Genomic DNA, 60184 nt, shown 5'->3' on the forward strand with positions numbered 1-60184 from the left:
AAACCCAAAATGGCGCGCTTTAGTACCGTTTGTGCTGAGCTTGATCCTAAATAAACCAAAATTAAAACGTCTCACCGCGGGGTCTGCTGTTGGGAGGAGAAAAAAAAAAAGTCCTAAGGCTCTATTTGTTGTGTGTCACTATGCGCTATTATCCAAGATGGCGACGACCAGTGCGCTATACGAAGCAGAGAGTGATGGATTAATTAGTGACAGTTAGAGACAATTAGAGAGTTTCATGGATATATCAATCTTCTGATAGCGATTTGGAATTTATAGAAAACTTTCTTGATAGCAACCTGACTTTTGACGAAATCCAGCCACACCAGTTTGAGGCAAGGAGACCAAAAAGGGACGATGTGAGCTAAATCTGTCTGCTGTGGCAGCAGTCTGCTTTTTTTGTGTTATTCTTCAGTTTGGCCTTCTTGCCGACAATTTATGCTTTTATTTTCTTGTTGATTAACAATAAATTCATTAAATCACCACAAACGTATCAGTTTTAGGTTTAGATAATGATCCACTGATTTTTCATAGTAACTGCCACCTGTTTTAATGTTTGGAATCATTGAAATAATCTTAATAATTTCATCATTTAATCTTGCTTATGATGGACACGAGAACACACTTGACTGTTAAAAATGGTAACCATTTTTCCCCCTTCTCCATATAGCTTACCTTAAGTGGTGTTTCTGGCAGTGAAGTTGAAAAAAGGTTCACTCAGTCACCAAGACTGTGTTGGCCACCAAGGTACCAGATAACCATACTACCCAGCCAGACCAGCTATCAGTCCCTTTCTGCCCTCACTGCTGCTTGACAAGAAGCTTTCTCAGTAGACTGGACCACAATCCTTTCTAGACGGTATTGTTACTTTTAGTAATTTTTACTTCATGTTTATTATTTTCTTATGCACCATTGCAAAATTATTACATAAAAAATGTAAGAAAATTATGAGAAATGTGACAAGTGTTTTGATATTGTCTTATCAAATATAGACAACTGTTTACTATGATACATGTAATACCTTTTTTTTAATCAATGGAATTATATCTAAAATATGATGACAAATGATAACAATGGTAAATAATTAGCAACATCTCTAAGAGCAGCTTTGTAATTCCAAATACTTACAACTAACACAGCATTAGACATTACGATAGATGGTCACTGTGTATTTTACTCTAAATGATTGTTTTCCTGTATTTTTTCCAGTGTGTACTAGAAGAGGGATGCAGTGGACTTGTAAGTTCTGTACTTTTGTCACTCTAAAAAGAGGCCAGCTATTATAGCATTATAGATTAAAGCATGGTGGCTTCACAAGAACCTCCCCTATACCATGTCTTTATCAGCAGTGCATTTGCACATTCAAATCCTTGAATGCCCTAAAGGTTCATTTATCCAGATTTCACTCACAGTTGACCAGGGAAAAAGATTATGTGCAAACCTTTAATTGTCAAGTGTGTGAGTTTAACAAACATTGCAGAGAAATTTAATTTTTAACTCATTTACGGAAGCATCTGAAGTTGATGCAAAAAGTGCAGTGCCCCTATCTGGACTGTGACTTTGAGACAAATGTATACTCCACTTTTAACACACACAAAAATAGGAATCATGACCAGAAGTATTCCACATCTAGTCTTCAGTTTAAACCAGGAATAGTTGTGCAGCTCTATGGCACCGAGGAGATCACCCCTGTCCCAGCTGTAGATGTCACTGGTTTAGAAGAAGAGGATTGGACAGATGTTTGTGTTGATGTCAATGACCTAGACTCTCAGCTTGAGCATAACTTGGCCTCACTTTTCCTGAAAATGCAGACAATACTGAACATATCTGAGAGTGCTCTCCAAGAAATCATCCAGCAAATAAGACAGGTATTTCAACTTTCAGAACTCCTAATGATTTCTGTGGTTGAGGAGATACTCGGACGTCATTATTCTGACATCCATAATGCTGTTGTTAAGGAGGTAGTCTGTGCAGTAACTGACACAAATGTATTTCTGAAACACACAACTATTGGAGGCTCGCTTTCAACTTCCAATAGGAGAGCAAGTTACATAGCGAAAGAATTTCCTGTCGTGGAACCGGTGGAGTTTGTCACTGAGAAACATGGTCAAAATATAGTTTACATTCCACTGATTAAAATGCTTCAGATACTGTTGAGCAAAGAGGATGTTTTAGATAAGGCTCTTACCATCAGCAGCTCTAAAGGAAGTGGATACAGTAACTATAGGAATGGTTCTCACTTTAGTAATAATGCTTTTTAATCAGAAGACGAATTCAGAATTACCCTGGGGTTGTATATTGATGACTTTGAAGTTGTGAACCCACTTGGAACAACTGAGAAGAAGCATAAGCTGTGCGCAGTATATTGGGTTCTTGCCAATCTACACCCAAAATACCGCTCATCCCTTCATACCATACAGTAGGCAGTTTTATGCAAGGTAAACACTGTTAGAGAGAAGGGATATCGTGAAGTCCTACGCCCACTTATCGAAGACCTAGCAACGCTTGAGGAGAATGGAGTTTATCTTGAAAAGTTGGGAGCAAGCATTAAGGGGACTGTGCTGTATGTTGCAGCAGATAACTTGGCTGCCCATGCGTTGGCGGGATTTCATGAGAGCTTTATTGTGGAGAGAATGTGCAGGTTTTGTATGGCCTCACGAGAAGAAATCCAGACAAAAAGTGTCAGCTCAGGTTGTTACATGCTGAGAACCAAGGATGCCCATGACAGACAGGTTCAGGAAGTCAAGCAGGATGCATCTAAAGTAGCACATTGTGAAGTCAAAGATGGATGTGTGCTTGGAGAAAACTTGAAATATTTTGAGTTTAGATGGATTAGATTGGATTTAGATGGATTTCCTCCAGATATTCTTCATGATTTTTTGGAGGGAGTGGTCCCACTTGAATTGCATCTGTGCATTCAAGATCTGATAAAAAAGAAATACATCTCTTTTGAGACACTAAATCAGGCCATCAAAGAATTCCCATATTCCTTTTCTGACAAAACAGACAAACCTCAACCGGTTCCAAAGACATTTGCCTCAAAGAAGACAATAGGAAGGAATGGTCATGAAAACTGGTGTCTAATCAGATTGTTTCCCTTAATGATTGGGCATCTTGTTCCTGAGGGAGATGAGACATGGGAGGTGATCATGGTTTTAAAAGATGTGCTTGAATTGGTTGTATCTCTGAGATTCACAGATGAATCTTTGTTTTATTTAGAGTCTAAAATATCAGAGCACAGGGAGTTACTACTGAATGCTTTTCCAGCTTGCAGACTCCGTCCAAAGCATCACTATATCGAGCATTATCCCCACTTGACAAAAGTGTTTGGACCTCTCATAGACATGTGGACAATGAGATTCGAAGGGAAGCACAAGTTCTTCAAAAAAGTCATTCATGAAACTCAGAACTTCAAAAATGTTCCCCTAACTTTGGCATGGCGACATCAAAATATAATGGCATACCATTTGGACTGTGCTTCATTTTTCAAACCAGCACTCCAAACAAACAAAGTAAAGAGCATAATGATTTCTTCCCTCCCAGGGAACATTCAAAAAAATTTGCGCCAAAGATGTGGTCTCCAGACAGTCCTGTTAGCTGTGTCTGTAAATATTGATGGAATCAACTATGCTGCAGATATGGTGGTTTCTGTAGGTTCATGTGGAGGGCTTCCAGAATTCAGACAGATTAAGCAAATGCTATTAATCAATACGGACATCGTTTTCTTGTGCAAACCAATGATTGCATGGTACCATGAACATCTTCGTGCTTATGAATTGACACAAAGCAGCACAGGCTTGGTTGTCTCTCAGTTGACTGACTTTAATGATGTTTTCCCATTGACAGTGTCCAGAGTCAGAGGTGCTTTGTTTGTTTCTTTAAAACATTATATATTATGTTAGCCTCAATCACTTTATGGTTGTCTTCTTTGTAGGACTATGGAACAGAAGTGGCCAATCAGAGTCTTTGTCACTGATTGTGACATTAGAAAAATCAGCCTTGATCAGAAACCAGGCAACCTTGAGTCCCTTTTGGAAAACTTAAAAGTTAAATTGGCTCTACCATATGATTTCAAACTACAGTTTGAAGACCCACTTTTTAACAATGCACTCTGCAATCTGACAGATGTCTCAGAACTGCCAGATCGAGCCACGCTGAAAATTATAAGTCTTGAATCTCTCTCTTCAGTCTCTGGCATACTGTCCTCACCAAGCACATCTGATACAGGGATACCTTGTACAAGTGAAGAAAAATCTCAGTTGATGAGGCGGGATCCTTGGCCGTCTGCATTTGATGTTCCAGAATTCTCTGTGGATGTAAATTTCCGACTGAGACAGGGAGACCTAATCTATATGAAGGCTGGAACTCGGATGGATGTTTCTCGGGACATGAAACATGTGATCTTAGAAAGACTCGCAGAGACAATGTACAAGTACACAGCATACCCCACAGAGGAACATTGTAGAGACGTGGCCTCTGCACTGATTGCAAAACATCCCTGTCTGAAAGAAGCTGGATCACCCACTGGATATTGTGGATGGAAGAATAGCATTAAATTTAAGATGGGGAATTTCCGTACAAAAATGAGGAGATCTGGAATGGCCGATGTCCAGGTGAATGGCAATAGGAGGACTAGAGATTTTCCTGAAGGAGCGCCATCATGTAGTAACATAAAAAGACCAAAAAGAAGTGAGAAGAATTTCTTGCCAAATTTTCCTGATGGTGAAAATGCAGATACTCTTGAGTCTGTTAGAAGACGGCTTGAAAGTGAAGCAAAGAAAAGGATTCCAGACTCAGCCGATGTGAAGAAAATGATGGACCAGACATTTTCTTTGCAACGTAAAGAAATCGTGGAAGAACAGCCTCCTGTTAAAAGAATGATGGAACGTTGGCCTGCGCTGTTCACAGAAAGTTAAAAAGTCCCTTGGATGTGTTTCTTTTGTTTCTTTAAGGTGTTTGCCGAGTTCTACAGAGTCGCCAGTAAGAACCTCAAGAAGGACTTCTATGAAGCTCTGGACCACCATACCACTCATCTCATTGACCTCTTCAAATCCAAAAAAGGAGTTGTTAGCCAATCACTTGATCACCTCCTCCAGCCAATCAATTCACAAGTAAGTTTTATTTTAATTTCTTCATCATAACCACGTTATGGTAGTGTGCTTGAGAGCTTCAACAAACTTACAGCTGCTACTACAGTACAAGTAATTCTTTTGTAATTTAACGGTGGAGCACACATACATCAACAGATATTTTTATTCCCCAAATAATTGTGCTTTCATATGGTCGTCTGCTTATTTATTTATTTATTTATTTATTTATTTTTATTTATTTTTTGTAATTTTTTCCCATTAGACCAATAACATCACCACAGCACACACTGCCATCCTTCAATGCCTACCCTTGTATCTTGGAGATAATTCCGACAAATTCTTCATCAGCTGCCCAGTAAGTACATTTATAATGATAATTGTATGACCATCGTACAGTGCAAATTTTAGGACATCATCAGAAGCAGAAGAAAAGCAATTTTCCATCTTAGTCTATGGTGAAAATGTTTTATTTCAATTTCTTCCTCATATAAATTTGGTTTAAAGTTGTTAAGATTCTGCTTGGTACTTAATATGAACATTTTTGGAAATGATTTAGGGAGTAAAATTGTAACTGAGTCTTAGCCTTCTACCTGAATTTATTTGTGTTCTTTTACTCTAAATGCAGGATTTGGACACAGACTATAACTTCACCCGTGTGCCTGTTGGCGTTCTAACAGTCATGACTGAGGACACACCACCAGAGATTAACATAATTCCAATCATCCTTGAAGGAAACATCGTCATGGATGAAATTCCCACAACCTGTCAAGCACTTTGTCTTATGTTCGGCTTGATATATGCACTCCACCTGGATTACCCAAAAATAATGAAGAACACATTTGAGTTCATCCAGAAGATATTGTTGAACCTTGGACCACAAAAGCTCAGCCCAAAACTGCAAACATTAAAAAATGCCCTTTTGGGCTAGATGTTGTAGCTAGTGATGACTGTAATGGTTATCTATGCAAGTGTGCTGTGTGAATGAGTATGCGTTTGATGTGGCTGAACAGTAACAAAACATTATTGAATATTTCATGGAGTTATTTTTACTGTATTGTATACTATGTTTTACTTTTTATGTTTTGATAAAGAAACTGTGACAGCCCAATTTGTGGAGGTGCAGATATATCCATGTTTTCTGAAGACATTATAAAAGATTTTTGATTCACAACACAGTGACGATCCTTCTAACACAAATTTATAATCGGCGCAATAACTGTCAAATTTGCAGTGTTTTTATTTTTTTTATTAATTTTTTGGTTCAGTTTCATTTCATTCCATGCTCATCTGATTCAGTATTATGGGTGTTATGTTACTACTACCTCATAACTCCTGAAAAGGAGGAGGTACTTGGGGAGCCCACAGATTAAAAAAGTTTAATGGAGACCAAAAATAAACCTGTAAATATCTATTGAGATACCTCCTTGTTATATTTGTTGGCTGTTTTTTGCATTTGTTATTTGAAAGCCTAAAAATAGTTTAAGGGCAGGAGAAGATCACATGACCCTGCCATCAGCACAGGTGTTACAAATTTCCTGTAAGTAAAAACTGTTGGAAAAGAGCATACAGTATGTTGGGTTTAGTATTAAAATGTAGTGAGCCTCTGTAACACAGGTAAAATATATCAAAGTTGTTGAAGTGTTCCCTTAAGACTTTAAAGATGTGTGTACAAATACAGTTCTATGTAATATTACCGTTTTAACTATCAGGTTTTAAACCAGTTTTATTTCAGTTTTAAACTTTTACATTTGAAATGTTGCCAAGTCTGTTTGTTGCTGTGAGACATTCAGGAAAATGTCTTTTGTGAGTCAAGATCCTTCTGTTGGATTACATCCAGACCAATCAGTGCACCTCACTCAAACTCATTCTATTAAGTCTCACTCATTCTGTCATACATTATATAAAGATTTTCACTCATTCCGATTTACGCTTTTTCTCTCTCACAAACACATAAAACTGAGGAAAAACTATATAGAAAGGCATCATTCGGCAGGAATTTGAACAAATTAGGATACTACAAGGAAGGATTAGGTTCTAATTGGTTAAAATAATTTCTCTCCCCTTGGTCTGTTTTTCTGCTAACAAAGGGTTTGGACTCAACAATCAATCGCACATTTTGTTTGTCTGTCACCTGGAAATTCTTCAGGTTAACTTGACCTTTGATGGTCTCTTTCAAAAGAAATTGCAAAATGAACAGCATGTTGATTGTTGTTGTTTACAAATACTGAAATAAAAAAAACATTTTCATAATGCCATTTTGTGAACTCTTATTTTAAAGTTAGCTAAACTACAGTAAATTAAGTGCATTTTTTTATTTAAGTACTGCCCACTTAATTTGGCACAGTATATTAACTTAACGTGACTTATTATTATTGAGTTCCTGTGAACTTTTTAAAAGTGGCCTACACTAAGGTACCTCAAGTGAAGTGTAATACAAATTTCAAGTGATTTAACTAAAAGTGTTTGAGTTTTAACTGCTTGTTTTGAATTAAACTACACTGAGATACATTAAGTTCTAACAACTTCAGAAAAAGTACAACTCACTTAAACATAATAATTATGCAGTACTTAAAACTGTTAAGTTTGTTTACTTACTATTCCCAAGGTAATCGGTTTCCTAAATTTTTTTAAGTAAATTCAACTTGTTAGAATTTACAGTGTATCCTTAAGGGACAAATTTACAAAAATCAAAGGGCTTATTTAATACTTTGAGGACATATCTTAAATTCAGCCACAAAATTAACAAAAAGAGAATGATATTTTAGTCTGCAAGACCATTTTAAGACGGCAATACACAGATTTTAGGTGCCGTGTCACCATCACATTTCTATTGTAAAAAAAAAACATAGGACGTAAAATAAACCACTCACCGTCGATTGGTTACCAGAAAACACACAATATAATCCTTCGTCTATGTTAATTTGGGATTCAGCAATGTTACTGTATGCTCTTCAGCAATGTTCTTCAGCGATTTAGGAAAACGCCGTAAGCAGCTAGCCACAGCGAAAAGCCTGTAGCAACGAGAAGGGTATAACTGCAGAGTGTAAGAACGCCCCTGTGGGAGGTCCGACAGTGTGGGCGCAAACGCTGATTGGTTCGTTGATTTGCCCACTTCAATACATATATTTTTTCACTCCTGTACTTTCATTTCAAGTACCACTTTGATTGGTTTAAATGCGATATTTGTGCAGTTGAATAGGACAAAATTAATGAAAAGTCAATAAGTGTTGCTTCACAGTATTTGTGTTTATTCATCACATTGTTTCCAGAGTTTCCTTTTTTCACCTCCGGAATATCGCCAAAATTAGAAACATTCTGTCCAGGGGTGATGCTGAAAAACTAGTCCATGCATTTGTTACTTCAAGGCTGGACTATTGTAATTCTTTACTATCAGGAAGTCCACAAAATGCAGTTCAAAGTCTTCAGCTGATCCAAAATGCTGCGGCAAGAGTTCTGATGAAAATCAACAAGAGGGATCATATTTCTCCAATTTTAGCTTCCCTTCATTGGCTTCCTGTTAAATCAAGAATACAATTTAAAATTCTCCTTCTAACGTATAAAGCCCTTAATAATCAAGCTCCATCATATATCAGAGCTCTGATTACCCCGTATGTTCCTAACAGAGCACTTCGCTCTCAGACTGCAGGTCTGCTGGTGGTTCCTAGAGTCTCTAAAAGTAGAATGGGAGGCAGATCCTTTAGCTATCAGGCTCCTCTCCTGTGGAACCAACTCCCAGTTTTGGTCTGTGAGGCAGACACCCTATCTATTTTTAAGATTAAAACTTTCCTTTTTGACAAAGCTTATAGTTAGAGTGGCTCATGTTACCCTGAGCTATCTCTATAGTTGTGCTGTGATAGGCCTAGGCTGCTGGAGGACACCAGGGTCTAATTTTCTCACTCTACTGATTTCTACTGTTCTCCAGTTTTGCATTGTATTACATTGAAATGACCGTCGTCATTTCAGCTTTTAACTTTTTGTTCTCTCTCTTTTTTTCTTCATAGTAGGTACACCTGGTCTGGCGTTCTGTTAACTGTGACATCATCCAGAGAAGACGGCTCACCCGCTACTACCATCTAATGTAGAACAGATTACTAGATCAATGTGTGCTTCTGTGCTTTTTTGTCTCTCTTGTTGTGTCTCTGCTCTGTCTTCTGTGACCCCCAGTCGGTCGAGGCAGATGACCGTTCATACTGAGCCCGGTTCTGCCGGAGGTTTTCCTTCCAGTTAATGGGGAGTTTTTCTTCCCACTGTCGCTTCATGCTTGCTCAGTATGAGGGATAGCAGCAAAGCCATGGATAATGCAGACGACTCTCCCTGTGGCTCTACGGTTCCCCAGGAGTGAATGCTGCTTGTCGGGACTTTGATGCAATCAACTGGTTTCCTTATATAGGACATTTTTGACCAATCTGTATAATCTGACCCAATCTGTATAATATGATTGAACTTGATTTTGTAAAGTGCCTTGAGATGACATGTTTCATGATTTGGCGCTATATAAATAAAATTGAATTGAATTGAATTGAATTGAATTGTTGCCCTATCGCAGTGTCATGGTTTTGGGTTTTGTTTTGGTTTATGTTTATCATTTGATCAGCTAGTCTTGTCTTCCACCTCAGGTTTTGTTTCTGTTCTGTCTGGTTTTAGATTCTTCAGCTTCTGTACTGTTTTAATTTATCCGGTCTTTGTATTTAGTTCTGATCTCCCTTCGGTGCTCTGTGTAGTCTTAGTTTATCTTCTATCTTAGGTTCGTTCTTCATGGTTATTTATGTTCTAGGGTTGGTCTAGTGTCTGTTCCTTTCCACGTGTTTTCTGTCAGCTTGTTTCCTCCTGCAGCCTCTTTTCCCCCTCTGATTACATCCACCTGTTTATGGTTAATTGGCTCACTCTCTCTCCTTTGTTCTCCTGCCTTTTTAAGCCTCCCTCCTCTGCCACTTCCCTGCCAGTTTATCGTCAATTCTAGTCATGTCAGTTGTGTCTTTCCATGTCAAGTCTCCGGTGAGTTTAAGTTCCACATTTTGTCCTGTAATATCTACCTCTGGATCATTTAAGTTTGCCATCTCCCGGTATGAGTTTTTGGACTGCCGTTTTTGTATCATTTTTGGATTAGCATTTTGACCTCTGTTTTGCCTATATCTAATCATTAAATCCTGCATGATCTCAAACCTCTTTGTCTGGTCGAATTCTGGGTCTTCCTGTCTCTGAGCCTCATGACACGCAGGGTATTAGTTTTACCTAGGGACCACATGTGATTTGTAATAATTACGGCGTTGTATGTAGACAGATATTAACCGGCTCGCGCTGTCAGGAGAAAGCAACAGCGCGAGGACTATTGTGTCGTACGATAGACAGGATTATCCTATCTTGTCAGGATAAGGGCTTCTACTGGAGAAACAGTCCAAATATGCGACTGCACGTTCAAAAATAAAGCTAAAAAAAAACGCAACTCACGAAATTTACCAGCGACTGTAGAAAAAAAGAAAGCATACAGAGGCGGAGTTGACAGCTCTGCTTCTGTCACACAGCTGCAGCGCAGCGTATTAATTACATGTAATCCCAGGTAAAACCAGATCCGTGCGAGTAGGCAATTGGACATTTTGCTGCATGGAGACAGGCAAAGTTGGAAAAAAAATCCGCTTCCAAGCATAAAGCCTGAAAAAGAAGGACAAATATGCGTGTGGGGCATTCAAAATCCGGCCAGTCACCTGCCTTACGACGGGCGTGTTGTCACCCTACTGTAATCTGTTATTATTGTATTCTTTCCTTCGTTATTGCAGATTGCAACATTTTTCAATGTATGGTTTGTTTAATAAAAAACAAATAATAATGGAAATAAAATAAAATAGAGGGTGACGTCACGTCCGAGTATTTGCGTCACATCCGGTGATTCACATCGCAGAAGGACCGCCCAATCGGAACGCCCACACAGCTCTGCAGTTACTCCTTATTGATTGGTAGCAACGGCAATGGAGGAGATCCGAGTTCACCTCTGACCCAGACCTTAAAGTGTGCTGTCAGTTTTACCCGCCAAAATAAAATAGGTGTTGATTATTTTATGCCGGTTACATCAGCGGGACAGAAAAAGAAGTGGAAAAGACACATCACCGAAACTACAGCCCCAAACATGTCTTTTTCAAAGCCTGCAGTGACGAGAAAGGTTGGGGATGAGCACAGACAGTTTCAGAAAAAGTGGGAAGAGCAATATTTCTTTGTTGAGCACAGGGGCATCCCGACGTGTCTTATTTGCACAGACAAAGTTGCAGTGCACAAAGAATACAATTTGAAACGTCATTACACAACTACACATGCTGAGGAGTATGCAAAATACCAGGGAGATGAGAGAGCCAACCGGGTTGTTAATCTTAAAACATGTCTACTGAGGTGACAAGAGTTCTTTAACAAAGCAACCAAAGAGAATGATGCAGCAGTTGAAGCTAGCCACGTGGTTAGTGAGATGATTGCTAAAGCAGGAAAACCATTCACAGAATGTGAATTTGTTAAAAAGTGCATATTACAGGCTGCAAGTATTGTCTGTCCAGAAAAGAAGGGTCAGTTTACCAACATCAGCCTTTCTGCCAACACCGTGGCAGAGCCCATTTCTGACCTGTCAAGTGACATTCATGATCAACTGCTTGAGAAAGCAACGCATTTCAGTGTATACTCAGTTGCTCTTGATGAGACCACAGACATCACTGACACTGCCCAGCTCGCAATCTATGTCTGTGGTGTTGATGACAATTTTGAAGTCACAGAGGAGTTGCTCACAGTAATTCCAATGCATGGCCAGACCACTGCTCAGGAGATATTTCACCAGCTGTGTGATGCCGTTGAGAATGCCGGATTGCCATGGAAGAGGTTTGTTGGAATAAAAACCGATGGAGCGCCATCAATGACAGGGAGGAAAAATGGACTGGTGGCACTTGTTAAAAAAAAACTGGAAGAGGAGAGTGTGGAGGAGGCCATTGCTTTGCACTGCATTATCCATCAGCAAGCCCTTTGCAGCAAATGCCTGAAGTTTCACAATGTGATGTCTGTCGTTGTGAAATGCATCAACCAAATCAGATCCAGGAGGTTAAAGCACAGAAGGTTCCGTGCTTTTTTAGAGGAAATGGAGTCAGAATATGGGGATGTGCTCTACTTCACCGAGGTACGTTGGCTCAGCAGAGGAAACATATTAAAGAGATTTTTTGATTTGAGAGCGGAAGTGAAAGCCTTCATGGAGAAAGATGGGTTTGCTGTTCCCAAGCCAAGTGATCCCAAATGGCTCATAGACTTAGCTTTTCTTGTTGATATTACACATGAGCTTAACGTACTGAATAAGAAGTTACAAGGCCAGGGGCAACTTGTCAGTGCTGCCAATGACATCACCCCAGTTCTAAAGTCCTTACACTGGCTCCCTGTATCTCAGAGAATAGACTTTAAAATACTTCTGTTAGTCTATAAATCCCTGAATGGCTTAGCACCTAAATACATTACAGACTTGTTATCAGTGTATCAACCCTCCAGACCGCTCAGGTCTTCTGGCTCCAGCCTTCTCTGCATACCTAGAACCAGAACCAGACATGGAGAAGCAGCATTTAGTTCCTATGCTCCACTTATCTGGAACAAACTTCCAGAAAACTGTAAAAATGCTGAAAGCCTGAGTTCTTTTAAATCAAGATTAAAAACACATCTGTTTAGGATTGCCTTCAACTGTTCTAGTTAACTGAATCACCACTTTATTGTTCTTTTTTCTATCTACATTTTATTCCTACTTGCTTTTATTCTGTTTTATTTTGCTATATTTTAATCATGTAAAGCACTTTGCATTGTCTTTGTACTGAATTGTGCTATATAAATAAATTTGCCTTGCCTTGCCTTGCCTATGACAACTTGAGAGCATTCTCTGCAAAACTCATGTTATGGAAAGCCCAGGTTTCTCAGACAAACCTTTGCCATTTCCCAGCATGCAAGGCACTCATGGATGCAGGCACACCATTCAGTGACGAGAAGTATATGGATGTAATTTTGAAGCTACAGGAGGAATTTGATCACAGATTTGCAGACTTCAAGACGCACAGAGCCACATTTCAAATTTTTGCGGACCCCTTCTCCTTTGATGTGCAAGATGCCCCTCCTGTGCTTCAAATGGAGCTCATTGACCTGCAGTGCAACTCTGAACTCAAAGCCAAGTTCAGGGAGGTGAGTGGAAAAGCAGACAAGCTTGGGCAATTTTTGAGAGAATTGCCACCCAGCTTCCCTGAGCTTTCCCGAATGTTCAAGCGGACCATGTGTCTTTTTGGGAGCACATACTTGTGCGAAAAGCTCTTCTCTACCGTGAACTTCAATAAGTCCAAGTACAGGTCCAGACTTACTGATGAGCATCTTCAAGCCCTACTCCCTTAAGCCAAATGCGGCTCGGCTATGCGAGAGGACGCGCTGCCAGACCTCTAACAGTAAGAATTAGGCAGAAGAAGCCATGTTCATAACAGTTTATGTTCAATGTTCCATTCATGTTCAGAAAGGTAAAGGTTAAAGAACTGTTAATACATTTGAATCTGAATTATAAAAATTACATTTCTCTAGTCTTCTATATCTGCTGTATTATTTTTATTATTATTTTATTTATTTATTATTGATTAAAAAAAATCTTATGAATTGTTAATTTATTTATTTTTTCATCTTATTTTGTGTTAAAAAATAAAAATTATTTTTTAAGAGCTTTTCTTGTGGAAAACCAGGTGCGGCCCAGCTTCACCCAGACTCTACCTCCAGCGGCCCCGGGTAAATTGAGTTTGAGACCCCTGGTCTAAATTAAGTTTATGGCCCATATATTCAGCATGGTATGGAGTAGGATTTAAATTACGAGCACCCTGGGAGGGGGAGATTAGAACACCATTTTAATAAAATGTATTTAGAAGGACACAATTTTACGTAACAATTTTGGGTCACTTCAGGCTACGTTCACACTGCAGCCTGAAGTGACCCAATTCCGATTTCTTTGCCGATATGCGACCTGGATCTGATCTTTTTATGACAGTCTGAACAACACAGATCGGATTTTTTCAAATGCGACCCAGGCCACTTGGATATGTGGTCCTGAATCCGATACGTATCTGAGCTTTTCAAATGCGACCTGTGTCTGTACGGCCGGGTCACATTTATCCGACCTGTACATCACCGATTCTCGACAAACGTCACTATTCTGCGTCCTGCTATGAAGAAGCGGGAAAAAAGACGACACCCACGGCGGACAACTATGAGAAGAGCAGTCAATGGAGGGAAAGCTCCGGTTAGAAAATAAATTAATGACCGCAAAATGCGCGCCAGCATTATAATCCATGTTTACTTCTGCAAACACTGAGGACGCTTGCTACGTGTGACGTCATCGCGTCCTCGAGCGCGCATTTGGGACACTTTGGTTGAACGCTTTCAGTTCACACAGGAGATCACATACAAGTCGCATATATTTGGAAATGTGAACGGACACGCAAAAAAATCCGATTTCACAAAAAAATCGGAATTGAGCATTAAGACCTGCAGTGTGAACTTAGCCTTAGAGCATCTCCTGATGCCCATCTGCTGCAATGTGCTGGAAATTTCGGTGTGTGTCAAACCGCTATTAAACATCTCCTCAATCAACATCGTGTGTGGTTCTAGCGCCGCCATGGTGGCCACTTCATTACCCTAACTGCCTCACAAAGAGCTATTTCCGGTTCACGTAAACTGTACCGATTAAATATTAAAATCCAATTCTGCCTTGGTGTCCGTTTTTCTATTTCGTGATTTTAATCTGAGCTTAGAATTCAAATATGAAAAACCAATCCTTTTTTCGTTTTTGGCTTAATCATAAAAAACAAAAAACAACACTTTCCAAACTAAAAGCAATATGTTTGACGTGCATCAGCTTATTTTATTATTATTATTTACACATGTCGAATACAGTTGGTTTACACAATTTATCTCAGTTTTATGTAATATTATTTATTATTGAAGTCTGCTGGTGAATATGGAAATATGTATTCTGGTCAGAATTTTGCCTAAATAAATACTAAAACAATAGCGTGCAAGCTTAAACAAGCTTGCTGTTGCGATTACCTGAATAAATGAGAATTTGCACAGGGATACTAAAATAATTTGATTTCCCAAGTGACTACTTTCATTTGGAGATAACAGATTAAGATCTCGAGATGTTACTCATAGAAATCCATCTACACAATGTGGAATTTCAAAATAAAAGCCCTCCAAAATCTCTTTCCATCCGCCATGGATGGAAACACACCTTAACATTCAGGTTCAATAAATTATTTTCTTTTGATAACAGATTTGTTTCTTAAGTCAGTTTGACCTAAGTTGCTGTCAATATTGAACGGTACATTTTCAGTGTATACTGTCACATCAACATGACAGTAAAACACCTCCAGATGTTGCTCAACAAATAGCATTCACGTCTCATGTGAAATTTCAAAATAAAAGCCCTTCAAAATCTCTATATATAGTCACCTTGACCTAAGTTGCTGCCAATATTGCTACTACAATGTAAGTTTTCAGTAAAAATTTAAAAATAAAAGCAACTCAGCGTAAGATTTTACAATTCTCTTTATCCAAATTGCTCTACGTTAAGTCAATTTGACCTAAGTTACTGTCATTGTTACTACTAATCGGGATGTTTTAAGTGGATATAGTCACTTCAGCCTGACAGTAGAGCACCTCCAGATGTTGCTCAACAAATTGCATCCACATCTGATATTGTCACTGTTAATATTCTGAAAGGGTAGCATACAGCTATTGTTGAAGAATGCAATCAATGGAAAACACACCTTAACATTCAGGTTCAATAAATACTTTTCTTTTGATAACAGATTTGTTTCTTTTAAAAATTGTGAAATTGAATTAAAAACATAAAACAACCGTAAAGTTTACGGGGGGGGGGGGGGGGGCTGGGGCTATCACAAATATACAAAAAAGCTGGATGATGTTCTTATGTTGCAGTTCAACAAGCCTGGTATTCATAAAACTTTGGTCATCGTCTATAATATGGCTTCTCATATTGAAAATAAGAGACAAAATCTAACTGTTGTATCTTAAAGGCATAAACCTACTTATCCTCGCTGATTCTTGGACATACTTCTTTCCCAGAAAACAAGGCTTTAAGCGATACATTCATTCAGCCAATAACAAATAAGACAATGTTCCACTGAGAGTCTCTTTTGTTCAAATTATAGAAAAGATCACAACAACAACAAAATGTTCTGTGTACTTTCTTCTTAGACTGGCTAGGATTTTTTTTAATTCATATTAATGATTATTTTTCTTTGTGTATGAAGGAAAAATATTTAGTTTCCAATACGTTGAGAAACCTAATATACACTATATTGTATTGTAAAAGGGTTCACTCACCTGCCCTCGACTCTTCTGGGAAGGCTGTCCAGAAGGTTTAGGAGTGTGTTTATGGGAATTTTTGACCATTCTTCCAGAAATGCATTTGTGAGGTCACATACTGATGTTGTACGACAAGACTTGGCTCTCAGTTTCCACTCTATTTCATCCCAAAGGTGTTCTATCGGGTTGAGGTCAGGGCTCTGTATAGGCCAGTGAAGTTCATCCACACTAAACTCCTCCATCCATGTATTTATGGACCTTGCTTTGTGCTCTGGTGCACAGTCATGTTGGAGGAGGCATGGGCCAGCTCCAAACTGTTCCCACAAAGTTGAGAACATGGAATTGTCCACGATGTCTTAGCCTGTGGAAACATTTAGAGCTCCTTTCACTGGAACTAAGGGGCCAAGCCCAGCTCCTGAAAAACAACCCCACACCATAATCCTTCCTCTGCCAAACTTTACACTTGGCACAAGGAAGTCAGACAAGCACCGTTCTACTGGCAACCGCCAAACCCAGACTCGTCCATCAGATCTGCAGATGGAGAAGTGTGATTTGTCACTCCAAAGAACGTGTCTCCAACGCTTTGCATTGCACTTGGTGATGTAGGGCTTGGATGCAGCTGCTCGGCTATGGAAACCCATTCCATGAAGTTCTATGTGCATTTCTTGAGCTGATCTCAAGGCCACATGAAGTTTGGAGGTGTGTAGTGTTTGACTCTGCAGAAAGTTGGCAACCTCTACGCTTCACATCCACTGACGCCACTCCGACAGTTTTCATGGCCTAAAACTTTGTGGCTGAGTTGCTGTCGTTCCCAAACACTTCCTTTTTATTATGATACAGCAGTTGACTCAAGAATATTTAGGAGCGAGGAAAGTTGACAACTGGATTTGTTGCCAGCTGGCATTCTATCACAGCTTCACACTGGAATTCACTGAGCTCCTGAGAGCAACTCATTCTTTCACAAACGTTTGTGAAAACAGTCTGCATGCATAGGTTTTATACACCTGTGACCATGGAAGTGATTAGAAACCTGATTCCAATAATTTGGATGGCCGAGCGAATACTTTTGCAATATAGTGTGTATAGTTATATTATATTATATTATATATATATATATATATATATATATATATATATATATATATATATATATATATATATATATATATATATATATATATATATATTGAAATTCCACATCAAATTTTAATGAGTTTGGTTGAGTAGGCTCTTGAGGAGTTCTGTCATGCTGAATCCAAGATTTTCACTTAAAACATAAGTGTTAGTAGCAACATTATCAGGAACTTAGGTCAAAGTGAATATATAGAGATTTTGAAAGGCTTTTACTTTGAAATTCCATATGAGATGTGGGTGAAATTTGTTGAGCAACATCTTGAGGTGTTCTACTGTCAGGCTGAAGTGACAGTATCCCCTGAAAATGTACCGTTTAGTTGCAACATTGTCAGCAACTTAGGTGAAATTGACTTAATGTAGAGATTTTGAAGGGCTTTAATTTAGAAATTCCACATCATGTATATGGATTTTGATGAGTAACATCTCAAGATCTTAATCTATTGTTTGTAAGTGAAAGTAGTAACTTGGAAAAAACAATTGTTTTAATATCCCTGTGCAAATTTTCAGTTATCTGAGTCATTGCAACAGCAAGCCTGTTTAAGGCTGTTTGCTATTTTTTTTAGTAATTATTCAGGCTAAACCGTGACTATGACCAAAATATATATTTCCATATTCACCAGGAGGCCTGAATTATAAAAAAATATTACATAAAGCTGTAAGAAATTATTTCAAGTAACTGATGTCCATATGTGCAACAAAACAAAAAATAGAATAGGTTGATACACGTCAAACACATTGCTTTTATTTTGGAAAGTAGTCTCAGGCATTACTACCGTAATGCATAGTGCTCGCATGACCTTCAAAACCAAGGGAGGGCTGGCATGACTGCCGTGTCCCCAGTGGCGGCTGGCTTGACCGCAGTAAACTCATTTATGTTCATTGGAAAATCGCCTCACTTTTCTTAGAGAATATCGTCTTACTCCCCCTCTCATCTGGGATATCTGGACTGAGATTTGTATGGATGACAAGCCTTGCTTTGTCGTGTCTAAAATCAAATCCGCGTAAGGTTCTTAAGACATTTTATTCTGAAAAATGTGGTGCTTTTGCAACGCATAAGTGACCACTTCCGGTCTCAGAAATGAACAAACGAGCCTTTTTTTGTTTATGTTTTAAACCATTTTTATTTTTTCTTACCCGAAATGTAAAATTCAATTCAAATCATTTTTCAAAATTCACTTTTCCCTTGTTGACAATGAAAAAGAGAAAGGCTTTGTATTTCGATTTTCTTTTGTGTATTTTAAAACAAAAATCAAACGGCCATTTGTTTTATGTTTTTTCAATTCCTGTTTCTGAAACAAAAATCCAATGACCAAAAGGTACACGGACCGATTCGGGCCGTTTGTTTCATCAAGTTTTTCTGTTTTTTCGTTTCTAAATTGTGGTGATAGGAAAGGCTTTCCGTTTTTCCGTTTGGATTTGTAAATGGAAAAACGGAAGTAGTATCCGTTTTTGGTTTTCAAGAAAAAAAACAAATTGCCTGAAGGTACACGGCCCGGCAGTATTAGCATTTTGGGTCCGTGTATCTTTTGGTCATTGGATTTTCGTTTCAGAAACAGGAATTGAAAAAACAAAAACAAATGGCCATTTGATTTTTGTTGTAAAATACAAAAAAGAAAATCGAAATACAAAGCGTTTATCTTTTTCACTGTCAAAAGGGGAAAAGTAAAATTTGAAAAATTATTTGAATTTAATTTTCTATTTTGGGTAACAAAAAACAAAAAAGCTTTTAAACAGAAACAGAAAAACGGCTCGTTTGTTCATACTCCGGAAACCGGATGTGGTTCCTACTGCCTGAGACTACTTTCCAAAATAAAAGCAATATGTTTGACGTGCATCAGGGTATTTTATTATTATTATTTTTTACACATGTCGACTACAGTTAGTTTACATAATTTATTTCAGTTTTGTGTAATATTCCTTATTATTGAGGTCTGCTGATGAATATGGAAATATATGTTATGGTCATAGTCACTGTTTAGCCTAAATAACTACTAAAACAATAGCATACAAGCTTAAACAGGCTTGCTGTTGCAATGACTCAGATAACTGAAAATTTGCACAGGGATATTAAAACAATTGGTTTGCCCAAGTAACTACTTTCACTTACAGATGACAGATTAAGATCTCAAGATGTTACTCATCGAAATCCATCTACATGATGTGAAATTCCAAAATAAAATCCCTCCAAAATCTCTATGTTAAGTCAGTTTGACCTAAGTTGCTGTCAATATTGAATGGTTTTTAGTGTATACTGTCACTTCAACATGACAGTAGAACACCTCCAGATGTTGCTCAACAAATTGCATCCACATCTGATGTTGTCACTGTTAATATTCTGAAAGGGTAGCATGCAGCTATTGTTGAACAAGAATGTGATCAATGTAAAACACACCTTAACATTCAGGTTCAATTAATACTTTTCTTTTGATAACAGATTTGTTACTTTTAAAAATGTGAAAGTGGATTAAAAACATAAAACAACTGTAAAGTTTATCAAAATTATGTGTGTGTGTGTGTGTGTCCAAAAAAGCTGGACGATGCTCTTATGTTGTAATTCAACAAGCCCGATATTCATAAAACTTTGGTCATCCTTTGTGATATGGCTTCTCATATTGAAAATAAGAGACAGAATCTAACTGTTGTATCTTAGAGTCATAGGCCTACTTACTCTCGCTGATTCTTGGACATCCTTCTTTCCCGGAAAAACAAGGCTTTATGCGATACATTCATTCAGCCAATAACAAATAAGACAAAGTTCCACTGAGAGTCTCTTTTGTCCAAATTATAGAAAGATCACAACAAAAATGTTCTGTGTGCTTTCTTCTTAGACTGGCTAGTAATTTTTTTAAATTCATATTAATGATTATTTTTATCTGTGTATGACAAAAAATATTTAGTTTCCAATACATTGAGAAACCTAATATACACTATATTGTATTGTATAAGTATTCACTCACCTGCCTTTGACTCTTCTGGAAAGGCTGTCCACAAGGTTTAGGAGTGTGTTTATGGGAATTTTTGACCATTCTTACAGAAATGCATTTGTGAGGTCACATACTGATGGTGTACAACAAGACATGGCTCTCAGTCTCCACTATATTTAATCTCAAAGGTGTTCTATTGGGTTGAGGTCAGGGCTCTGTATAGGCCAGTGAAGTTCATCCACATCAAACTCTTCCATCCATGTCCTTATGGACCTTGTTGATGTTGGAACATCATATCAAATCTTAATGAGCTTTGTTGAGCAGCCTCTGGAGATGTTCTACTGTCACTCTGAATCAAAAATTTTCACTTAAAACATAAGGGTTAGTAGCAACATTATCAGTAACTTAGGTCAAAGTGAATATATAGCGTGATTTTGAAGGGCTTTCACTTTGAAATTCCACATCAGATGTGGATGAAATTTGTTGCGCAACATCTGGAGGTGTTCTACTGTCAGGCTGAAGTGACAGTATCCCCTGAAAATGTACCGTTTAGTAACAACATTGCCAGAAACTTATGTGAAATTGACTTAATGTAGAGATTTTGGAGGGGTTTAATTTAGAAATTCCACATCATGTATATGGATTTTGATGAGTAACATGTCAAGATCCTAATCTGTTATCTGTAAGTGAAAGTAGTCACTTAGAAAAACCAATTGTTTTAATATCCCTGTGCAAATTTTCACTTATCTGAGTCATTGCAACAGCAAGCCTGTTTAAGGCTGTTGGCTATTTTTTTTTAGTAATTATTCAGGCTAAACAGTGACTATGACCAAAATATATATTTCCATATTCACCAGCAGGCTTGAATAATAAAGAAGTATTACATAAAGCTGTGAGAAATTATTTCAACTAACTGAAGTCCACATGTGTAACAAAACAAAGAATAGAATAGGTTGATACACGTCAAACACATTGCTTTTATTTTGGAAAGTAGTCTCAGGCATTGCTACCGTAATGCATGGTGTTCGCATGACCTTCAAAATGAAGGGAGGGCTGGCATGACTGCCGTGTCCACAGTGGCGGCTGGCTTGACCGCAGTAAACTCAACCATGTTCATTGGAAAATCGCCTCACTTTTCTTAGAAAATATCGTCTTACTCCCCCTCTCACCTGGGATATCTGCGCTGAGATTTGTATGGATGACAAGCCTTGTTTTGTCGTGTCTAAAATCAAATCTGCGTAAGGTTCTTAAGACATTTTATTCTGAAAAATGTGGTGCTTTTGCAATGCAGAAGTGACCACTTCCGGTCTCGGAATATGAACAAACGAGCCTCTTTTTCGTTTACGTTTTAAACCATTTTTGTTTTTTCTTACCCGAAATGGAAAATGAATTTCAAATAATTTTTCAAATTTCACTTTTCGCTTATGGACAATGAAAAAGACAAACGCTTTGTATTTCGATTTTCTTTTTTGTATTTTAAAACAAAAATCAAATGGCCATTTGTTTTTGTTTTTTCAATTCCTGTTTCTGAAACGAAAATCCAATGACCAAAAGATACACTGACCATTTTGAAGCAATCACGGGAGAACAGTTGTGGGTTTTTTTTCTTTTAAAAACGAGATGGAGTTGGCTGAATCCGCTCTTGCCATGACAGCAAACCCGAGCTACTAACATCCACTCCGCACCCTGAAAATTTACATAAACTCACTCTCACTTTCCATAAAATTTGAGAGGTCTGAGGAGACACCTGCAGTTTAAAAGGTTTCCATACTGTGTTTTATCATATCAACAGCTAATGGCAGGAGTGCAGCACTGTTAAAACAATTTTATAAAGACTCCACCTTTTCCTTAGAAAAAATTGAAGGACGGACAGACGGCTTTTGATGCCCTATTTGACCATAAAAAACAAAAACATAAATAAAAGAATAAACTGGATGCCCAGTTTACGACCTGTCCAGGGTGTACCCCGCCTCTCACCCATTGACAGCTGGAGATAGGCACCAGCACCCCTCGCGACCCCAACAGTGATAGAAAATGGATGGATGGATACCCCAGTTTACGCCATGGGTGTGCACTCAGTATGGAGGAGCGTCTGAAACCAGAACCGTATCCGCAGACAGAGTCGAAACACTGGAGGCAGGTGGACAAACATCTAGCTGACTGGACCATCGACTACCTCACTCACCACCCTCAGCACGTGCGGCTGCACGGCTGTCAGTCAGAGGTGGCACTCTGCAGCACCGGGGCCCCCCAGGGCACCGTTCTGTCTCTGTTTCTTTTCACCCTTTACACCTCGGACTTCACCTACAACATGGACAGCTGCCACCTTCAGAAGTTCTCTGATGACTCGGCCATTGTGGGCTGTGTGTCTGAGGGGAACGAGCTGGAGTACCGGTCGGTCATCATGGACTTTGTGGACTGGTGTGAGAAGAACCATCTGTGCTAAAACACCAGTAAGACCAAGGAAATGGTGATCGACTTCAGGAGAAGACCCCCACCTCACTCACCTGTGAACATTCAGGGGCAGAACATAGAAACATTCAGATACCTGGGTGTTCACGTCAACAATAAACTGGACTGGACTCATAACACAGACGCTCTGTATAAGAAGGGCCAGAGCCGCCTCCACCTCCTGAGGAGGCTGAGGTCCTTTGGAGTGAGCAGGCCCCTGCTTAAGACCTTCTATGACTCTGTGGTGGCCTCAGCCTTTCTCTATGCTGTCGTCTGCTGGGCTCCAGGCAGCGCAGAGCGGGACAGAATGAGGCTGAATAAGCTGGTGAGGAAGGCCACTTCTGTCCCAGGCTGCACTCTGGACTCAGTGGAGGAAGTAGCTGAGAGGAGGGTGTTGTCCAAGCTCACATCCATCATGAACAACACCTTCCACTCCCTGCACCAGACTGTAGAGGAGCTGAGCAGCTCCTTTAGTGCCAGACTTAGATACACTGTCTGTAAAAAGGAGCATTACCGCAGGTCATTCATTCCTGCTGCTATCAGATTATACAATGCTGCACTGTAACTGTAACCATAACTGAAATAAGTAATGTGCAATAACTAATGTGCAATAATCCATTTATGATACCAGATTATACAATACTGCACTGTAACTGTAACCATAACTGTAATAACTAATGTGCAATACTAATGTGCAATAATCCATTTATGATACCAGATTATACAATACTGCACTGTAACTGTAACCATAACTGTAATAACTAATGTGCAATAACCAATGTGCAATCTATTTAATTCACTGTGCGATAACCCGTGCAATAATCCTGAAAGAAGAGACTTCTGCTGCTATCAAAAACTGTATCCACAACTGTAATAACTTATGGGCAATAACTAATGTGCAATAATCTATTTAATACACTATATATAATCTGTGCAATGATCCTGAAAGAGGTAACTTCTGCTGCTATCACCAAGTGAATATATGTCAATACATATGTATATATATATATATATATATATATATATATATATATATATATATATATATATATATATATATATGCATACAAAGACAAGACAGCCCATGAAGTCAGTTAGTCCTCTCCAAGGAGAATGAGTACTTCTTTGAGCTCGATGCTGCAGAACACCTTCAGTCTTTCATCGCTGACTGTGATCGCCGAACTGAGGTAGCCAAGAAGAGACTAGGGCAGACATATATATACACTCAGTGGCGGCTGGTGCTAAAAGAACTGAGGGGGGCGCACACAAACAAACAAATGAAAAACAAACAAAGCAAATCTTAAAAAATAGCCCTATTTGAACATGAATTTTGCCCTCCTTTCCTTCTGCCCAGCAAATTTCTCAATTATATTCTTAATTGTTAAAGTCAGTCATCTCTGTGACTAGTCTTTTCTCCATTGACAACATGGCCAATGCATTCAGCCTGTCCTGAGTCATTGAGTTTCTCAGAAAAGTCTTGATTCTTTTCAGAGTTGAAAAGCACCTTTCAGCTTCTGCTGTGGTGATGAGGATCTTCAAGAGCGTGACAGTTTCTGAAAAGACTTCTTCTAGATTGTTTTCCTGATTTTAATAACATTTGCTGCCATTTTTTAAGGCTGTGTTATGAGATGTGTTACAGCATTTTTGTGGGACAAGATTATACAAAATTCAGTAACCAAATGTTTTATTCCCCATTACCCATAAACTTCAGTACAACTTAAATAATAAAATATCTTGCTGACAAACATTATATCAACATACCTACACAGCATAGACACAACTAAAGGTATTTCTAACTACAAAGCACATCTTCCTAATATATTAAATAACATTACTATAAACCAGTGTAACAGTGATTTTCCACAACAACTCACCTCTGCAGCAATCATTTCATGGTCTTCTACACTGAGTATCCAACGCTTCTTCACTGGCTGACTACTATCTACACTGTTTTATCCAACCATGGAGTGGAGAGATCACTTGCCTGCTGCTGAATTTGTAAATTAAGACGATCCGGTCCAAGCTCCTTTATCCTGTTTTTTTTCTTCAAGTGAACGCTTTGTAAAAGCATTTTTTTGTAAAGACAAAACAGAATTTTCTCTCATTTTGAAACTACTCAACTTTGCAAGCATAACCGTGAATCAACCTAACGAACTGCAGCTGAGCTGAGTCGAATCGGGGATTGTCCAATCACACAATGTTTTTAAAAAAATTAGCCAGTACTGACACTCTACCAGTAATGACGCAACAGAATAGGTGTGTCCGGGACGCAGAGCAGTGCGCCCCTATGCAAAAGCCTAGATAACCAATTAAAAGTCAGCCTCAGATCACGTGCTTGCCAAAGTTGACGCGGCTACATTCACTCCCATTAGACCGGCGCCCTGCACATAGGAAAGGAGGAAGTGTGCACAATGTGAGCAATTAAATAGAATTATGTATTTACTATTTTAATAAATTCTAACATGTCTATTGGACACACAGTATGAATAAATACATTTCTAAGTACTTTGCAGTTCAGAAATCATTTATTATCTAAACGATTTAAAGGGGGCGGCGCCCGAGCGCCCCCTACTGGCCAGCCGCCACTGTATACACTTATATTATATATATATATATATATATATATATATATATATATATATATATATATATATATATATATATATATATATATATATATATAAATGGGGGGGTCATGGCCAGACGCCGCACATGGCAGCCCACTGCTCCCCAAGGGTGATGGGTTAAAATATATATATATAACTTGGTTGAAGAAGACAAGTTTTGCGCGGACGACTGGCGAAGCGGGGGAGGGGGGGGGGTATCCATGTATTTTCACCTGTTTCCTCCCTGCCAATCACTGTGTGCACGCGCAAAAGCAACAATAAACCACCGCGTGTTAACGTCAAATAAACATGCAAGCATATCGAGTTTGTTATTTTATTTTTTTTCTTGGAATGTCAGCGAGGCGGTAGCGTGAGTTTGGCAAGGCAGCGGTGTTTCTCGCAGTGTTTCCCGCGAGCGCTGCGGGAAACACTGTAGTGTGCAAGCACGAAGTGCATTAACAAACTCCACCTCCCGAACGTGCGGACAAAGTAAGAGCAACAGACACGGATAAACGGACAGGTTTGGAAAGGTAAGGCAATCCTTTACCATCCATCGTCTTAAAAAAATTAAACCACTGCACATAAATGTCACATAACTCTTTATTATCCGCTCTATAATTTTGAATGACAATTTCGTCTCTGAGTGTTTAGTAGTGTGACATATGGGCTTTGCATCGTATTAGCATTAGCAGAGCTTCTGTTGGCAACACGGTTGACACAACGATGAACTAGATATCTGCTTTCACTTAAATATCCAAAAAACAGTGCGTAAGCATGTCACTTAATGAATTCAGCGAAGTCTATGACCATATACTAAAGAAAGATTGAATTTCGAGCGAAACAACCCTGCAATTATTTTTCCTGTTCATATACAGCACTTCCGTTTTCCGCCGCATGCTGCAATTGCGGCATATTTATATATATATATATATATATACACATATACATATATGTATACACATATATATAATATATATATACACACATATACATATATATATATATATATATATATATATATATATATATATATATATACATATATATATGTATATATATGTATATATATATATGCGTGTGTGTGTGCGTAACCGTGAAAGTACACATGACATCATCTGCCTACTCCGATTTCTTTCGTATTTTGAGGGTTCCAAGCGGCATAGCCGTTCGCCTGCGCTGAGAGCAGAGAACACTATTGTTTTTCGTCTGTTTTTCCATTATTTATTATTATACATAATTCGTTTTTCTCCGCTAAAACTCGTTGTGGGGCCCATGTGGATTTGTAACGGACCTATTGAATCAGGTATCCAAGTACAGAATGTGCACCGCTACTCAAACTCAGAAATTCAGACCCCTCAACAACTAGGGGGCGCTATAACAATGGACAATGCGTTTCGGTCCCACCCTCAAGAACTTGATATCACTTTCTTTATAGGATGATTCTGCATCAAAAAGCGAATTGGCACACATTTCGTTTCCCAGCTAGTTTTCGCGCTACATGGCTACAAAGGTTAATCCTTACTGGTTAAACTCCTCCTATATTTTTTGTGCAATCCGTGCAAAACTCCATATATAACCGTGTAATGGACAAATTAAAAAAGTTAAAGCGGCAGATTTTTGAATTTTGACTTTTTCGAAAAATAACGCTAAAATAAAAGATTGTTAGCTAGCTAGCTCTAAATGTAATTGCTGATTATTCTACAACCATAACAGATTTTAACATGTCCTTCATAACCCATTGTTCAAATAAGATTTTGCACATGATACTAGAGTTTGAGGATTGTCCATCACTAGGGGGCGCTGTGATGTCAAGTAATCTACTACGCAAGAATGGCTTATCGGATTTTTACAAAACCTTTTTCATCCCCTTCCAGTCATAGCCCTTAACTAAAGTATTGTATATGGTAATGATTTAAACAAGTGGGCGGGGCTTATTTCCAAAAGTGTGAAAGAAATCTTGAACACTTGTGTAACGATCTCAGATTTTCAGGATGTATTCCTTGAATAAGGTGTAACAATTCTCTCACAGCATGTATTAAGGTTTTTGAAAGTCCCACACTCTGAATTTTTAAAAGTTTGTGAAATGCAAAAATCAATGTTGCGTCTGAAACGCTTTTTTCCAATGGGCATTTTAAAAAATCACACAGTTAGATAAACCACTCTCCGAGATCCATGAATATTTTCAGAATTTTAGAGCAAACCGTTGATTTTTAATGAGTTTATGAATTTTATGATCTGTTCACAGCTCTCACCTTCCTGAGCTCTGACTCTGCAGAGCTGCGAACAGGGCGGCCATTTTGCCGGCATGGTTTAGATTCGAAAAATAAACTAACTAAAAGTACGCTCTAAATTACCCATTTTGTCATGTAGTAGACGAGAACAGTTCACGTGTGACGTCACGCGTGAACTGGTCTATAGAGCACATTTGTGAGAATGAATGAAGTAGAAGCACAAGCTGGGTGTGCTTATGAAGCACACTGCGTAGAAGAAGATGACTTAATCTTAAAATGAAGCGTAGAACAAGACTTTTTAAAATAAATCGATTTTCATGTCAATACATTCTATTTATTTATTAAATTTGCAGTTTTTGATTTTAATTTTCACAAAGGAAATGTTTATTTATACGTCTTTATGGTTTGGGGAAAAATCTGTCAGACCGCCATTACAGATTTCAGCTCGCGCACCCCCTAGTGGCAGGTCGCGCGCCACACTTTCAGAATCCCTGCTCTAGACCATACAAAATGTGCCCTTATGCTCAAGTCAAGCATAAAAAAATGGGAGCATGCGTATTCCATAAGACCAATGACGCCAGACCAATGAAACTTTGAACCAATTGTGTCCCTACCAAAGTTGAAATCAAACTTACGCCCTTGCGTATTAGGACCACTGTAGATAAAAGAAAAAAAAGAAGAGTAAATTTTCGCCAAAAACTCTGACATTTTGAGACCAATTTCATATATTTTCAAGAAAAACTTGAACATTTTCTAAGGTTGAAAATTCACAAAATCTTGAGAGATTAATTGAGATTAATTGCACATATGTTCAAGGGAAAACTCGGAAAATCTCAGATGTTGAAAGTTCGCAAATTTGTGAAAAAATCCAAAGATCTTCGTGATCAACGAGCAGACATTTTCAACATTTAAACTAAGATATTTTCTGACATTAAGTCGGATATTTGCAAGAACAAAACTCTTAAATTTCTCCTAAAAAAAACTCAGAGATTTGCTGCGATTTTAAAAGCTGATGTTTCCGACAAATAATGCCAGAAGTCCTCTAAGATTTAAGTTGCAAATTAACGAGATGCGCTTCTTACGGAGCCCCTAAAGGGACATGGAGGGGAAAAAAAACTATTGCGAGATCTCGCAAAAACATTGCGAGATTTCGCAATAGTTTTTCTTCACTGGTTGACATATTCACCAATGAATAAAAGGTTTTCCTACGTCAGCGAACCGGAAGTAAAACAAATGACCTGATCCACATTAATTACTGGTTAGTGGAGGTAATGCACCACATTGTTGTTTGCCAACCGCCATTAAATAGAAAAAGAAGAAGTAAACAGACACAAAACAATGGAGGTGCAAACACATCATCCATGGGAGAAGTTTATTGATTTCTATTTTAGTACTGGCCTGACATATAAAGACATTAAATCCGTACTTGGCTGCAGACATGGATTTGACATTAGTGAGAGACATTTGAAAAGAATAAAAGAAAAAGTTTTCCTACGTCGGCGAACCAGAAGTAAAACAGACACACAACAGCGGAGACGCAAAGTAAAAAGAATAAAACCATAGACATAATATAAGAGTAGACCCTGCACTGACTGTCGCGGCGCACGAATTACGGCCGCCGTCTTGGGGCGGTCGACCTGCAACCTAATCCTGCTGATTCAAGCTGAACACACTAATGATACCTCAGCACTGGGCGGCATATTTTTGTTTAAATCGACGGACTATTGACATAAGGGCTCGAGGGCTAACTTTTCACAAGTAAGATTAAAAGATATTGTTTATATTATAATGTTATTTTTCTAAGACAGAGAGATACAGGTCTACACATCCAAGTTTTTGTGACTTAGTCTCTGCAAAGTTGCATCTATTCCGTGAAGGCATCAGAGCTTTAGACATTGGTGAATAATATATTCACCAATGAATATATTATTTAATATATATATATATATATATATATATATATATATATATATATATATATATATATAGATAGATAGATAGATAGATAGATAGATAGATAGATAGATAGATAGATATGTATGACATAGGAAAACCTTTTGCGAGATCTCGCAATAGTTTTTTTTCCCTCCATGTCCCTTTAGGGGCTCTGTACGCTTCTAAATGTTTCCCAAAGTCTGCAGTAGCTACACGCAGTCTCTTTTCTAATTTGCCGTCGTACATTTTCATGACATGGCTAGAAAAGTAAGCATAATATACACCATTTAACCAAAGGAACGTTAGATTCTGGATCATTCCACTAAACGTCCATTACTTGAAAATCAGGTTGGGACGTTCCACCAGCATCATACTGCGAAAAGCGTTTCTAAATGAGGAACCTGTCTTTACTTACAGACTTTTATGATGGGGTTAATTAATTTATTTTAGAATATGTAATACGTGGGGGAATGTTATATAGGACTCAAGAAAATATTTCTGTAAGTCAGATTTTTGTAGCTGTTAGTGTTTGCATTTTTAATAAAGTTAATGTTTACTTTAAGAGAACGAGTGGACGATTATCTATATGTGAGACCTAGTTCTCGTTACTCATGCATCTGAGGAGCCACTTAATTAACGACGTATAGCCTACACTGATTTATTCTAAGTAATTAAGAGTTCACCTTTTTTTTCAATATTTACGTCAATGGCAGTCGCATTGCTCAGTGAAGACTGTCATATGAGAATGCAAAATAACTTAGTTTCTATCATGCGATGCGTGACGTATGTGATCAGGCCGCTAATTAGGGTGTTCTGTGTGTGACAACGTGTGTTGGCCGGTTCTGTTGTGAGGCCTTCTTGAATATGCCATGAGGTAATCGCAGTGGCCATTCACCATTGTGTGGAAAAGTAATGTCATTGATAGCAAGACGGAGCACATCGTAATTTTTCTTTGCAGGGCGTGCTAAAAAAAACTTGATCTAATTAGTTGGAGGTATTTGTTTCAAGTTTCCAAAACTGTTGTGCTCTGGTTTGTTTTAATGTAATTTTCAGAGTTGTAGCCTGGTATATTTTTTGTCAAATCTTAGCTGTCAAGGCCTTAGAATTCAAATTTGTAATAAATATTTTTTTTTCTTTCAACAGGGTCAGGAATCAGTCTTTATCCTCTGAGTGATTACATGGCCCAGGGATCACCATCAAGCATTTCATTTTCAATTACAGCACCCCCCCCCCCTCCATTACTTACCTAAATATTGACATAAAAATTTACTTAAGTAACCCCATCAATTATACTATCATAATGAAAAATGGCTTCATATTTTCCAGATTTCTTAGGGAAAACATCCTAATGGTGTTAAAGAAAATCAAATACTAGCATAATTTCTATATAATGAAAACCATATGAGCCAACCATAATTTTCAAATACAAGGACAGGCTTGACATCATAGATAGTGTCAGTATTCAGGTTACTGATCAACAAAATATGATTCCCATGCTGATGACCAATTTGATACAATATATATTATCATTTATTCAAATGTTAACTAACAAGAAACCAAAAGAAAATGTCAGAAATTGCATACCCAGCTTGTATTGTGAGGATGACAGCTTAATAGAAACTGTGAAAAACAAAAACAGAAAGATGGACAGGCCTGAGAAACTAAAAGATCCCAGTGATGAAGGTTGCTCTGCAGCAAACCTTCAAACAGGAAGGGTTTCTACCCTGAGATCAAAATTAGACTCACAACAGTCTCAGAAGTGGCAGCCAGTCAGCATCAGGTGGAAGGAGAAACTAGAGAAGCTTGCTGACACAGATGAAACCAAAGTGATCATAGTTCGAAACATTAGTTATGTGAATGATGCCGAGTTCATCATAGAAAAGGAGAGTGATGGTACTGAAGTCTTCTTGGGACTGAGAGATGATGGCACAGAAGTTGCAATGAAAAGAATGCCTAAAATCAGCAAAAAAACATTAAAGTACGAGAAAGAAATCCTGCAACTGCCTTCCATGAATCATCCATCCATTGTTCGGTATATAGACTTTGCAGAGGATGAAAAGTTTGAATACCTTTTTCTTCAGCTTTACGAGTGGAACTTGAAGACATATAAAAGCAAATGTTTCAAAGATCCTAACATAAGAAAAAAACTTGTATGCGAGTTTCTTGAAGGCTTGAATGTGCTTTACTGCCAAAACCATCAGATTCTACACAGAGCTCTCCATCCAAACAACGTTTTAATCGGTAAAACAAGTTCAGTTCCTCTAAAATTCACAAGGCAAAGTTGGCAATAGTGAAGGTCAGGTCATGTTGGTCTACATGCTTTTTTCTACAGATATCCAAGGGAAGGCAGTATTGTCTCCCTTTGGGATCAGCTCGATAGCCAAAGAGACAGCAGAGGAGAAGACAGATGTACCGGTGAGTTTTTCTGCAACACTAACTTATCCGTTGGCCACTTGTGTAAACACATAAGCACTGACCATGTTTTTTATTATGAGAAAGCATGCAGGAAGGCTGGTTTCTTACATCCTTTCTGGCGGCCGCCAGCATGAAGGGCAGAAATGGTTCAAACATGTGAAGGACATCTTGGCTCAAGATCTCATCAAATGGATGATCCATGAAGAACCAGAGGAGCGACCTGAAGTGGATCAGTGTTTAAACCATCCATTTTTCTGGGACAGCAGCAAGTAAGGAAGAAAACACAGATATTCATGGTCTATTGATCTCTAGATTATGGTTTTAGTCACACCAAGGTCTTCTGACTCAGCGATAATTATCTAAGTATCTTGGGATAACAAAAATGATATTATAATAATATAATCAAAAATTGCTCTATTTTCTTTTTCATTTGGTCTTAAATTCAGATTAATCCTCCAAAATTGACGAGTTTAGAACTAGTTGATCCCTCTTTGAACATGTACAGAGCTGTCTGTGGATACACGCACAGACAAGCCACAGTGTGTTAAAGCATTGCATATTTCATAACCTGTACAATCCACCATTACGCCTGAGCTGGGATACACCTATTACAAGTCGTTAGTCCATCACAGGACAACATAGACTCACAACCACATATTGTCTTGAGAAAACAAAACAAACAAAAAACTTACATGGCCTATCTACCTATGCACAGAAAGCTTATGTAGTTATCACATGAAAAAAACTTTTGTTGTCTTAAAAAGATTTAAAAAATTGTCATCTTATAACAATGAGCTAATTTAAAGTTGTCTTGAGAAAACAACAAAAATAAAAAAAAATTGTGGTTCGAAATGTTCCACTTTCTGGATCTCTCTTGTTTTCCAGGCGAATGGAATACTTGAAAAAGGTTGGAAACAGGAATGAGATTGTAAAGGATCGCCAAGCTGCCCCGGAACTGATACTTTCACTGGAGCGATGTGCTGAAAACCGATCCTTCAAACAGTGGAAAGATAAGGTGACTTCAAAGTGATTACATGTAGCTTCACTATCCCAAAATCCCTAATTTTGGGATAGCAATTGTGGGTGTGTTTGTGTTTTGTTTTATTATAGTTTGACAAAACGCTGGTGCAAGACATGGAAAAGAAAAGGAGAAGCTCCTACAGTGAAAACACGGTGGGATTACTGCGCTTCATCCGCAACCTTTGTGAGCACCGGTAGGTTTTATTAACAGACTAGTCCACCAACATTGGTTTATCATAAGCAACGCAGGGGTTTTAATGTTTTTTAACATTTTACCAGGATGTTCTCACACTATATTCACACAGATTTAATCTGTTTTAGTGTGCCAGGAAAAGGATGAAAATATATGTTTAGATTTTACTTAATACAATCTGTCATTCCCAATAATTTAAGGGCTATTTTCTGGTACTCTCAGTGAATATAAAGGTTGATTTCCAGAGGGCAACCTGTAAACCTGTGACAGCAGTCTGTATGTAAGGAGAGTAAAAGTTCCAGAAAGTACAGCTGTATTGTTACATTTATTTCCCCTGGTCACTGCCTCTGTAATTGCTGCTTTTCTCCCCCTGCATTAATTTTGCTTTGATTTGAAAAATGTTCTAGCCTACCTTACACTTTTCTTGTTTTATTTAAAAAGGATTGCTCTGTCACAAAAGTAAATTATATTTCAGCCATACTATCACAGTAACAAATATCTTTTTTTACCTAATATTCTTTTTTACTTTTTTACAAAATTTGTGACAGTTACACGTTTTACTCCTTTTTCTTCCCCCCATTAACAGTTACAGAGAGGCTTCTACAATCAACATCTTGGCTTTGTTTCCTGATCTCTTTGAATGTGTTTACACATTTGCAAAAAGCCAAGGCTGGAATTTAGAGGCACCTTTAAAGGAGATGTTCCCGCCTACAGTAAAAGCTCGCCACGATGGAGGAAGTGTACCATCAGAGAATAGACTTTAAAATACTTCTGTTAGTCTATAAATCCCTGAATGTCTTAGCACCTAAATACATCACAGACTTGTTATCAGTGTATCAACCATCCAGACCACTCAGGTCTTGCTTTTATTGCTTTTATGAAATGTGCTATACAAATAAATTTGCCTTCCCTTGCCTGTGTGTTGAAGATTTACCCAGAAGATTTATCGTGGTTGCACCAAGGGACTTTATAAACCATTATTTTTTAAGGAAAAGAAGAAAACACCTGAGAGACAGAAGAAGACATCGTGAACAATTGAACATGTACAAAAAAAACCAAACAAAAAAACATTTTGTAATCACTGAATTGGTCATATATGTTAAATATTCCTTAAATGTTGATTTTAAGAAATGTCGGGATTTTGTTTGTGTATTGCATAATAATTTGGTTTTTATTCTGTGGTATTCTGGTTTGATTGGATTGGAGTACTTCTAACAAGTTATATTTATTTGTAAAGGACATCCCAGTTAATCTGGTTTAAGACTCCTAAAGTCATAAATTCATAATTACATGGTAAATCATACATTCAGATGAAAATCTTTCCGTGTGGGAAACAAGAACCCCCTTCAGCTATGAAGATTAAAAGTCTCTTGGTAGTTACACAGTTATACTGGAAGAACACATCACTGATGAGGGTGCTTTCTTTTATCGGTTCTAGTACATTTTAGGATTCAAATAGCTGAGTAAATTTTCAATTTATAGCTTGGGGTACTTTAGTGTTAATTTGAAATTAATTCTGTGTCAAGATAGGTATGCATACTATGCTATTTGGGTCTGAGGTTTCTCTTCTCTTATGGTCCAATACATCAAATCCAGAATTAAAATGGTGAGCATGAATTAGAAAAAATCCATTTTATCAGATGTGCTTTGCTTGAGGGGCTCAAAAAACTGAATTGGTTCTATTTCAGTTTTAAAGGTGAGCTCTTTTTTATCAAGGGATCAAGAGGAAATTTTTATTAATCAGGCATTTTTATGTAAAACAATAAGAGTCCCCTTTTAATCCCTAAACTGTGTCTTGGAAGTCTACAGAAGGTCGGGGTTACCCCTCTGAGGGAGAACATGCACAGCCCCGCAGGGTGTTTGTGCAGTTTCCTAACTTTTTAGGTTGAACATTTTGTATTTTGCTGGTCTGGAAAATGTTTTTATTCAAGTTCCAGGAACAAAAACAAAGACTCTTGCAGTTATTAGCCAGATTTGACTGAGTATGTCCAAGTTTCTTTTTCACTAAAAACACCTAGCATGTTTTTTTTTTGTTTGTTTGTTTTACCTCTACTTGCTATAATATTAAAATGAAAGCAAAAAGGCTATAAAGCAAAATAATTTGTGGTTTGTGAAATTGTTCATTTATTATTCTGTCATTTAAAATCTAATACTTAAAAAAACTGGAAAGAAGTGTCCATCTGTATCAGCTCCATTTGCTGTAAGGCTGAATTTCTTCTTTCTTGAATTTTGACCGGGGGCCACACAAGTATTCCAAGAAACACAAAGGATCCACTGGCCGCGCTTTGGACATCCTTGATCTACGGTTTAACATCCATCCATCCATCCATTTTCTGAACCGCCTAATCCCTCATGGGGTTGCGGGGGTGCTGGTGCCTATCTCCAGCGTTCACTGGGCGAGAGGTGGGGTACATTATAGACATTATATAGGTAGACGCGTCATTGAGCGGGTTCTGCCTATGCTGCGATGCGTCAGAGCGTCCGCCATCTTAAATGTGGCAAATCTGCAGTAACTTAGTCACTTAAACAGTATCAGAGGGAATTTAATCTCTGAATATACTTTGTATTCGTAGTATTTTTGTTTTTGTAATATTACAAGTTTATTTTCGTATCCCTTTAGCTTCATTCTCCTGAATTTATTCTCCTAAAGAATAAAATTATTTAAAATAATCTAACCTGGTTCCAGGAGTGAAATAATTCTGCAAACTGTGACTATTCTGGAAATGTTCCCTCTTAATTCTCATAATATGACGTTTTTCTCATAACATTATCACTTTTGTGTTTTTTTTTCACTTTATTAACCTAGGACTTTTTTTTCTGATATTATTAATTTTACCTCTTAAATACTCCCCAAAAAAGTCTGTTCCTAAAGGTTCACATGTGACACGGTTTTATGAAATAATGAAGACCACAATGTTTAGATTTAACAAATTCAATTCAATTCAATTCAATTTTATTTATATAGCGCCAATTAATGAAACATGTCATCTCGAGGCACTTTACAAAGTCAAATCAGTCAGATTATACAGATTAGTCAAAAATGTCCTATATAAGGAAACCAGTTGATTGCATCAAGTCTTGACAAGCAGCATTCACTCCTGAAGAAGCGTAGAGCTACAGGAAGAGTCGTCTGCATTGTACATGGCTTTGCAGCAATCCCTCATCTTGAGCAAGCATGAAGCGACAGTGGAAAGAAAAAACTCCCAATTAACGGGAAGAAAAGCCTCCAGCAGAACCGGGCTCAGTATGAACGGTCATCTGCCTCGATCGACTGGGGGTCACAGAAGACAGAGCAGAGACACAATAAGAGAGACAAAAAAGCACAGAAGCACACATTGATCTAGTAATCTGTTCTACATTAGATGGTAATAGTGGGTGATCTGTCTTCTCTGGATGATGTCACAGTTAACAGAACGCCAGACCAGGTGTACCTACTATGAAGAAAAAGAGAGAGAGCAAAAAGTTAAAAGCTGAAATGACGACAGTCATTTCAATGTAATACAATGCAAAACTGGAGAACAGTAGAAATCAGTAGAGTGAGAAAAATAGGCCCTGATGTCGTCCAGCAGCCTAAGCCTATAGCAGCATAACTATAGAGATAGCTCAGGGTAACATGAGCCACTCTAACTGTAAGCTTTGTCAAAAAGGAAAGTTTTAAGATTAGTCTTAAAAGTAGACAAGGTGTCTGCTTCACGGACCCAAATTGGGAGTTGGTTCCACAGGAGAGGAGCCTGATAACTAAAAGATCTGCCTCCCATTCTACTTTTAGAGACTCTAGGAACCACCAGCAGACCTGCAGTCTGAGAGCGAAGTGCTCTGTTAGGAACATACGGGGTAATCAGAGCTCTGATATATGATGGAGCTTGATTATTAGGGGCTTTATACGTTAGAAGAAGAATTTTAAATTCTATTCTTGATTTAACAAGAAGCCAATGAAGGGAAGCTAAAATTGGAGAAATATGATCCCTCTTGTTGATTTTCATCAGAACTCTTGCCGCAGCATTTTGGATCAGCTGAAGACTTCGAATAAAGAAAAAAACACAAGAAATACACTACACTAGAAATGATCATCAAAGAGGCGACTAGGTAAAGGCGAGGGAGTGGGTGTATAAGCCTCAAATCTGCAAGAAGTCAAAATAAGGGAAGAACTTGTAAATTACATCAAACAGATTGCTTCTTGAATTAAATATTTTGTTTTGTTTTTGGTAGATCAGTTGAAGAGTTCTTCAAAGATCACAATCTAAATATCAATATAAATCATAAGAGTATTATTAGTTCAACTGATAATTAGTTGCTGAGTCTGAAGTATCAGCATTTATAGATAAATTATTCTATAAAGAAACACTGGTAGAACCTCTAACTCATTTGATAAATCCTCCAGATGATTGGAAACAGTAGAGAGTAATACATGTTTTTTAAATCAGGAAAGTAAACTAGGCTTGTAACTTTAGACCAGTTAGTATTTTGTTTTCAAAGGTGTTAGAAAATATTGTAACAAACCAGATGATGGCTTTCTTTTACAGCTTTATGACATACTATTATTGCAATCTGATTTCTGTCCACAATATTCTACTGAGACTACCAGTAGATTTTTTTCGTATCCAGATGATACAGTTGTGTATATATCCATCCATTTTCTGACTCGCTTAATCCCTCATGGGGTGGAGGGGGTTGCTGGTGCCTATCTCCAGCGTTACTGAACAGGTCGCCAGTCTGTCGCAGGGCAAGCAGTTGTGTATGTGAGTTGAAAAAACATTCACTACATTACTACACAGGTTACAACAATGCTAAAATGTTTATAGTTCAAAACATCAGGTCTAACTCTTAATGTAATTGACACAGTATTAGTTTATTTTTTTCTCAAGAGCTTGTCCTGAATTGCATATAAAAATCCTTGGTCAAGATAATGCTGGGCATTATGGGAAAAAAAACATATATCATGACTATTTTATATCACAGTCACAATATAAATGACGGTATACCACAATTAAGCACATTTTGAGCTATTCCCTGAAAAATATGAAAAAAGAATAACATTGCTTTCTTTATTCCAACTTTGTTTTGGGGGTGACACTTACCGAACTGTCACAAATGAGGAAAAATACATTTTAGTGCAGCAATAAATATGCATCTAACAACAACAGATAAGGCGGTAGAGCTACAGTAACCTTCTAATTTTTTTAAAATCATACAGGTATTTAAATTAAATTATTGAAATAAACTCAATTTTAAATTTTTTAAAGTGCACTAATGTTTCTGAAGTTGAAATAACAACAATCAATGCAAATAGAGAACAGTAGGAGAACTCAGTAGAGTGAGAAAAATAGAACCCTGATGTCCTAGAGCAGCATAACTACAGAGATTGCTCAGTATAAACTTAGCCACTCTAGGTATAAGCTTTGTCAACAAGGAAAGTTTTAAGCCTAGTCTTAAAAGTACACAGGATAACTGCCTCATGGACCAAAAATGGGAGTTGGTTCCACAGGAGAGGAGCCTGATAGCTAAAGGATCTGCCTCCCATTCTACTTTTAGAGACTCTAGGAACCACCAGCAGACCTGCAGTCTGAGAGCGAAGTGCTCTGTTAGGAACATATGGGGTACTGGCAGACATACACTGTAAAATATTTTCAATTGTTGTACTCATACAGCTCAAACTGTACAAGAAAACTGCAGGGTTTAAAAGTTCACAGCTCATGATATTTGATATCACTTTCCAGCCCGATGCTCGGATACGATCTGACTGCTCACACTGTACATCCAAAAACCACACGTCGAACTCAGCGCCATAGAGAGGTAGCGCTTGTCGGACTCATTTATCCGGAAGCCAAATGTACCGCTGCCATGCTTCTCTCCACTCCTATGTTTTCGTCTGAGAGGAAGAAGAATTCCCTTGTTTGCACATGTGCAGTGAGCGAGGCTGGGGGAAATCGGCTCGTAGACGCTTGTAGCTCTGCTTCAACAGCAGAATGCACTCATGAACATCTCACGAGGGCCGACTAAATTTCAAACGTTTGGTTTTCATCCGACTGCACGATTCCTGATCGGGAGGTGGTCATGAGAGGCTAATCGCCCCTCCTAACTCCCTGTATACTACACGATAAAGGGCACACGATGAAGCCGAAACTCGGCCCGATCCAAGAAATTCTCGCACGACTGAAGAATCGGCCTTAAAGGGGCCAGAAATTGTACAGTATATGCCTAGCTTTACGTACCTTGGGCTAACATGGCTCCTGTGTGGTCATCTGGAAAGTAGGTAGTCTGTAAACAGCGAGCGCAGTGGGTCCAGTTTTCACCTAACAATTAGGGCTGAATAATTTTGGAAAGTAATCCAATTACAGTTTTTGTTTATTTTAATATTATGATTGCAATTTAATGTGATTAATTCTTATCAGTTTAATTTATCATGTCTTTTTAAACGTATACAAACAACAAATCAATCTGTTTTATAATAATCAGATTTATTTAAAGCACAGATTACAACAATAAAGGAAACAAATCTGTGACTTTACCTTATTAACATCTTTTTATTTTTCATGAAACATGATATATAAACATATGGACTCCACTCCTTAAACACTGCCAGATTTTAAATAATATTGACTGATCTCCAGTCAGTGACATCACACATACTAAATTGCAGGAAAAGTATAGCGAACAAATGTCTTCTTTCAACCAGTTGAAATTTGTATAGGTAAATCAAACTATCAAATGAACACAAAATAAACGAGTGTATGAACTTTTCAAATCCTAAGAAAAACTTTTTGAACAATTATGTAATATATATATTCACTCAGTAATAGCAGCACGCAACATTGTAAAGTGCAAAAAAAGTATGGCACTGTCATCCAGAAAGATTTGTCTCTGTATTTTTTAGAAGCTCACAGATTTTTTGCCAGGAAAATCAGCATGTCTACTTTTGCTGGTTTCAAAAAGGAGGGAGCGCAAATCACTATATTCTCTTCAGCACTGAAAAGACGCTCTGAAGGAGCGCTTGTGGCAGGGACTAGGGCTGTACGATTTAGCCAAAAATCCAAATTGTGATATATTTTAACCATAATTGCGATTACAATTTAATTTACACTTTTTTATGCATTAACCATAAGCAACAGAAATGCCCTATAGCTAAAGAGGTTTGTAAACAAGGACTATTTAACACAAGAAATGTAATTGTTTTTATAAATCAATATTATTATTCAAGAGAATAGCTTGTTGAGTCGGACATTAACGCTTGTTGAACATATAGTGCAAAGTGCAACCAACAAACAAGTCTGGGTACTATAGCGATTAATTGTTAACCCTACTAACAATTAAAAGTTAGATCAAAAAGGTTGTAAAATATGCAAAAGCAAATTTTAGATAGTTTCAGAATAAAAGGAAATTATCCACCTCTGGCCTTCTACCACAGGAGGTGAATGGATGGACACCTCAGAGACAAAAATGTAACAGCTTTCAATATTTAAAATTAATACTTGTTTGTTACATGTTAGATCTTGGCATTCAAATTTTTAACAAATTGTAACAAACCTCTCTCTCACTTTCACAGGTTCATTGAACTGACAAGATAACATGATGTCCAAGCCAAAAAGATCCCAGCTGGAGAAGGATCCTTTAATACAGTGCATAGTTGACAACAATCTTGAACAACTTAAGGAATTGCTGAAAAGCAACGCTATTGATGGATTCTATCCCCTCAGCGGCCACAGGGATCGGGTGTCACCTTTAATTGCTTCTATTTTTCACCAAAAATCTGACATTTTCACATACCTTGTGGATGAAGGTGCAGATCCAAATAAACCATCTAAAAATGGCTGGGTGCCTTTGCATTTTGCCTCAATCAGGGGGATGCCGCTGAATTATGTGGAGAAACTGCTGGGAAAAAAATGCAGATCCAAACAGAAAGGGTCCTAAGAACTACACACCGCTGGCTATAGCTGTCCTCAGTAAAAGGCAGGATGTTATAGACCTACTCTTCACTTACTTCGCATCAAAAGAAAATTATTATGAAATAGAAACGTTTCTGCAACTGGAACTTGCAATGCACAGCAAAGAACCTGAAGGAGTCGTTAGAACCTGTCAAGACCAGATGCTAAAAGAGCATCCTGAGACTCATTTGACCATAGTTGAATTACTCTTCACATTTTCTGGGAAAAATGAAACTGCATTCAGACAAGAAAGTAATAAATGGTTCAGCATAACCAGAAATTCACTTAACTACCTTGCAAGTGCGATCAGTCGCTTTGACAGCATCCCAGAGGTGGAAGTGTTAAACACGATTAAATGTTGGTATACTGTTTTCCCTAAATTGGGAAAAATACCCGGAGCTCTAGCCACGGGCATCATTTACAAACTTGTGGGCAGGCTTCACATCATAGAAAGAGTCGATACTGCGATGGTTATTCAACAAATGCTCTATGTGATGACATGCCAAAACAAAGACCCCATTAAATGGGCCTACACACGCATCGATTTTCTCTGTAAAACCGGCAATGCTTTGGAAAACAAAATATATTTACGTGGCTATAACTGCGCCTTATCTGATCAGCAAGGAAAGGGCTTTAGAAATTTGACAAACTCAGTGGGTCAAAATATATTACCACCACCTGCAGACATGTTAACTAATGACAAACCAAAAGAATATGCCAGAGAATCTGAGCCAAGCTTGCACTCTGAGGACGACAGCTTCACTGAGCCTGTGAAAAAGAAAGTAAAGATGGAAAGGCCTGAGCAACAAGAAGATCCCAGTGATGAAACGGGAAGGGTTTCTACCCTGAGATCAAAATTAAACTCACAACAGTCTGCTTTAAGGCCCCTCAATTCTTCAAGATCTCAGAAGTGGCAGCCAGTCAGCATCAGGTGGAAGGATAAACTAGAGAAGCTTGCTGACACAGATGAAACCAAAGTGACCAAAGTTCGAAACATTAGTTATGTGAACGATGCCGAGTTCATCATAGCAAAGGGGAGTGATGGTACTGAAGTCTTCTTGGGACTGAGAGATGATGGCACAGAAGTTGCAATCAAAAGAATGTCTAAAAGCAACTATAAAACACTGAAGAACGAGAATGGAATCCTGCAGCTGCCGTCCGTGGATCATCCGTCCATTGTGCGATATATAGACTTTGCAGAGGACGAAAACTTTGGATACCTTTTTCTTCAGCTTTACGAATACACCTTGGAGGAAAGTATCAGCAGCCTCAAAGATCCGAACATGGGAAAAAAACTTGTACGGGAGGCTCTTGAAAGCTTAAAGGTGCTGCACTGCCATAACCCTCAAATTCTGCACAGAGACCTCAAACCACACAATGTTTTAACTGGTAAGAGACTTTCAGTTCCTCTAAAATTAATTAAGCAAAGTTGGCAGTAGGTGAAGCAAAGTTGGCAGGTCATGTTGTTCTACATGCTTTTTTTTCCTGCAGATATTCAAGGGAAGGCAAGATTAGCTGACTTTGGGATCAGCAGATGCTTATCCAAAGATGAAACAACTTACCTCACGGCCAAAGGAGGAACAAGGTGCTGGATGGCCAGAGAGACACTAGACGAAGAAGCTGCTGTGCCCTACAAGTCAAAGACTGATGTACAGGTGAGATTTTCCTGCAATACTAACTTGTCTGTTGGCCACTTGTGTAATCACGTAAGAGCACTGACCATGTTTTTTTATGATTATAAAGGTGGCAGGGATGCTGATATATTACATCCTTTCTGGGGGACAACATCCGTTCATAATGGGCAAACGATTTCAGTGTGATTCCAACATTTATGAAGGGAAGTACTGTTTGGACCATGTGACGGACATGTTGGCTAGAGATCTCATCGAGTGGATGATCAACAAAGAACCAAAGAACCGACCTGAAGTGGATCAATGTTTAAATCATCCATTTTTCTGGGACAGTGGAAAGTAAGGAAGAAAACACAGACATTCATGGGCTATTGTAACATATTTTTAGATTATGGTTTTTGTCTGGTGCTTATTAAATTTTTAGTTTTATCTAATTATTGATGCTTCTTTTTGAATTCAGGCCATCAGTTGTAGTTAGTCAAAAGCTGAGGTTATTTTTCTTGACAACACCACTGTGACTCAGCGATAATTATCTAGGTATCTTGGGGTAACAAAAATAATATTCTCATGAAATTTGCCTGGGGCAAAAATTGCTCCATTTTCTTTTTCATTTTGTCTTTAATTCAATTTAATCCTCCAAAATTTAAGAGTTTAAGATTAGTTGATCCCTCTTCGAACATGTACAGAGCTGTCTGTGGATACACGCACAGACAAGCCATGGTGCGTTAAGGCATTGCATATTTCATAACCTGTACAATCCACCATTACGCCTGAGCTGGGATACACCTATTACAAGTTGCCAGTCCATCACAGGACAACATAGAGACTCACAACCATGTACGCACACAGGCTTGTGCTGCACAATGGCTGCTAGAAAGGACCCTTTAGATGTGGACCAGAGCAAGCAAAGAAGAGGAGGAATAGGGTTATATAAAGCATTTTTTTGTCCCAGAAGGGATTTTTTCTCTGAGTAAATGACGTTTGTTTCCCAGATAATATTAGATTTTCAGGTTCATGGGCTGTTAGTCCTAAAATGCTTCCTTATAATATGATTATTGAAAATTATGCAACATTAACAGAGATCAACAGGCTAGTACACAATGAAAGCATTTTAGATTATGAATGGATGGCCTATCTACCTATGTATGCACAGAAAGCTTATGTCGTTATCACGGGAAAACAACTTTTGTTTTCCTGAGATAAGAAAATTGTCATCTTGTAACAACGGGCTAATTTAAAGTTGTCTTGAGGAAACAAAACAAAAAGAAAAAAATGTTTTTTTGTGGTTTGAAATTTTCCACTTTCTGGATCTCTCTTGTTTTCTAGGCGAATGGAATACTTGAAAAAGGTTGGAAACAGGAATGAGATTGTATATGATCGCCAAGCTGCCCCGGAACTGATACTTTCACTGGAGCGATGTGCTGAAAACCGATCCTTCAAACAGTGGAAAGATAAGGTGACTTCAAAGTGATTACATGTAGCTTCACTATCCCAAAATCCTTAATTTTGGGATAGCAATTGTGGGTGTGTTTGTGTTTTGTTTTATTATAGTTTGACAAAACGCTGGTGCAAGACATGGAAAAGAAAAGGAGAAGCTCCTACAGTGAAAACACGGTGGGATTACTGCGCTTCATCCGCAACCTTTGTGAGCACCGGTAGGTTTTATTGACAGACTAGTCCACCAACATTGGTTTATCATAAGCAACGCAGGGGTTTTAATGTTTTTTAACATTTTACCAGGATGTTCTCACACTATTTTCACACAGATTTAATCCGCTTTAGTGTGCCAGGAAAAAAAATGAGAATAAATGTTTTAATTTTACTTAATTCAATCTGTCACTCCCAATAATTTAAGGGCTATTTTCTGGTACTCTCAGTCAATATAAAGGTTGATTTCCAGAGGGCAACCTGTAAACTTGTGACAGCAGTCTGTCTGTAAGGAGAGTAAAAGCTCCAGAAAGTACAGCTGTATTGTTACATTTATTTCCCCTGGTCACTGCCTCTGTAATTGCTGTTTTTCTCCCCCTGCATTAATGTTGCATTGATTTGAAAAATATTCTAGCCTACCTTACACTTTTCTTGTTTTATTTAAAAAGGATTGCTCTGTCACAAAAGTAAATTATATTTCAGCCATATTATCACTATAACAAATATCTTGTGACACTGATGTGTGTGCGTTACACGTTTAACTCCTTTTTCCTCCCCGTTAACAGTTACAGAGAGGCTTCTACAATCAACATCTTGGCTTTATTTCCTGATCTCTTCGAATGTGTTTACACATTTGCAAAAAGCCAAGGCTGGAATGAAGAGGCACCTTTGAAGGAGATGTTCCCGCCTCCAGTAAAAGCTCGGCACGATGGAGGAAGTGTACCAGTTCAAGAGTGAAACCACGATTTTAAGGAAAGCGATGTCCATCCAGAGGGAATGAATCAAAAGGACCAAAGACAAACTGACCAGCAGTGAAAAAGTACCAAAGTTTTAATTAATGCTACTATTTGGATTTTTGATGTGCTCTGCTGTGAGAGCATAAGGAAAATTCATGGCTTTTATTTATTTTTTATTTTTATGGATGAACAAATCATGTCTTTGTTGAAATTTCAGCATAAGATGACTTGTAAAAATTGATTTAAAAAAAAAAAAACAGAACACAGGGGAACTACAGAGGCTAGGAAACGCTGGGGACTTGAAAAGTGTACAGAAAGCGCTGGGGACTAGAAAAGCGTACGGAAACGCCGGAGCAACACTAGCGTACGACAACACCAGAGGGAAAGATACGTACGGAAACACTAGGGCTCAACAGACGTACCGAAACGCCAGGGGGAAGGAATGGGCGCACAGAAACCTCAGGGGAGTACAAAACTAGGGGACTCTAGGATACTAGGGAATGCTGGAGAACTCGACAGCGTATGGGAACACTGGAGAACTCGACAGCGTATGGGAACACAGGACACTAGGGAACACTGGAGAACTCGACAGCGTATGGGAACACAGGACACTAGGGAACACTGGAGAACTCGACAGCGTATGGGAACACAGGACACTAGGGAACACTGGAGAACTCGACAGCGTATGGGAACACAGGACACTAGGGAACACTGGAGAACTCGACAGCGTATGGGAACGCTGGAGAACTCGACAGCGTATGGGAACACTGGAGAACTCGACAGCATATGGGAACGCTGGAGAACTCGACAGCGTATGGGAACACTGGAGAACTCGACAGCGTATGGGAACGCTGGAGAACTCGACAGTGTATGGGAACACAGGACACTAGGGAACACTGGAGAACTCGACAGCATATGGGAACGCTGGAGAACTCGACAGCGTATGGGAACACTGGAGAACTCGACAGCATATGGGAACGCTGGAGAACTCGACAGCGTATGGGAACACTGGAGAACTCGACAGCGTATGGGAACACAGGACACTAGGGAACACTGGAGAACTCGACAGCATATGGGAACGCTGGAGAACTCGACAGCGTATGGGAACACTGGAGAACTCGACAGCGTATGGGAACGCTGGAGAACTCGACAGTGTATGGGAACACAGGACACTAGGGAACACTGGAGAACTCGACAGCATATGGGAACGCTGGAGAACTCGACAGCGTATGGGAACACTGGAGAACTCGACAGCATATGGGAACGCTGGAGAACTCGACAGCGTATGGGAACACTGGAGAACTCGACAGCGTATGGGAACACTGGAGAACTCGACAGCGTATGGGAACGCTGGAGAACTCGACAGTGTATGGGAACACAGGACACTAGGGAACACTGGAGAACTCGACAGCGTATGGGAACACAGGACACTAGGGAACACTGGAGAACTCGACAGCGTATGGGAACACAGGACACTAGGGAACACTGGAGAACTCGACAGCGTATGGGAACACAGGACACTAGGGAACACTGGAGAACTCGACAGCGTATGGGAACACAGGACACTAGGGAACACTGGAGAACTCGACAGCGTATGGGAACGCTGGAGAACTCGACAGCGTATGGGAACACTGGAGAACTCGACAGCATATGGGAACGCTGGAGAACTCGACAGCGTATGGGAACACTGGAGAACTCGACAGCGTATGGGAACGCTGGAGAACTCGACAGTGTATGGGAACACAGGACACTAGGGAACACTGGAGAACTCGACAGCATATGGGAACGCTGGAGAACTCGACAGCGTATGGGAACACTGGAGAACTCGACAGCATATGGGAACGCTGGAGAACTCGACAGTGTATGGGAACACAGGACACTAGGGAACACTGGAGAACTCGACAGCGTATGGGAACGCTGGAGAACTCGACAGCGTATGGGAACACTGGAGAACTCGACAGCGTATGGGAACGCTGGAGAACTCGACAGTGTATGGGAACACTGGAGAACTCGACAGCGTATGGGAACGCTGGAGAACTCGACAGTGTATGGGAACGCTGGAGAACTCGACAGCGTATGGGAACGCTGGAGAACTCGACAGTGTATGGGAACACAGGACACTAGGGAACACTGGAGAACTCGACAGCGTATGGGAACACAGGACACTAGGGAACACTGGAGAACTCGACAGCGTATGGGAACGCTGGAGAACTCGACAGTGTATGGGAACACAGGACACTAGGGAACACTGGAGAACTCGACAGCGTATGGGAACGCTGGAGAACTCGACAGCGTATGGGAACACTGGAGAACTCGACAGCGTATGGGAACGCTGGAGAACTCGACAGTGTATGGGAACGCTGGAGAACTCGACAGCGTATGGGAACGCTGGAGAACTCGACAGCGTATGGGAACGCTGGAGAACTCGACAGTGTATGGGAACACAGGACACTAGGGAACACTGGAGAACTCGACAGCGTATGGGAACACTGGAGAACTCGACAGCATATGGGAACGCTGGAGAACTCGACAGCGTATGGGAATGTTGGAGAACTCGACAGCATATGGGAATGCTGGAGAACTCGACAGCATATGGGAACGCTGGAGAACTCGACAGCGTATGGGAACGCTGGAGAACTCGACAGCGTATGGAACAAAGGACACTAGGGAACACGACAGCGTGTGGGAACGCTGGAGAACTCGACAGTGTATGAAAACGCTGGGAACTTGAGCATGCGCTGGGCAGCGACAGCCGGGTCCACCAGAGGGGACAGCCGGCGACTTGGGAGCGCCGGAGGGCTCTGGGGCTTAGAGAGCGCTGGAGAACACAGGAACTTGAGAACGCTGGGAGCACAGGAACTTGAGAACGTTGGGAGCACAGGAACGCTGGGAACACAGGAACGCTGGGAACGTAGATGAAACTCAGGAACATAGAGAACGCTGCTGGAACTTGAGAACGTGGAACAGCTGCAGTCAAAAAACAGAACACAGGCAGGCATTTCTCCATGACAATATATGTCATGGAGAAATGTCAGAAGATACTATTTCATGCAGTTTTGGACCTTTTCAAATTTATTTCTTGGGGTAGTGACTAAATTTTGTCTGCAATGGACCAAATACTGACCATATTGTTTTATCCGAGTTTGATCATTAAGTGCAAAAGGTCTTCTTTGCTGAGACAAATGCTTTTAATATTCACTGTTTTATTCCAAGTCTATCACTATGCAAAGCATTAATAATTAGGATTTGATATGTTCTGAACAACATACAAAGCTTTATCTTAACTGGAAAAATTGCTGGTGTTCTGTAGTGTGTGTCCTCAGCTGTAGACAATAAATGTTAAAAGCATTGTCAAAATCAGCAGCACTTTTAGTTTCTGTTAAAGGCAACTAATTTGCCATATCTGTGAATGTTTTCTTTTCTTTTCTGTCCTTAAATAAGTTTATCTTTAGTATTAAATCACTGAATGGTAAACAAGTATATTTTTTTGATCCCACTTTGTTCAGTTTTCTTTTTTAGTGGGGATTACTTCCTAACTTACAGGGGAACCATGAAAGAGCTTAAGCGTGCTCATTTGAATGTTTTCTGAAAGATGGACCACAAAAGGTATGGCCCTCTGGGTGTGAAATCTAAAATGTAATCAACGATGAGGTGGTTGCTGCAGGGCACTTTAAACGTCTTTATATGACTAGACACTGGAGGGACTGAAATAAGGTTGGAGATGTTTGTAAATCAGTCATTTGACAATCTGAGGACATGGAGATTTCAGCGGATCACGCTGCTCGTGCCTTTTAACTTCATTATACGTTAAGAACCAAAATGGCCCTTTATACACCAACATTGAGTCTATTTAAACTGATACCTGAAACATCAGTTGGTTAAGTTTGATCCAGCTTTTCTTTATTATGTTGGGGCAGTGTGTTTTTCTGTTCTTATGTTCTGTTCAACACTTTGAATGGTTTTATTACTGAAATGTACTATTTTTACTATAAATACAAATATATATTACTATAAATAAACTGCCTTTGCCAAGTTTTCTCAATTCATTTATATTGCACCAATGTTTAACAAATGTCATCACAAGGCACCTTTCAAGATACACTGATAGCAGTCTAACCTAGAAATGAAAGAATACAGAAAGAGAAAGAATACAGAACATTTAGATAGGCAGATTCAAAATCAGTCACATAGATTGCAGTTCAGCCTCGGTTAACACCGGGTAGCCAACTCTAGTTTTAATGGAAATGGATTTTAAAAAGTAATATGAGGAAGTCCAGCTGTTTTGTAAGAAAGCATTTCATTTGTAGCAGTCCCCATTTTCTAAGCATGAGGAAAGGAATTACTCAGACATAAGTAAGCAGATCCCTGCTCAGTGCGAGGGCCCACAATCAACTTGAAGCAGTAAAGGACAAAGCATAAAACCATAGAAACAATGATCCAGGAATACTTTCTATTAGAGCTGTATGACATACCTGCCATGATCCAAAGTTGTTTTTGTTTTATAGAAATCGTCTTCCTTAGTTCCCTGCTTTTGCCGCTCCCATGTCCATGGCCGGTTCTAGACGGGGGCCAGGCTCCCTGTAGAACTGGTCCCTGTACTGAAGACATAAAACTGAATACATTTCTTATGATGATATATGCTGGAACAGAAATTGTAGCTGGTCGGTCCTTGGGCCCATTTATATTTTTTTACCTATAATGTTTTTATTTTAATGATAATTTTACAATTAATGCATTCCACTTTTAGATTCAGCTGTATTGAGACAAGATCAACATTTTCAGGGGTCTACAGCCTGCAGTTTCAGAGATATAAGTGGCTCTTTCGCTCTATAGTTCACTTAATATATCAAACAATTACATTTTGCCAAGTTTTTCCTGGTTTAAACCTTTTTTTTCAGTGCCCCGATGAAAAAACGTTTGCCCCACCCTGTCCAAAAAAGGAGCTCAAAACATTAACATTAATAAATGTAGGGTATGCAGTTTCCTAAATTTTTGGGTTGAACATTCTGTATTTTGCTGGTCTGGAAAATGTTTTTATTCAAGTTCCAGCAACTTGAATAAAAAAAGACTCGTGCTGTTATTAGCCAAGTTTGGATCCGCGGGCCGCACTGTGGACATCCTTGATCTGCAGCGTTAAAAAAAATGTAAATAATTTCTTGGGTAACTGCCCCCTCTAGTGTCCAGAAAGTCAAATAGCAACTAAACGCAGTAACTAGCAGCAGCAAATATATTTTTTCACTATGTTTTTGCTAATAAATATATAGTTACATGTAGCTCTATTAAAAATTAAGCCATGAATAAAAAGTAACACACCTGAAAGCGCATTTTATTAAATCTATTCTTGTTCCTGAATAAGTTGACATATTGGCACTGCAGCACAACTAAAATGCCTGGCAATAGTATTTTCTATGCCTCAAGCCTTTTCACATTTTGTCATATTACAATAACATACTAAGAGTTTTTTTATGTAATTTAATGCGATAAACAAATAAACAATTTTGCAAAATGGTCAGGGAAAATATTTTGGCAAGGAAAAAGATGGTTAACCAAAATTTTCTTTCACCTAAGTTATGAACATTTTAGCTTACATGTGTTTAGCCCCATTTACGTTGACACCCCTAAAAATCCCATAGAACCAATTCCCTACAAAACTCACAAAATGAATAGAGTCCACATGTGTGTAATTACATTTGTGTATAAATCCAGCTGTTCTGTGAAAGCCTCAGAGAGAGAGAGACAGAAAGACCCCTCTGCAGTTTGCCCCCAGCAATGTGGAGAAAACATCAAGTATTTGCATCGATACAGCTTTATGAAATGTTTTTAATTGTTTATGTTGTCTACATGCAAAACTTAATGTGTGGTGGAAAACCAACATCCTGAACTCACCATCACTACTGCTAAACATAGTGTTGGCAGGATCATGCTGCTGGGATGCTTTTCCTCAGCGTGGACAGTGAAGCTGCTCGATGTTTATGGGAAGAAGGAAGGAGCTCAATTCAGAGCAATCCTGGAAGGAAATCTAGTAGTGTAGTGAAACGAAAACTGGATCCAAGATCCAAGATTTGTCCAGGTCCAAATCCAAAGTCCGGTTCACTAGGAGGCAGCCCAAGGGTAGGGGTTCCAGGAGACAGGAGGGGACCAGGCAGGCACACACAGGCTAGGAAAAGGCAGGCTCAAAAACACTGGTTACAGGTCGGGGTCAAGTACTGGGACAGACAGGTAGATACAACGCTGGAAAGTTACTCACACGAAGCTCGAAAACAATCTGGCACTGGAGGCTGACTTAGACGGAACTTTTATGCGGGTGGAGACAGGTGAAGCCAGTAGAGGTTGATTGCAGAGGGGTGGAGGCTGGACAGGGGTGTGAATAGTGAGCAGAATCAGCTCCAGTGCCAGAATCATCACAGGTAGAAGCTGTTTTGAGACTTGAGAATGGAGCAGAGGTTCCCTATACAAAATATAAATCTGGTAGATACTCACCCCAAAGCAGCTGTCGCTATAATTAAAGAGAATACTGATCCTATAAAGTATTGAGTAACGGGGGCACAAACAATTTAAAGAAAGAAAAAAAAAAAAAATTCCACACTTTGGATCTTTTTCTTTTAAATTAAACTAAAAATCCATTCCTCTCTTACAGTTGTGCACTGTTTTGTGTTAGCATGTCACATTAAATCTGAATACAATACATTGAAGATTGTGGTTGCAATGTTGTAAATGTTGCAAAAGCTCAGTGGGCATGAATACTTTGCAGGGAACTGTAGGTCCTACAGATGTGTCAGGTGCTGCTTCCTTTTTTTATAGTGCTGTTTGATTTACATCTGACCGAAAAGCAACTTAGGTGATACCCTCTACACAAGCAAAATACAATTTGGTTTCAGTAAACTTTTGATACCTGTGACATTACAATAAATTGCTTCTTGGTTGTTGCTTTAGTCAAACATTGATTTCTATTGGATAATAATGTTTGATGCAGACCATTATTTTCCTTTTCAGTTAATTATCCCCCAAAATAAAATGCATTAATAAAAGGTGTACAGTTTCCTAACTTTTTAGGTTGAATAATATTTATCTTGCTAGTCTACAGAGCGGTTTTTATTCATGTTCCAGCAACAAAAATAACCACCCTTGCTTTAATTTGCCAAGTTTAATAAATAAATACATAAAAACGATGCTAATACTGCACTGTAGCTGTGCTGCAGAGCCTATAGCTAATGTATACAGGAACAGAAGAATAGATTTCATAAGGATGCTCTTTCTGGAGTGTTACTTTTTATTTATGGCTTCCGTTATAAATGAGCTCCAGGTAACTGCATATTTGTTTGCTGCTGCTGAAGTAGTTACTGACCACTAGAGGGAGTTATTACCCCAGAAATTATTAGAAAAAAATCACTAAATCATAAGACATCTTTACGCTTTTTCACGTTTATTTCGATTCTCGATTGGATGAATGTACAGCAGTTTGTAACATGAACATTCAGTAAGCTTTAAACTTGATCTTACAAAAGAATTAGAAAGCTTGCATATTTTATTTTATTTTATTTGCGATGCCATTTATCAATATTGAAAGCACTTAAAAAGTTCGCCAAGTTTCTCCAAAAATAAATTCACCTTTTTTTTTCATGTCATGCTGTTGCAGGCTGCAGTAACAACTGACTTTTGTTAGTGAGTGCAAAGTACTGTTAAGAACAGGTAGTGGCATTGCAATCCTGATCGTATGTACACTTGGTAAGAGGTCAACATTCAAGTTTTTTTTTCTAAGAACAAGGAAAGGCTCTACGTTTCAGTGGATAGTATTTACATATTTTTTTCTAATAGATGCTTCAAAAATGTCATTTTACATACCAAAGAGCAATTTTTTTTATTATTATTCAGACTTGAAAATATGGTTAATTTACCTGATCGGCACAAAAAAAACCTCCTCTCATCTGAAGCTGGAACAAGATGATAACTCTCCATCCAGGTAATTTTATCTGAGGTGGACTTAACGTAATATTTTACTTCTCCAAACAACCATTTATTATCGTTTTCAATTAACTCGCTATGTATATTACAGTCAATAGCACCTACAGTACCATTTCCACTAAACAGCTACATTCTAAGATCTCAGCTATGATAGTTAAAGGTTTGTGCTTTAGAGACATTCCCTGTAAGGAAAAAAAGGGGTGTGATACTTCATCACGGCCAGGAGGAGGCACTGTGAGCCCATCAGAGCGCTGAACTACTACGCTGTCACAGGCTAGGAGGACATGAAGAAAGAGGCAAACTTGTCGACAGTGTCCTCAGTTGGCAAAAATGACAGCAAATGTAAAGGTTGTTGGAGTTATTTTAGCTCATGGTTCTATCGAGATGGGCATCAAGTCAAGCCAATGCCTCACCAAGCTCTAACATCATGACTATGCATTTATTTGAATGTATAAAGTCGTTTTCCTTTGTTTCAGTCGTGTATCTTGTTGAATGGAAGACATTTGATTGTAGGAGGGGCAACAAGGCACGGCCCCTCACAAGGTCAGGTCAATAATGACGTGCTCAAAGATCTGCGTGTTCCCCTTGAAGCTTGAGGAAAATATAAAGTCCCTGCGGTCGGTGGAGACCACGGTGAATGAGCGCGGTGCCTGGATGTACACCTCCTTGAAGCGGTCGAAGACTTTCTGGTCATCGTCCCACAGGTAGATCTGCGAGAACGTATAGTCACTACCCAGAGCCAGGTAGTAGCGCTCCTTGAAGGAGAACGGCTGCAGGATCATGGAGCCTCGGGACGGTACCGCCTGGATCTCTGCAAACTGTTTGGGTCCCCATCTTAGGACCTTGGAGTCACCAATGTAGCGGGTCATGGCAAGGTAGAGCTCCTCCTTGATCCGGAAGTGTTTCACAGCAACAACGTCCTCCATGTTGGGGATATCACCTTGTAGGATGAACTTCTGGTTGCTCCGGCTCCACTGGTAGATCACTGGAACCTGCGAGCGACTCGCCAGGATTAGATGAGCCTTTCCGTCTAAGTTCAGGAACTCTGCGTCTGTGTCGCGGAACCACTCGTGCAGGGACTGGTGTGAGTAAAAGCCGTTGTCGTTCCACTTGTACAGGGTTGACAAGCCAGCTTTGGAGCTGTCAGCGATGACAAAGAACCAGTCTGATCCGATCTGAAAAGCCTCGATGTCGTTGGGTTTGGACATCTTGGACACGTCAGTGTCCTGGAACTTGTTGAACCTGCTTTGGTCGTCGTCAAACTTGTAGATGTGGGAACCACCAAAGAGCTGAGCCACAATGATGTAAACCTCATTGTAGCAGTCCCTCAGACCAAAGAAGAAACGGAGAGCCTCGACGGGTGCAGTTGTTTTCATTTACTGGATTCATACTGAATTTACACCGTGAAAACTAAACAAACACAAACATAAAATACATCTGCTTAGATGCCTTTCTTTGACACAGAATATAAAACATTACATAAAGTACAAACTTTATAAACAAACAAAGCTCTAAATATGTACCTCGCTCCGCTTTCCAAGGGCTGCAAGGTGTTTAGCTGTAGGTCCATAACTGCTGCTTATGAGCCTCATGAAGCTGCACTCAAAACAAATGTGCGCCCAGTCTTAATCTCTAACAAAATAAAAAGAGCGCTTTCTTTCGTTCTCTCGCCAGTAGGATATTAAGCTCTGAGACTGACTGACGGGGAGGTAGCAGAAACTTTCTTACTCTTGTGCGCACCCTTATTACCAACTGAGCTACAGCGCCCCCTACTGTACATTACCCGTAACAACTTAGATCCAACTTATAAACAAAGAACGGACATTTACACTCCCACCAAATCATGTATGACTAAACAAATAAACAAGTCATACATGATTTCCAGCTTAACAACAAATATTAGAGGAAGTAGTATACAAACAGATGCAGATAACATTAACAACCAACTTTGCTGCAATGCATCTGACATAGATCTGTTAGTGACTTTCTAAAAGAACTACAAGTTTTTGAATAGGTCGCTCAACCACACGAGGTTTGTGTGTTGTGTCCCACTTCATTGTTGGATTTCGATTGCCAACCTGAAGCTTGACTCTGCGCACAAAGCCATCCTCTCCTTCTGGAGCCTCAACAACCCGACCCAGTTGCCACTGGCTTCTGGGAAGCATGTCTTCCTTGATGATGACAATGTCATTGACCTTAAGATTTCGACGTGGCTGGTGCCATTTCTGTCTTGTGGATATGTTTAGAAGGTACTCCATTTTCCACCTACTCCAAAACTGTTCAGCGAGATATTGAACTCTGCGCCACCTTTTTCTTGCATACAAGTCCTCCTTCACAAACTGTCCAGGGGGAGGCAGAGCAACCCTTGATTTCATTAAAATCAGATGGTTAGGAGTTAGAGGTTCAGGTGATTTGGGGTCATTAAGTCCTTCAACACTGAGTGGTCGACCATTGATGATAGACATTGCCTCATAAAATAGTGTTCTTAGAGAAGCATCATCCAACCTGCCTTGTGATTGAGCAATGGTGGCATTGAGAACGTTGCGTATGGTTCGAATCTGCCGTTCCCACACACCTCCGGCATGGCTAGCAGATGGGGCGTTAAATACAAATTCGCATTGCTTATCTGCAAGAAACGCCTCCAGAGCATTTGTGTCACATTCGTTGAGAGCCTCCTTCAACTCATTTTTGGCCCCAATGAAATTTGTGCCTTGATCACAGTACAGCTTACTGACAGTTCCTCTTAAGCTGATGAAGCATCTTAGAGCGTTAATGAAACAGTCTGTAGAGAGGTTCTCTAACATCTCAATGTGGACTGCACGTGAAGAGAGGCATGTAAAGAGGAGTCCATACCTTTTATACTCTTTGCGGCCTTGTCTGGTGGTGAAAGGTCCAAAACAGTCCATTCCACAGTGCATGAAAGGATCTGAGATTTCAACTCGTTCCTTTGGTAGTTCTGACATACGTTGTTCCTCTGTGGGCCGACGAAGTTTTCGACACTGCACGCACTTGCTTATTAGCTTTGCAACTTGTTTGCTCCCACCAATCACCCAAAACCCATTTGCTCTGATTTCCATCAGTGTCTGGCTTCTGCCTTGATGACAAATCTTTGCATGAAAGTGAGAAATGATCAATGCTGTAATATGATGGTCTTTTGGGAGGATAATCGGGTATTTCAGTTCCTGACAAAGTGTTGAGTTTTTTAGTCTTCCACCAACTCTGAGAAGTCCATGATCTAGAATGGGATCCAGCAGGAAAAGAGGGCTAGAGCTTGGAAGGCTTTCATTCGTGTTCAACACCCTTAGCTCCTGAGGAAAGGCTTGCTGCTGGAGGAGTTTTATTACTGTATCAGCCGCTCTTTTGCGTTCATCCACTGTAACAACATTGCCATGTTGGGTTTTGTTTGTCAGTCTTTTTATTCTCGCCACCACTTTGAGGAGCATTGACCAACTCGAAAACCTTTCAAAGCGACTGAGGATAATGTCTTGTTCGCTTGTTTGAGTTGTAAAGGTTTTGACTACTTTGACTTCAGGATCTCCCACCAGCACCTCAGCTGATTGGGTGGTTGAGTAGGAAATCTCTTGTTCCCACAGAAACTTTGGGCCTGACAACCAGCTAGTTGTCATGATCTCTGATGCACTAAGGCCTCTAGAAGCATGGTCTGCTGGATTCTGAGCTGTGTCAATGTGGTGCCACTGTTTAGGATCTGTAATCTGTCTAATCAGCTGGACGCGGTTTGCAACAAAGACATGAAATCTTCGTGCCTCGTTGTTGATATATGCTAAAACAACTTGGGAGTCGGTCCAAAAGAACTCCTCATCAATGTGCATCTCAAGCTCTGATTTTAGCATTACACTTATTTTAGCTGAGGTGACTGCAGCTGAGAGTTCTAGCCGTGGGATGCTTGTAACTTTGGTAGGTGCGACTCTAGCTTTAGCCATAACCAGACTACAGTGCACTTTGTTGTCATCGCTTTTGAACCTAATGTAGGAGCATGCCCCATAGCCAATGCTACTGGCATCAGAAAAGTGATGCAATTCCACTTTAATGATGTCCTTTAGTTCTGGTGGATGGTAACATCTGGGTACTTCGACTGACTTGAGCTTTTCCAAACTGTTTTTCCAGTCCTCCCACCGTGAGCGCAGATTTTCAGGAATGGGATCATCCCATCCTATGCCTCTATGGCAGAGCTCCTGTACTATACTTTTACCACTTAAGGAAAAAGGAGCTACAAATCCAAGTGGGTCATAAAGAGATGAAATCACTGACAATATACTCCGACGAGTGGGAGGCTGGCTCTTTGTGTTTACATTAAACTTGAAAGTGTCGGTTTTGATTGACCACTGGATTCCAAGCACATGACCTTCACAGATAGTATCAGGTTTGAGGTTGAGTAACTCTGTTGTGGTTGCTCTTTCTGAGGGTGCAAGATGACACAAGGCGTCACTTTGATTGGAATTGAATTTGTGCAGATGTAAACCTCCACGTTTGCAAAGTGCTTGTGTTTCTGTGATGAGCTCTTGAGCTTCTTTGACTGATGGGACACTTGTCAACCCATCATCTACGTAAAAGTTCTTTTCCACAAAGTCTGAGGCTTTTGCGTAGTCTAATCTGTTCTGCTGTGCTAGGTACTTAAGGCCAAAATTGGCACATCCGGGGGAGGATCCAGCACCAAACAAATGTACAGCCATCCTGTACTCTTTGGGCTCTGTGTCTAATTGTCCATCTGGCCACCATAGAAATCGTAAGTAGTTACGCATTTCCGGACAAACGAAGAACTGATGAAACATTCTTTCAATGTCACAGGTGATTGCCACATTCTCTTTTCGGAAACGACAGAGCACTCCCACCAACGAGTTAATCATATCAGGTCCCGTGAGAAGAGTATCGTTCAGTGACACGCCAAGAAACTTGGCAGAACAGTCAAAGACTACTCTTAACTTTGCCGGTTTCTTAGGGTGGTACACCCCATGATGTGGGATGTACCATACAGTCTCGTCAGTCACAGGAGGGGCTAGTTCTGCATCACCACTGCTGATAATGTCTTTCATAAAGGCCCTATAATGCTCATGATACTGTTTGTCAGCCTTTAGCCTTTTCTTTAGGTGGTGCAGTCGAACTGTAGCTAGCCTCTTATTGTTGGGAAGGGCTGGTGGTTTATTATCCCTAAAGGGAAGGGGCATTTGGTAATGTCCATCATCTCTTTGCTTTATTGTGTCACTGAGGAGCTGTAAAAAATATACATCCTCCTGAGATACGTACTTATCCTCATAGTTTCTCTCGTTAAAGTCTGACTCTAAGACTTTTAGCACATCAGCTGTTGTGGGTGTGGGCATTTCTTTAACTTTGATTCGATGCACATAACTCTGATTTCCCTCTCTGTCTAAGTGGGGATTGCCAGACCCAATGATACTCCAACCAAGTATGGTTCTTTGTGCAAAAGGCTCAGTTAGTTGTCCTGTAACAACTTCTAGGGGAGCTAGTGCTGATGGACAGTCATAGCCAATTAGCAAACCCACTTCGCAATCTTGTAGTGGCTGTAACTGGTTGGCTATACCTTTAAGGTGTGGCCACTGAAGTGCAGTTTCTCTAGTGGGAATGCTGGACTTGTCAACTGGGATGAAGTCACGAGAGTAGGCTTGTTTTATTTTGACATGGGTGTCAGAGTCAAAGCTACGCACCTGCAGGTTGCTAGCAAGTTTACTTGCTACAACTGTGTCAACAGAGGTCATTGTGCTGAGTTTTAACTGCACTGGTTGATTGTCTATGTTTAATTCTGAGGCCAAATCTCCTAAAATAAAGGATGAGTCACTCTGAGTGTCTAGCAGGGCATATGTGAGTATTTCTTTCTGTGGTTGGGACACAGCTGACACAAAGACTGGTACTATGCTGGATGTTGCAGATGTCTTTCTTGTGAGTAGATGGGTCATGACTTCATGCAATTCCTTATTTTCATTCTCTGCTGGGAAATCAGAGTCCTCAGTTCTCCTTTCTTCAGGCTGCTTTGCTCTTTCTATGTGCAGACAGGTGGGGTGACATCTACCACATTTACTGCAGGAATGACGTCTTTTGCATTCTTTAGTTATATGCCCTTTTCTCAAACATCCAAAGCAGAGATGATTTTCATAAATGAATCTTTTCTTTTCATCACTGGTCTTAGCAGCAAAGCCAGGACACTTTATTATGCTATGCATTTCATCTTTACAAAACAAACAAGGAGGTTTGGGCTTACACGTAACTGCTGCTGGCAAGGTAGACTTAGTCTGCGTAGTTGTCTGAAGCGCTTTAGCTCTTTTAATGCATCTGTCTTCTGATCTTTCATTTATCATAAATGGTGAAGCAACAGGATTGCAGACTACTTTTGCTGCCTTTTGGATGAACTGAGTGAACTGGGCAAAGCTAGGGTACTCTTGTGTTTTGTCTAGCTCCTCCACTACAATGCGACTCCACCTTTGTACTATCCAATCAGGCAATTTTTGGAGAAGTTTGTGATTTTCCTCACAGTCATTGAGGATTTCTAGGCCCTTTACTTGTGGAATGGCCTCCGTGCAGCTCTGGAGAAAGTCTGCAAACTCTCTTAGTGCTAAGGGGTTGTTAGCAGGTATTTTGGGCCATTTTGTTAGTTTAGCTCTAAAGGCTCTTTGAACAATGAATGGGCTGCCATACCTCTCCTGTAGAACATTCCAGATGCTCTGGTATGCCTGCTCAGAGTCACGGAAAAAATATCCCTCTACTGCCTTTCGTGCCTCACCTGCAAGATAACCCTTTAGATACAATATTTTCTCACATACAGGTAAGGGTTTGTTGCCAATTAGTGCCATGAAGGATATTTTCCAGTCAACAAACTTTAGAGGGTCACCACTAAAGATACCTGGCTCTGGTACGGGAAGTCGGTTTAAGGTAAGGGAGTTGGCAAGAGCTTCAGCTAAGC

At 39.4% G+C, this 60184-nt stretch overlaps 2 protein-coding genes and 1 long non-coding RNA gene across 3 annotated transcripts; 2 read left to right on the forward strand and 1 right to left on the reverse strand.

Annotated features, from left to right (window-relative positions):
* The first annotated feature begins 805 nt into the window (after positions 1–805).
* LOC118565716 lies at positions 806–3984 on the forward strand. The gene is made up of 3 exons (XR_004932545.1): positions 806–855; positions 1207–1236; positions 3932–3984. It is a non-coding gene; the product is annotated as an uncharacterized LOC118565716 (long non-coding RNA).
* A 38129-nt stretch (positions 3985–42113) lies between these two features.
* On the forward strand, positions 42114–45854 carry LOC118565717 (serine/threonine-protein kinase/endoribonuclease IRE1-like). The gene is made up of 6 exons (XM_036146540.1): positions 42114–42665; positions 42768–42931; positions 43020–43246; positions 44234–44363; positions 44459–44562; positions 45121–45854. Exons 1-6 carry the CDS (start codon positions 42377–42379, stop codon positions 45290–45292), a joined length of 1086 nt encoding a protein of 361 aa, XP_036002433.1. The 5' UTR covers positions 42114–42376; the 3' UTR covers positions 45293–45854.
* A 6970-nt stretch (positions 45855–52824) lies between these two features.
* LOC118565718 (leucine-rich repeat LGI family member 2-like) lies at positions 52825–57196 on the reverse strand. Its single transcript, XM_036146541.1, has 2 exons — positions 54777–57196; positions 52825–54663 (listed from the first exon to the last, which is right to left on the reverse strand). Exon 2 carries the CDS (start codon positions 54627–54629, stop codon positions 53790–53792), a length of 840 nt encoding a protein of 279 aa, XP_036002434.1. The 5' UTR covers positions 54630–54663; positions 54777–57196; the 3' UTR covers positions 52825–53789.
* Between the last annotated feature and the right edge of the window lie 2988 nt (positions 57197–60184).

The sequence above is a fragment of the Fundulus heteroclitus genome, chromosome 14, assembly GCF_011125445.2.
Source record: "Fundulus heteroclitus isolate FHET01 chromosome 14, MU-UCD_Fhet_4.1, whole genome shotgun sequence".
NCBI classification, from domain to species: Eukaryota; Metazoa; Chordata; class Actinopteri; order Cyprinodontiformes; family Fundulidae; genus Fundulus; species Fundulus heteroclitus.

Excerpts from the sequence above, each read along its gene's own strand:
- LOC118565717 (XM_036146540.1), top strand. The coding sequence starts at position 42,377 with ATGTCTAAAAGCAACTATAAAACACTGAAGAACGAGAATGGAATCCTG. Across the intron at positions 42,932-43,019 it reads AGTCAAAGACTGATGTACAG|GTGGCAGGGATGCTGATATA; the intron begins GTGAGATTTTCC and ends ATGATTATAAAG. Across the intron at positions 43,247-44,233 it reads TTTTTCTGGGACAGTGGAAA|GCGAATGGAATACTTGAAAA; the intron begins GTAAGGAAGAAA and ends CTTGTTTTCTAG.
- LOC118565718 (XM_036146541.1), bottom strand. The coding sequence starts at position 54,629 with ATGAAAACAACTGCACCCGTCGAGGCTCTCCGTTTCTTCTTTGGTCTG.